This window comes from Dromiciops gliroides, chromosome 1, assembly GCF_019393635.1.
Source record: "Dromiciops gliroides isolate mDroGli1 chromosome 1, mDroGli1.pri, whole genome shotgun sequence".
Lineage (NCBI taxonomy): Eukaryota > Metazoa > Chordata > Mammalia > Microbiotheria > Microbiotheriidae > Dromiciops > Dromiciops gliroides.
In genome coordinates, this window is record NC_057861.1 from 533,212,273 (window position 1) to 533,284,361 (window position 72,089).

General features: G+C 39.0%; 1 protein-coding gene across 6 annotated transcripts; it reads right to left on the minus strand.

The window, feature by feature from the left end:
- Positions 1-34,771: 34,771 nt before the first annotated feature.
- Positions 34,772-58,641, minus strand: CHST12 (carbohydrate sulfotransferase 12). Of its 6 annotated transcripts, XM_043986051.1 has the most exons (6): positions 58,437-58,641; positions 55,423-55,497; positions 48,279-48,389; positions 46,933-47,031; positions 42,337-42,501; positions 34,772-36,196 (listed from the first exon to the last, which is right to left on the minus strand). In XM_043986051.1, the coding sequence occupies exon 6, from the start codon at positions 36,103-36,105 to the stop codon at positions 34,846-34,848; it is 1,260 nt and encodes a 419-aa protein (XP_043841986.1). In that variant the 5' UTR covers positions 36,106-36,196; positions 42,337-42,501; positions 46,933-47,031; positions 48,279-48,389; positions 55,423-55,497; positions 58,437-58,641; the 3' UTR covers positions 34,772-34,845. The 6 variants fall into 6 exon arrangements, with proteins under 6 accessions (XP_043841986.1, XP_043841668.1, XP_043841744.1 ...); XM_043985733.1 differs by lacking the exons at positions 42,337-42,501; positions 46,933-47,031; positions 48,279-48,389; XM_043985809.1 differs by lacking the exons at positions 42,337-42,501; positions 46,933-47,031; positions 48,279-48,389 and having other exon boundaries at positions 55,423-55,552; positions 58,437-58,452.
- Positions 58,642-72,089: the final 13,448 nt, after the last annotated feature.

A 72,089-nucleotide genomic window follows, 5' to 3' on the forward strand; every position in this document is an offset into this window, starting at 1 on the left:
CAAATCCGACCTCAGACACTTAACACCAGCTGTGTGACCCTGGGCAAGTCACTTAACCCCAATTGCCTCACTAAAAAAAAAATAAAACAACCCCCCCCCCCCAAAAAACCCCAAAATATTAGGAAATAAACATTTTTTCCCAGTCTGAAGTCATTTCCAGACTTGCCCAAGTGAAGAAAACCTTATCAGTACGTAATCAACCTTCTAGAAAAATAATTCCTGAACTGAGATATTTTTGCATCATTCTTATGGAATGTCTAACAAATTTCTAACTCACCTAGAGGCAAACCAGGAAGGAATCTTGTCAGACTAAGAAAAGGAAGAAGCTTTTGATCTCTGGAATTCTCCTTTGACCAAGCTGAAATAAAGAAGTAGTCCAAGAGGGACTGAATGGTTTAGAAAAATGACTCTCCAGGGTTCACAGAGGTTTCAAGTAATATATTATTTTTGAGACTGTAACCTAAAATCTTGAACCCCTCCTTAATCCTGACTGTGGAATTTTGTCTTTGAGAATGTGAAGGGGCAGCTAGATGGCTCAGTGGATAGAGCACCGGCCCTGGAGTCAGGAGTACCTGAGTTCAAATCTGGCCTCAGACACTTAATACTTACTAGCTGTGTGACCCTGGGCAAGTCACTTAACACCAATTGCCTCACTAAAAAAAAAAAAAAGAGAATGTGAGAGAGATTTCAAGGAAATAGGCAAACTGTCCATATTTGAACCTCTTTCTCGAGCATAAATAGAACAATTTGATTAATAAGTTGTCTTAGACAGGCTTGTGGCCAAACAGAGTAGCAGATATTTTCTTTGACACAACAATAATAGATTTGAAGTCTATAAAGGGATGTTCATGCGTGTATGTGTGTGTGTGTGTGTGTGTGTGTGTGTGTGTGTGTGTGTGTAAAATATAATTTGATCTTTGAAACAATCCTCTGCTGTAGGTGCTAGTATAATCCCCAATTTATAGGTGAAGAAATTGAGGCTTAGATTAAGTGACGTTCCCAAAGTCACAGCGGTAGTAAAAAAAAAAACAAACCTGGAGTTCAAAGGCCCTCACTCTCCACACCCATAGGTGATTTGTAAATGCAAGCTCCCTGACGGACAAGTAGTACTTTGGTTTACTTCACAAAAGCCCAAAAGAAAGGTAGGTAAGGTGATCATCCAAGTGAGGGGCTTGAAGGATGAGGTCTTATCCTTCTACCCAGCCTAAAAAGGTCTCCTTCCCTCATAGCCCTCATTCAAGATCTATTCCTGGCATCTTCTCTGGGGGGAAAGCATGCTGTGTGTCCCCACCCTTGTTACCAACTTCTTGTGTTATCTCTAGTAGGTCACCTCACTTTATTTTTCTGGGGTGTAGTCTCCTCCTTAAGAGGAGAGGGTTAGATTGGCCCTTCCAAATCTGACTGAACTCCCTTAATCTACATACTCCTGAAAGAACTAGAGCTTTAGCTGACATCAGCACTTTTGTGTGAATTAGGGTATCAGATCCTTTCCAAACACTACCAGGCTTGGACCAGGTAGATATAGGAATCCAGAGCGCCAGGCACTGCCACGGAGTGAGCAGGCCTAATCTGAGGAAATGGAATGGATGGGAGGTGAGATAGGAGAGGATAGGGAATTACAAAGTACCTAATTCACAATTTTATAATTAGCTTATTCAGTCTTGAATTGTACTTTTCAAGACCTTGGACACATTTTTCTGTACTCAATCAGTAGGAACAATGGTATGAAAGGGATGTGAGGGAGTCAACACCATGGCTGCTCCACTCTATTCATTCTTTGGCTAGAGCTGTTTTTAATAAACTGCTGGATTTTTCCTCTCTCCTCCCTTCTTGCTTTGGACTTTTCCTCACTGGAAAACATGCTGTCAGTCGGCCATGCCCACAGTGTTCCCTACCTCTGACCAGAGCCCACTGCTGGCTCAGGCTTCTCTGCAGGCTGTTTGCACTTTCCAGCCAACCTCTCACTTTTCCACAGTGAACTGTCCAGCATCCAAGCCAAACACAAGTCCCACTGCTGTTGTCTCTCTCTCTCTCTCTCTCTCTCTCTCTCTCTCTCTCTCTCTCTCTTTAGGTCTTTTCACATTGCTGCTCTAAGTCTCTTACCAACAGAGCTGAGAGAAGAGCCAGGACTAGGAGTAGGTAAGGAAGGCAGCAGCTTAGGGAGGGATGGGAGAGGAGATGTTTGAAGTATATCTGTAAGAAGAGACACTTTTTTTTTCTAAAATGTGTATTGATATATTTTGTCTTTACCTCATATTCACTTCCAAATTTTTCGTTTCCCCTTCTGTTCCTTAGAAAGCCAGTGCTTGCAACAAAACTAAAAGAAAAAAAAAAAAAGGTGTGTGAGGAAGGGAACATGTCAGCAAAACTAACCAAATACATTGGCCAGGTCTGGCAGTATGTGCAGTATATGTTCTACACCCATAGTCTCCCACCTTTGAAAATAAGATAGGGGGGCAGCTAGGTGACACAATAGATAAAGCACTGGCCCTGGATTCAGGAGGACTTGAGTTCAAATATGGCCTCAGACACTTGACACTTACTAGCTGTGTGACCCTGGGGGAGTCACTTAACCCTCATTGCCCTGCAAACCCCCCCTCCCAAAAAAAGAAAAGAAGGTAGGAATATGGTCTCAAGAAACACCTTTTTACATTACTTTTTATAAATGCACATGTGTTTTAAGCCAGACAATCCTGCTCTTCAAGGCATGGTAAACACATTTTACAGTGAAAATTCAAGGTCTACATTGGAGATTTACACAAATAGGGATCAATTTTCAAATGGAGGTGAGGGTGGGAGAGGAATACGATTTTCAAATTTTGCCTACAAACACCTTGCCTTGAATAGGGCTGAAAGGTCCCATGGGTAAAAAGGAAATTCCTGTAGTAGTGCACTATTGGTAGAGCTGTGAGTCAATATGACATTTGTTGTTGTAGTTGTAGTTGTTCATTCTTTTCGTTTCTTTTCTTTTTTGGTGAGGCAATTGGGGTTAAGTGACTTGCCTAGGGTCACACAGCTAGTAGGTGTTAAGTGTCTGAGGCCAGATTTGAACTCAGGTCCTCCTGACTCCAGGGCCAATGCTCTATCCACTGTGCCACCCAGCTGCCCCCCTCCCCCCCCCCCAGTCCTTCATTCTTAACAAGGACCATGACATCAGTGCAAAGTCATGACTTACATTGAATTGGATTTAAGTGAGGGAGGGCTGTGTAAGAAAGGTCACGAGTCTCACTCTCTCCTCCAGAGCCATCTGGGTCCAGTGGCAAGATATATATCAGGGTGACTGAATATGCCCCCAGATGTTTAAGGCAATTGGAATTAAATGTCTTGCCCAGGGTCACATAGCTAATAAGTGTCTGAGGTGAAATTTGAATTCAGGTACTCCCAACTTCAGGGCCAGTGCTCTAGCCACTGTGCCACCTAGCTGCCCCTTCAATATAATCAATTTGGAATTATACAAATAAAGTGACTAAAATGTCCATATATTTTGACCCAGAGATTCCACTACAAGGCCTATATCCCAAAGAGATCATTGATAAGAAAAAAGTCTCCATATACACCAGTATATTTATAACAGCACATTTTTATAACAATGGTACATTAAATATATTTTCAGACTTTTTTGATATATTGATCAGTTTTGCTGATTTTCCCTCTTTTTTAAAATTTGAAAAGATTATTATTATGTAGAGTGATTCTCTGGGAGGGAGAATGAATAGAGATACTGGGGGAAATAGTGACATAAAAAAGATATTAAAATTTTATTTTTAAAAAAAATAAAAGAAAATCCCTGGGCACAAGGTCAGAGTTAGTTTTCCTGAACCAAAGTAACTCATGCCTTTACCCTGTTGTTATTCTCAGGATCTTCCATAGAAAGTCATACCAGGCTGATCTCAAGGTCTTTATAACCCCAAGACCACCGAAATACTCTATTTGACCTTGTCTCTCAGAATTTCAGAGGTCAATATAACTAATAGTGGGCTCTCAGGATAATAGCTCAGTGTTTCGATGGCAAAACAATTATTTTCAGAGAGCTTAGGACATAGCTTTAAGTAAGCCCTTAAGGAAGTGAGGCTGAGAAAATTTAGATGAAGCTATCAAAAGAAAAATTGGAAGAAAGGAAAAGGGTCAGAGAAACCTTGGATTGTGAGTCACAAGGCTATGTAATTGAGTAAATCATTTTCCCCTTTCAGGACTCTCCTCTCCTATAAAAGGAAGGAATTGGACTAGCTGTTCCAAAATCCCTTCCAGTTCTAACATTCTCAAATTTTGTGATCTTACCAGACAAAGGAGACCCCAAATGATTCACTCCAAAGCCATCCTCATGCACTTTCCCATCTAAGCCCTAAAATGGTTTTAAAATTCTTGGCCCAAGATCATTTCCAAATAATAAGTACATAAATTTGGAGTTCAAATTGTCTCAGAGCTGATCTAGTCTAATCCCTTCATTTTACAGATAAGGAAACTGAGGTACAGAAAGGTGCATTGATTTCCCTAAAATCTCACAAATAGTGATTAGCAGAACAGGATTTGAACACAGTACCCTGATTCAAATTCATTGCTCTTTTCACTACTCTTTTCACAATTCATAAATCCCATTCCTATAAGCCTGTAAGAAAAACTATGGGGCAGTTAGGTAGTGCAGTGGATAGAGCACCAGACCTGGATTCAGAAGGACTTGAGTTCAAATCCGACCTTGGACACTTAACATTTACTAGCTGTGTGACCCTGAGCAAGTCACTTAACCCCAATTGCCTCACACATGCACACAAAAAAAAAAAAGAAAGAAAAGAAAAGAAAAACTATGAAAACTTACTCAGAATAAGTCTTCACCCTGGGAGCATTCTGTTATATTTTTCTCCATCCCAGTGTCCTACCCTGACTTGGCTCCCAAAACATATCCAAAAGGATATGCTCTAAAAACTATTTTGGAATCAAACCATTTTTCTTTATTTTTCCCCAAACCATTTTTCAACCAAAACATTTTTCAACCAAATCTTTTAGAAACCCAAACCATCCTAAAGTCAAGATAGTCTGAAACCTAAACATTTTTAAAACTAACTTTGTAATTCTAAAATTTTTTCAAGCAAAAAAAAAAATGTTCTTGAAACCCCATTGTAGCCAAAATTGGAAAAAGACTAATTTGAAACAAAATCCCTTTAATATAAACTATTTTTTTAAAAACTAAAATGGTTTGAAAAGTACTTTGAAACTAAAATTTTATTACAGCACTTGGATTTGCTTGAGGACATAAATCTAGATGTATAAAATACATAAGTACTAATTTGATGAGTCTGTGAGACAATTAATAATGGGGTGTTTTGGGGACTCAGAGACACCTCTCCTAACCCCCCCCCCCTCCCCGCCACACACACACACACACATACAGGAATTCTGGCTGGTTTTGCAGGGCCAGACCAGAGTCAGGAGAATTTCAAAGGAAATGTAGAATGACCTTGCGGACTACCTATAGGAAGTTACCTCACTAAGAACCACACCTACCTGAAAGCTTTTCCCCTCAGGGGGTCTGCTCATAGACCTCTCTCAAGTCCAATGAACCAATAGATTTGAATGATGCTAGCCAATTAGCTCTAAGCAGTATGTAAGGGCAGGCTCTCCTTCAGCCTGCAGGAAGCTTACAGAGTCACCTCTCTCTTGGCCCTGGAACTTGGTGGGAGCAGACATAGTCCACTATAGTTCCCCACTATCTCTTCTTCTTTTTTTTTTTTTTTTTGCGGGGCAATGGGGGTTAAGTGACTTGCCCAAGGTCACACAGCTAGTAAGTGTCAAATGTCTGAGGCCAGATTTGAACTCAGGTACTCCTGAATCCAGGGCCGGTGCTTTATCCACTGCGCCACCTAGCCGCCCCCCCCCCCCACTATCTCTTCTTAACTTTCTGAGCCATGTGCTCTCTTTACTAACATTTAATATGCTTTAATAAATGATTAATGCCCCAAAACTGGTACAGTAGCCTCTAATTTCTTCTTCTTCTTCTTCTTCTTCTTCTTCTTCTTCTTCTTCGTGGGGCAATGGGGGTTAAGTGACTTGTCCAGGGTCACACAGCTAGTAAGTGTCAAGTGTCAGGCCGAATTTGAACTCAGGTCCTCCTGAATCCAGGGTTAGTGCTTTATTCACTGAGCCACCTAGCTGCCCCCTTCCTCTAATTTCTAAGTAGCAAATATATGATAAACCCCAGCTACATTCCCTAAAGCTTGAGGCAATTATAGGGTGACCATAAATTTTGAATCACCACAAATCAGACTACTTACCTGATGTGAGAAAATTATTAATAATAGGGTGTTTTGGGGTTCTTTGAGACCCAGAGAGCCTGTCCAGACTCTTCTTGGGGCCAGCCCAGAGTCAGGAAAATTTCAAAGGAAATGTGGTTGGACCTTGGACTGTGAATAGGGATTAAAACCATACCTACCTGAAGCCTTTTTCCCATCAGAGGGCTTGTACTCTGATATCAGTCGGACCACCGTCAAATCCAGTAAACCAATAGATATGATATTAGCCAATTAGTTTTGAGCAATGTGTAAGGGCAGACTCTCCATCTGCCCACAGCAAGCTTACACAGGCACAGACACTTCCTTTGGGCCTGAGACTCTGAGGAGGTGGCAGTGCCTTGCTCTCCCTCACTCTTCTATCCTAGATACATAGAGCTTCTGAACTTTCTGAGCCATGCGCTCTCTCTTTATTAATATTTAATATACTTTAATAAATGCTTAATGCCCCAAAAACTGGTGCTAAAGGCTCTAATTTATAAGTAGCACTATATTAGGAACCCCAGCTAATTTTCCCCAAACTTGGGACAGAAATAAGGCAACCAAATATAATTTTAAACACCACACTGTCCAACCCAGTGTTCTGTTTCTGACGGCTGCTCTGATATCCCAGGGCAGAATATCCCAGAAGGAATGCTTACCCCTAAGAGAACAAAGACAAAGAGAAGGGTGCCATATTGAAGCCCAAAAAATGATTTGGGGTGCACATGATAGACATAAGGCTTTATATGGGAGTTACAATTAATTTTTCAACTCTAAGTCAAGGAATTCTCTAGAACCACAGACTTTAAATCAGCATCAGGCAAAGGCAATTGAAAAGAATTGACAGTCTCAGCCTTGAGTACTTCAATGGCTTTTGTTGGCCAGGGGGTCATGGCACTTTGTAGCTTTGGATAAGGACAATCTGTTAGCCTGCTCTTTTCTGGGAGAGGCTAAGCATGATACCCTTGCAAATTGAAGCTGAAATCCTTGCAGATGTTCTGGAAAAGATGAAGCCCAGAAAATAGTAGCAGAAATAAAAGTTTAGCAACCACACAAGAAGCAACAATGGACTTAGCACAGCCAATAACCCAGGAGAAAGCACTGTGATAACATTACCAAAAGACATTAGCAACACCTCAGGAGTGGAGGTGTGAGCCACCCTGGTGAGGTATGAGCCCCGCTCACACATGTCCCTATTTGGATGCTGGTCATATGTATGCCCTATGTACATGTCCCCTGGTTACACATATATCCAGTTCATGCTACTGGGAAAAGTGGTAACTCTATGTACATGTGAGAAGATCTTTTCTCGTCACTCTATTTGATGTCGTTATGCTGTTTGATTAAATGTCTTTTTGTTTAATCTATGTTCTCTGCTGGTAAGTAAAAGTAAACACATTGGTGGGAGCATGTGAGCTTTGGTTTTGAGTGCATTATGGCCCAAAGAGTAACTTTTCTGAGAGTTTGCATATGAGAGATATCCCTGAGTAGGTACAATATCTAAAGAACCATCAGAACTCAGATCGAAACAATACAATGACCAATCCTGACTCCAAAGGACTGATGGTGAAACATATCTCCCTTTTCTCCATAGAGAAGAGGAAGACTACAGGTAGGGAATGGAGTATAGACTATCAGATATGCTCAATTTTCTAGTTTATTTTACTTAATTCTGTTTCTTTTGTGTGGGGGGGGGGGGGGTCAATGGGGGTTAAGTGACTTGCCCAGGGTCACACAGCTAGTGTCAAGTGTCTGAGGCTGGATATGAACTCAGGTACTCCTGAATCGAGGGCCCGTGCTTTATCCACTGCGCCATCTAGCTGCCCCCTATTTCTTTTTTTAAAAGAGCTGGGGGAGCTGGTATCAAGACATTTAAGTAACATTAAAAATTCAATATTTTTTAAGTTAGTTATACCCCTCTACATAGCCTCCCTCCATCACATCCACTCCTATACCTTTGTAATAACTATTATATCTGTGCAAGTGGCTCCAAAATCCATTTCTATGGCCCTGATTTCTCTCTAAAACTTAAAATTGGATATTTCCACTTTTATATCCCAATGGGAAATGTCTAGAACAAAGCTTGTTCTCTATTCCCTAACATTGCAAATCAGTTCCTTCTGACTTATCTAGTTCTATAAATGAAAACATTATTCTTCTAAAAATTTACTTATTCTGATCTTAACACAAAATAAAATTAGCATTTCCATATTCAAAACAAAGCAGATTATAAGGATTGTACATAAAACCAGATTGGTATGCACAGCTTGCTTTTCATTTTAAATACATAATAAATTCAATATGTAACTTTCAAAGCTATCCTGTGTTTCCTTCTGAACTTTTGTTCACTTATGTGCATTTTAAATGTTTCAATTCTTTCTTTTCTTTTCTTTTTGAAACTCTATTGTTTGATCCAAGACAAGTCCAAAGAACTCATGATGAAAAATGTTCTCCATATCCAGAAAAAAAAACACAAAAACCTACAGATTCTCAATGCAGATTGAACCATACTGTTTCTACTTTTGTTTCATTTTTGTTTTGTTTTTTATTTTTTGAGGTTTTTTCCCTTTTGTTCTGATTCTTCTTGCACAACATGACTAATACAGAAATATATTTAATGTTATTGTACATATATAACCTATATTGGATGGCTTTCTGTCTTGGAGGGATGGGAGGGAAGGGAGGGAGAGAGAAAAATTTGGAACTAAAAATCTTATGAAAACAAATGTTGAAAACTATCTTTATATGTAATGGAAAATAATAAAATACTTTTATGATAAAAAAAGAGAAACTCTATTATTAACCTTCCTCTCCCTGCCCACTTTCCCTCCAAACTGGAAAAGAAAATCAAAACCTTTTTACTAAATAGGCATAAAGAGATATGGTCAGGGAAAACACTCCAACATCCCCACATTGAACATGCATGCTTCGTTCTATGCCTTGAGACCATCACCACTCAGATTCATCACCACCATGATTCATCATTTGCATTCTGAAATTTTGGTTGATCATTTCATCAAATAAAATTTCTAAAGTCTTTTAAAGTTACCTTTCTTTACAATGTTATTATATAAATAGTTATTTTTGTTCTACTCACTTCACTCTGCATCAGTTTATACAAGTCTTTCCAGATTTCCTTGAAACCATTCCATTCATCGCTTCTGAGAGCTCAATAATATTTCATTACATTTATATACCATAATTTGTTCACCCATCTTCCTAATTTATGGGCACTTTCCCTTTGTTTCCCATAATTTGTAGACACTTTATTTTCCTGGGGTAGCTAAGTGGTTTAGTGGGTAGACTGCCAAGACTCATCTTCTGAGTTCAAATCTGGCCTCAGACACTTAATAGCTGTGTGATCCTGGGCACGTCACTTAACCCTGTTGGCCTCAGTTTCCTCATCTGTAAAATGGGCTGAAGAAAGAAATGGCAAACTATTGCATTATCTTTGCCAAGAATATCCCCAAACGGGGTCACAGTCAGACACAACTGCAAAATGAATGAACAACAAAAATCCCTTAGTTTACAACAAATAGAGCTGCTATAATTTTTTTTTTTATAGAAAAGAGGGTCTTGGGGCAGCTAGATGATGCAGTGGTTAAAGCTCTGGCCCTGGATTCAAGAGTATCTGAGTTCAAATCCGGCCTCAGACACTTGACACTTACTAGCTGTGTGACCCTGGGCAAGTCACTTAACCCCCATTGACTACAAAAAAAAAAAAAGAAAGAAAGAAAAGAGGGTCTTTTCCCTCATGATTTGATTTCATTAGGGTATCAGTCTCATAAATTGGTAACTTTATGGGTAAGGACAAAGTTCCAAATTGTTTTCAAGCAACACTGAACCAATTCAGGTTCAGCAACAATGCATTAGTATACTTGTCATCCCACAACCCTTCCAATAATTGTCCTCTTTCATCTTTGCCAATCTGCTGAGCAAGACATGGAACCTCAGAATTATCTTAGTTTACATTTCTTTAATTATTAATAAGTTAGAGCATTTTTTTCAGATGGCTGTTGATAGCTTGAAGTTCTTCCCATTCATATCCATTGACCATTTATCACTGGAAAAAGACTCTTGTATTTGAATTCATTCTTTATATATCTTGGATATTGGACCTTAATTGAGAAATTCACTACATTTTTTCCAGCTAACTGCTTCCCTTCCAATTTTAACTGCATTGATTTTGTATAGAAAATTTTCATTTTTATGTCATCAAAATTGTCCATTTTATCTTCTGTGATTCCATCTCTTATTTGGTCATGAATTCTTCCCCAGTTTATAGTTGCTACTCTTAGTTATAATGACATTTTAGAGCTATGTATCTATTTGGACCTTATCTTGGCATATGGTGTAAGATCCTGGCACAATGCCAACTTCTGCCAAAATACTTATCAATTTTCCCAGATGTTTTTGTCAAACAGAACCTGAGGTCTTTTGATTTTTTCATTATTATTATTATTAAGTGTAGTAATAATTATAGCTAGCATTTATATAGGACCTTAATGTCTGCAAATACCTCATTTTATCCTCACAATCTTGGGAGATAGGTGCTATTATCCCCATTTTGCAGAGGCAGTCAAGTGAGGCTATCTTTATTTACTTCTTTGTATTATGTAGCTAATCTGTTCCATTGATGAGCTTTTTTTAAAAAAAAGCCAATATCAAATAATATTGATGATCACTACTTTGTAGTATAGTTCAAGATATAACACAGCTGGGGCAGCTAGGTGGTACAGTGGATAGAACACCGGTCCTGGATTCAGAAGGACCTGAGTTCAAATCCGGCCTCAGACACTTAACAATTACTAGCTGTGTGACCCTGGGCAAGTCACTTAACCCCAATTGCCTCACCAAAAAACAAACAAACAAACAAAGAAGTAACACAGCTAAGCCTCCTTCCTTCTCACCTTTTTTATTATTTTCCTTGAAATTCTTGACCTTTTCTTCCTCTAGATGAATTGGCAATGAAGAAGAAAATTAATTTAGCAGTACTGACACTTTTATCATACTAACCTACCAATGAGCAATTAATAATTCTCCAATTATTTAAGACCATCCTTATTACCAGAAAGTGTGGTATAGTTGTATTCTGTCTCCTCTACATTCATGTGGACACCAGACCTCTTGCTTTGGACCACTGAGACAGCTTCCTAATTGCTCTTCCAGCCTCTCTAATTCAACCTCCACACAATTACCTTATAACTTTCCTAAAGCACAGGTCTGACCACGTGCCTTTGGCTTTTGAGAAGCTTCATTGGTCCTCTCTTCCCTCTAACCCTTTCCTTGCTTCTTTCACATGACTTCTTTTTACATACACTACATTCTAGTTCAAGTGGCTGGCTTGCTGTTCCCTGAACTCTTCATTCACTCTCCCACTTCTCTGGTGCTCTCTGTACAGGATATATCCCATGCCTTGAAAGCACTCCCCTGGGGCAGCTAGGTGGCACAGTGGATAAAGCACTGGCCCTGGATTCAGGAGTACCTGAGTTCAAATCTGGCCTCAGACACTTAACACTTACTAGCTGTGTGACCCTGGGCAAGTCACTTAACCCTCATTGCCCCCCCCCACACACACACACACAAAGAACGCCTAGCTTTTAAAAAATTCAACTCCTATAAGAAGCCTTTCCTGACCACCACCTGTTATACAGACTGTTAAGGGGTCCCCATAACTTGTCTTTTTGAGTTGCCATCTTTTCCAGAAACACTGGACCCAGGGCATGCAGGAGGCCCTGAGTGTATCAAGGATGGAGCCTTGTCATCAGCTGACATAACCTGTTGTTTGTACACCAAACTAGATTCCCTGTGCGTCCTTGGAAGGCATGAGAGGCGCCAGCCATTTTGTGCCAGGCTGAAAAGATTCTTGTGGGTCCTCTACAGATAAGGAGACCCTCCTATCTTTATAATCTATCAGTTCTTTTTTTGTGTGTGTTTTTTTTGTTTTTGTTGTTGTTTTGGGTTTTTTGTTTTTGTTTTTTGGGGGGTTTTTTGCAGGGCAATGAGGGTTAAGTGACTTGCCCAGGGTCACACAGCTAGTAAGTGTCAAGTGTCTGAGGCCGGATTTGAACTCAGGTCCTCCTGAATCCAATGCCAGTGCTTTATCCACTGTGCCACCTAGCTACCCCCAATCGATCAATTCTAAAGGGAAAAGAATACAGCTTTTGCCATGGCCTTGCTCCTCCCCTTCGGGAGGGGTTTTATCCTTTTCCCACCTTTACCCTACCCTTCTCCTCCCATGACACACCCCTTTAGGTGGAGTTCTGTGCTTTCTCCTCCTTCCTTTGTCCTGCTGTCATAAATATGCAAAGTTCTGTAAAGACTGAACTCTTTGCATTCCACATGCATGTTCATTTCTCTTGCAAATAAACCTGGTTTTCATGTAAGTCTCCTGGCATTCTGATTTCCTATTGACACACTGTACCCCAATGTTTACTGCTTGTTCCATCCTCAAATTAATTTGAATTTGCTTACCTCTATTTGTTTTATCCTGTGATAGAATATAAATTCCTTGATGGCACAAGCTATTTTTAATTTCAGCCTTTATTCCCAGGACCTGCAATTTTTGTGGTGTAGGAAGGTGTGAGAACCAAGAAAGCATGAGGTGACCTTTTTGAGATTTCAAAGGTCAGATTGGCGTCCCAGAGGTTGCCTCTATTCATAGACTGCCTTTAAGTCCTGTCAATCAATGGACTTGAATGCAACCAGCCAATTAGCTTGGAGCTGTGTGTGGGGACCGCCCTTCTTCCTGTTTGACAGGAGGCTTCTGGGGAACTAAGTGGGACTCTTGCCTTTTTGGAAGTGTGAGTGGCTAGGTGGGGGAGCTGTTTTTCTCTCTCTCCGGGCATAGATAGGAGATAGGGTTTTTCCTTTCTTTCAGAGACATGTGCTCTCTCTCTCTCTCTCTTTACTAACTTCTAATATACTTTAATAAATGCTTAAAAGCCTAAACTGTTGCTGAAGCTACTAATTTATAAGCAATTCCTATCCAGTTTCCCCCCCACGCTTGGGGGGGGGCGGGGCAGGTAAGGACACACACATTACAGACACACATATGAGATTTTAATCATCACAGAGGCGAGGAATAAATGCTTGGTGAATTGAATTGAATCTACACATTCAGAAAATTTTTCCTGACCTTACTTGTATTTTTATCTGCTACCACCTCAGAGGAATGTGCAACATCTATAAGAGTTCCACCTTCTATTGGTCTTCAAATAACCGCCTTCCAGTTTCAAAGGTTGATCCCAAGGTGTGGAGAACAAATTAAAGTTCACCCCATCCATCTCCTTCACAGTCATGTAGACTCTGACCACAATGCTTTCTCAGGCTGCGTCTAAAATGTATTCCCATTCTTTTCCATCTGTCCTTCCTTATGGAAAAACTAACTACTCCTCTCCCTGGATGAGGGGAATTGCCCTTGTTATTCATCTAGATCTATCTCCTTCAACCAGAAATCCAGGCAGCATTCCACCCTGTTTGCATTTCCTTGACATACGCTCTCCGATCCTCAAATAATCTTCAAGTTTAAATTCTGTACTGCTATCTTTGGGTCTGCTGGTTCTCAATTTCTTTTCTATTATCAAGCCCCTAATGTCAACACCCAAATGAAAAATAGAATGAAATAAGGAGTGAACAACAGTAAGAACTGCTAGGGATATTTGCTGGGCCAACATCATGTCCCAGAAAGGTAGTTTAAAGTCCTTTAGTGCAGAGTTGTCAAACACAGGGCCCCAGCACTGCAGCAACACTCTGGAGTGATGTCCCAGCCAGATGAAAGTGTAACATAGATAATGTTAATTTGTGGTTTTCTAAATCAATCCTAACTGCTGAGATCCTCCCTCACCCGCATTCCTATATGAGTTGGACACTACTGCTTGAGTATACTGCGCTTTACATTAATTTTCCTCCTACCCTTTTTAGTTGGCTTTTTTAAAAGGCAGCCCTAGTAAGGCTTAGAGTGACAACTGGCTTTGACTCAGACCTCAGACATTTAGCAGCTGTGTGTCCTTGGGCAAGTTACTTGGCTCTCAGTTTCCTGATTTGTAACACATGGATAATAATAACACTTTACTAGCACAAAAGTCCAGAAAATCAAATAAGGGGAGCTAGGTAATGGATAGAGAGACCGGGCCTGGAGTCAGGAAGATTTATTTTCCTGAGTTCAAATCAGACATTTACTAGCAGTGTGACCCTGGACAAGTCCCTTAAACGAGTTTACCTCAGTTTCCTCATCTGTAAAATGGGCTAAAGAAGGAAATGTCAAACCAGTATCTCTGCCAAGAAAACTCTAAATGAAGTCATGAAGAATCAGACATGACTGAAATGACAGAATAATACATGTAAAGTACTTTGCAAACTTTAAAGTTTTAAACAAATGTCAGTGTGACATTCAAAATCTAATGTATGGTCACCTTATTCCTGTCCCAAGTGTAGGGAAAACTAGCTAGGGTTTACTTATAAATTAGAAGCTTTAGCACCAGTTCTGAGGCATTAAGCATTTATTAAAGCATATCAAATATTAGTAAAGAGAGAACATGTAGAGTTCAGAAAGTTAAGAAACCTATCTACCCTAGAGGAGAGATAAGAGTCCAGACTGGCCTGCTTCTTCCAAGAGTCCTCTGCCACCAAGAGCCTGTTCAAGCTCGAACTGAAGGAGCAAGCATCCTCTCCGTCCCAAGGAGAGGCGGCCCTTCCACACTGCTTCAAGCTAATTGGCTAGCATCATCCAAATCCATTGGTTCACTGGACTTGAGGGTGGTCCCCTGTTGAGGTCAGAGTCCACAGCTTCTGAGAACAATACCCTCTTGAGGGCCTGGCAGGTGTGGTTTCAATTGAATTAACTGTAAGTACATTAATCAGTGAAGTCAGTCAATCTAATCAATCCAATCAATCTGGAGCCTTTGGGCTTTAACAAAGCCCATTATTTTCTTACAGACCCCCCTGTGCTTTGTTAAGAAACATAGTTTCTGGGGCAGCTAGGTGGCACAGTGGATAGAGCACTGGCCCTAGAGTCAAGAGGACCTGGGTTCAAATCCAGCCTCAGACACTTGACACTTACTAGCTGTGTGACCCTGGGCAAGTCACTTTACCCCAATTGCCCCATCACAAAAAAAAAAAAAAAGAAACATAGTTTCCTTAAATGAAGCAATAACGTTACGGATATGATGAACAATGTAAAGGGAATGAAAAGAGAGAAAAGAAATTGAGCGATAGAGTGACAAAAACTAAAGGGGGCAGTCCCCTTTGGTAGGTGGATATTACAAATAAAAGAAACTAAAGGGGGAAGTCCCCTTTAGGAGGTGAATATTACAAATAGCATATGCAATGGGAAGAGGAAAATCAAGAAAATGTCTATTTAAGTCTTTGGAAGTCTTTTCTCAGATGATTCTTGGGATATCTGGAAGGTTTCCTCCAAAATTGATCTTAACACAACTTAAAATATCTTTGCCAATAACCAAATCAAACAATGAGAGTTCTCAAAAACATATGTCTAAGGAGATTCAGAATCTTTTTTTAGAGATTTTAAAATTATGTATTGTCCAGTTGTTGCATATGAAACAGATATAATAAAGACAAAAATTGGAACTTTAAAAAAAAACTTAATATTACTGTAAACCCCCCTGTGGAGAATAAATTGAAAAAATGTAACTTATAACAAAAATGGATGTCTCCTTAAGTTACTTGCAAAAGAGTCCATTAAGTTATGCTGGTATACTCTTCTTTAATACAGGGCTAAGGCAATTATGATATTAATTAAGAAAAGAATTTTTATCTTTGTTTCATCACCTTTTACATCATCTGCCTAATTATCCTCATGCCATTATGAGAAATTAAAGAATTTAATATAACTGGTAACAGATGCCAAGGCCAAATTCAACATTGTATCCATCATGACATCTGAGATAATTATGGGGTTACCATAAAAGAACAGAGAAGGAAGAGAAATGAGCATTGCCAAACTTTGTGTCTCTTCAGACAGCCAATGCAGTATGTTGAGGGAAAACTGAATCAGGCTGAATCAGATGCATAGGATTGAGATCTCCATGGCATCAGGCATATAGGAGGGGGAAATCGAAGTCAGGCATAGAATGAGATGGCATAGCCTGGCCGTCTGGTGCTATGTGGGGGGAAAATTAAACTAAGAGAATCCAACCTCAACTCTTGCCAATGGCCATTCTCTCGGCCTTTCCCAAAGCAGTACAGTACAGGGACTTCGTGCGTGTCTCCCCTTCTGTGACAGTTCAATGCCTGCTCTTGTATGTATTCCTCTCATGGATGGCTGGCATCTTGGCTGCTCAGATCTGATAACTCAGAATAAAGACAATTAATGTCTCAAATGGTAAATTCCCATAATCCAAGGCTCATATAGATTTAACAACTGGGGGTAATGATGACAGCAAAAAAAAATGTGAATTTGCTTTGACTCAGAATATAATATACAATATGCTGTAATACCAAATAATAACTTCTTTCTTTTTTTGTTTTTTAACTAAGTATACAATTACTTTTGTGAAAAATCAGAACATATTTTAATACAAGTTAAAACACAATCTTAAAGAATTAAAATCTCTATGAAAATAAGCCCATACTGGGGGCAGCTAGGTGGCACAGTGGATAAAGCACTGGCCACGGATTCAGGAGGAAGTGAGTTCAAATCCAGCCTCAGACGCTTGACACTTACTAGTTGTGTGACCCTGGGCAAGTCACTTAACCCTCATTGCCCCACAAAAAAAGAAAAGACAAGAAGCCCATACTATTAATTTCAAAATGTAGATGCAATAGCATAAAAAAGAAACCCTTATGTAACATTTGAACTGACATTATTTCTCTGAATGAATCTAGAACATTTTTGATTTCTATATCTAAAATCCCCAAATCTCATATTATTATCTTGCTGTCTAATTCTTCATTTCTGCAAAATATGTCCCCGTTTATGGCAATAGTAAATTTTATGACAAGAATATGAAAAGCTTTTGCAATGTTTTGTTTTATTTTTTTGTTTTGTTTTGTTTTTGTTGTCGTTTGTTTGCAGGGCAATGAGGGTTAAGTGACTTGTCCAGGGTCACACAGTTAGGAAGTGTCAAGTGTCTGAGGCTAGATTTGAACTCAGGTACAATTATATAATCATAATCACATATAGTAGATGATGAATGTAAATGACTTTATTCATTATTACATAATTTCCATGTATGCATTACGATTCAAGTGTTGATACTGGTTTTATGTGGGAGCAATGGATCCAAGAGTCCTTTTCTCTGATTTTGATAGCAGTTGGAATTGTCAGCAATATCTGGAAAGGACCTTCCCAAGCTGGCTGGGTCCCACTAGTCCACTGAAAATTTTTTATATACTGTCTCTTTGGTTCAAATCATGTAAGAAGTCCAAGGGGCCAGCCTGTACTGCTGCTCCTGCCTTGTGGAATTCACATAGCCTGGCTTGTAATTCCTGCATATAGGAAGCAACAGAGGTATCTCCCCCCACTAATGATGTATATACTCAGGGAAAAGGTTGTGCTTGGATATTTATTATTAACTTCACAAGAGGTGAAGCATTTTGTACTTTGCTTATGCACTTGAATTCCATTTTGAACTACACTTTTAGTGGGCATTTCTTTGTTTTCCTCACTATATTATAAACTCTTTATAAATGCAGGGATCATAGTATTGGATACTGGGGGGAAGCTAGGTGTCACAGTGGATAAAGCACTGGCCCTGGATTCAGGAGGACCTGAGTTCAAATTCAACCTGACACTTGACACTAACTGTGTGACCCTAGGCAAGTCACTTAACCCTCATTGCCCTGCAAAAAATAAATAAATAAATAAATAAACAATGAAATAAAAACAAAAAACAAAAAACATAGTTTTGGATGCCGGAAGGGACTTAGAGATCATCCAGTCCAGTGCAAGTGAGGAAACTAAAGAGAGGTAAAGTGGCTTGGCCAGGATTGAAAACCCCAGTCATACAGCCACAAAATCTGCTGTTCTTTCCACTGGGCCAAACTGTTTCTCATCATATTCTATTTCTCTATTTCTCTGTCTCTGTCTCTCTCCTCTCTCTGTCTCTCTGTTTTTGCCTCCTGTCTCTTTCTGTGTCTGTCTTTTTCCACCTAGTACAGTGCTCTGCAGGCATGGCAGGTATTTAATAATTGTTGAATGACAAAAATAATACAGAAAATGTTGGTCCTTTTCTCTCTGATCTTTTTTTCCAAAGAGTATAGCAACTTTACTGTCCTAAGATCCTTAAGGGGAAAATCTCGCCTTGGCTTTGACTAAGGTACTCTCCAGTCCAGTATCCAAGAGATGCCTCAAGCTAAGAACAACCCTGGAATGTTTTCTTGACTAATATGTGGCACTTATCTTCCTCCTCCTCCTCCTCCTTACACCCTAGTGAAAAAGTAAATGTTCTCAGGGACAAGTAAATGCACATTTTTCAGTTTAGCAGTTGAGAACTAAAACCTTAAGCTGTTACTAAGCAAAATAACTTTCTCAAGGTCATCACAGTTTCATTTTTCATGTACTCAAGACAAAGTTTTTCAACACCATAAGCCCTTCAAGTGAAGGAATGCTATTGAAATCTTAAATGAAAAAGATAAATGACATCACAGGATGCATGTTCTAAAAGGAAGAGGAGGGGGAAAAGCAGATTTGCAGAATCTTTTCTACCTCAGGTACTAGAATTTTGTACATGAGAGGCTGCTTGGTAGAATGGAAAGAACACCAAATTTATAACCAAGAGACTCAACTCCAAATCCTGCTTCTGGCATTTATTACTCATATGACCATGAATATGTCATTTTAACCTCTCTGAGCCTTCATTTACCCACCTGTCCAATGGGGAAGGTAATATTTGTAGCACATACCTCACAGAGTTGCTGTGAGGTTCAAAGAAGATAATCTGTATAAAGCATTTTTCAAACTTTACGAGGCTATATAAATATTAATTATTATTATTATTACTGCAAGTGAAAATGTAATTTTTAATTCCCTGACTTTCATTGGACATTTTAAAAACTCCTTAAACTTGCTTTAAATATGTAACTTCAGCATTATAATAGAAGAATTGGAAAATGAAAAACTAATTTCCCATTGCTCTGTTAACTGGAGGTAACAGATAAACCTAAAGTTTCCTGTTACTCTCACAAAACAGGGAAGAAGGATCAGTCATCATTGGGTGAGAACATAAAAAAGCTGCAGCTGTTTTGTTTTTAACATCTGGGAGAGTCTGGATGCTGGCCCAGACATCAAATGCTAAATAAAGCTCTGACATACATACAAACATTCTTTCCTTCCTGGTTTGGCTAGCTCTTTGGGGACTGTGGGAATTCTTGAGACCTCAATGGGCTGGGCTTCTTTTGACTGACCAAGGTTAATGCACCCGCCCAACACGAGCCCCTGATACTTAAAGCCTAGAAATTCACTCTTGGGACATAAAAGCAGGACAGTTGACATCTGTTATCCACCGCTAAGCTCAGTAGCAGGCAAAAGTACTATCCTTATATATATGTGTGTGTGTGTGTGTGTGTGTGTGTGTGTGTGTGTGTGTGTGTATGTGTGTGTATATATATATATATATATATATGTGTGTGTGTGTGTGTGTATATGTGTGTGTGTATATATATATATATATATATATATATGTGGATATAGATATATAGATATAACCTATATCAGATTACCTGCTGTCTAGGGGAGGGGAGGGAGAAAAATCTGAAATTGTAAAGCTTGTATAAACAAAAGTTGATAACTATCTTTACATGTAACGGAAAAAATAAAATACCTTATATGTAAAAAAAAAAAAGTACTATCCTACCAACCAAAAATGAAATCGAGGGGAACAAATGAATATATGTTCTATGGCAGTCTCAGATGAATATCTCTGCTTTGCAATCCTGATTTCTATATAGTTCTGGCCCTTTTCATTCAAGGCTCTTTTAAAAGGGAGAGTAAGTAATTTCATCTTTACAGTACACTTGTGATGAAGTATCCCTGACTTTATCAAAGAGGAAAAGGAGTCACAAAGCAAAAATGAATAACTTTTTCCCCAAACACAGGAGGCAGCACAGAATTTAATATTTCAAGTCCAGGGGGCACCTAGGTGGCACAGTGGATAAAGTACCAGCCCTGGATTCAGGAGGACCTGAGTTCAAATCCAACCTCAGACACTTGACACTAGCTGTGTGACCCTGGACAAGTCACTTAACCCCCATTGCCCCACAAAATAAAACAAAAACAAAAACAAACAAACAAAAATGGGCAGTTCAAGTCCGGTGTTTCTTAGTGAGTAGACTGATCAGATATACTTGGGCTATGTTTTTAAAAAGAAATACAAGTTCCCCTCCCACTGCCAATACACAGATCCTTTAATCCCCAGCTGTTGTCCAATGCTTCAAGTTTCCATTCTAAAAATAAGCAATGTGCAGATAGGAAATGAATTCTGGGGGGGCAGCTAGGTGGCACAGTAAATAAAGCACTGGCCCTAGATTCAGAGGGACCTGAGTTCAAATCCAGCCTCAGACATTTGACACTTACTAGCTGTGTGACCCTGAGCAAGTCACTTAACCCTCATTGCCCTGCCCCCTAAAAAAAAGGAAAGAAAAGAAATTAATTCTGTTCATATATCATTTTCAAAGTCCATTTAACAAATTTTAATGCAAATTTGATAAACTAAGACAATCAAGTTGAGCAACTTAGACCAAGCTGCACAAGAAAAAACATTCTCTTCCCTAAAAAGGCTGGGTAATGCCAACCAGAAGCAAACAAGGTAAAAAATATAACTAAATACAAACCAAGTGTCATTTTTCCCCATTACTTGAGTCTCAGGACAACTCTCATCATTTGAAATCTGTGATCCAAACAATCAAACAAAAAATGTACCATCCCAATACTACATGGGTCTACTATTTGATTCATCTCTCTGTTCACTTGAGCCAATATGTTGGAATGGTGCTTGGGATAACTTTGCCCCAGCCATTAGATTTTGGCAAAGGAAGGAAATGTTTATGACATTTCATAATGCTAAATAATTGTCTATATATGTAGTCATACCTATATATACAGTGGGGCAGAAAGTTTGGGGTTTTACTGAAATAGCAATTTATGTAACCCTGCATGATCTCAGACAAGTCAGAGGTTAGTCTCTGAACATTAATTTCTTCATCTGTAAAATGGAAGTAATGATAGCACCCACTTACAGGGTTGTTCTAAGGATGAACTGAGAATGTGTATGAAGCATTTTGCGAACCTTAAAATACTCCCCTAGCAATATTATTATCACAATGTGATATAGGTCACCCGAAAAGCTAATTAATTAAATGTTTGAGCTACATTGAGAGGCATAATGTCTAGGAGAGAGATGATATTCTCACTGGACTGTAACCTGCAATATCTAGAGTATCATGATCTATTCTGGATACATTTTATTTAGAAAGGTCATGAATAAGATAGAAGGATGACGAGAGCCCTCAACATCATGCAGCTGAATGAAGACTTAGCGGTGACATGAGAGCTGCCTCCAAGGTCTCTGAAGGCTTGCCATGCACAAGAAGGATGATACCTGTTCTACTCATGTTTAGATAGCAAAACCAGGAACATTAGGGGAAAGATGCAAAGAGTTAGATTTTTGACCAAGGAAAAACTTTTCAATGATTAGAAAGACCCTAAAGGGGAGCCTTGGTATGCAGTGGATTTCCCCTCACTGTCATCTAGTCAAGGCCAGATCATTGATACTGTAGAAAGCCTTCTTAATCCTGTATAGGTTGGCCCCAGTGGCCTCTGGGGTCCCTTTCAAATTTTGTGATTCTCTTCATTAATAAATGCTATTTTATGAATGGTAAAGTCTTGGTAAACTGGAAAACACTACATAAATGGTAATAGTATCTAATTAGGTATTATTTAGTACTAGTATCATTTAGGATTAGTATCATTAGTTATTATTAATTACATTACTATTTATATAATGCTTTCCAGTTTGCCAAGTGCTTGCTTCACAACCACTCTGTGAGGGAGGCTGTGTAAATATTATTATTTTACAAATGAAGAGATTGAAATAAATCAAAATCTTATCCTGAAATAAATCAAAGCCATGTGTTGAGAAATAAAGCATCTTTAAAGAGATAACTGGGTAGCAAACCTGCCACCCTGCGGGGATGTCCCATGAGTACAGAACACAACAGATTTCCCCACTCCAAGACCCATGTGAAAGCTGCTTATGCCTTTAGGAGAGGGAGAGGAGGCAATATGAGGTATCAAGGCCTGATCATGAGACCTCAGTGGCCCTTGGCAATCCAGGTAAAGAAAGCCACTTCATTCTGACTGCTTTGCCCTTCGTGCTATGAATCCTAATGGAAGGCGGCAAGGACATTGGAAGCTGACATCCAGTGTTAGGTAGGTTCCTCTTTCTCTTTCTCCTCTTCCTCTTCTTCCTCTGACCACAGGGGGAGTCATAGCTTACCTGTGGGTGCTCTGTATAAAGGAATATAAAATTTAATTCCTTATACTTCACAAGGTATCTTGGGGTTTGGAGACTAAATTTTTTTCTTCCCTACTTATTTATTCTATCATTTTTTTCTTGTATTTTTTTCTTTTGAAAAACTAGGTGGGGGTGGGAATGGAGGAGAAAGAGAAGTTGGAACACAATTTTTTTTTAAAAATTGATGTTAGGGTCAGCTAGATGGGGCAGTAGATAGAGCACTGGCCCTGGAGTTAGGAGTACCTGAGTTCAAATCCAGCCTCAGACACTTAAAACTTACTAGCTGTGTGACCCTGGGCAAGTCACTTAACCCCAATTGCCTCACTAAAAAAAAAAAATTGATGTCAAAATTTGTTTTTACATATATTTTGGAAAATAAAATTCTATTCAATTAAAAAAATTAATAAATAAATAAAAATTTTAAACTGGGACAATTAAGTCTTACATCTCATGTAATTGTCATTTATGATTTCTTCAGGTGTAGCTCTAGAAAACCAGGCTTTGATAAAGCCCATTGGGATTCAAATGGAGCTACCTGTCTATGCTTTTAAAACCAAATCATTCTGGCTCTCACTGATTGGCCACTGGTGACCCCCCCCCCCCAGCCCAAGCAAGCCTCACCTGTTCATTGTTTGGGTTTTGATGACTCAGAGTGAGTGTAGATAGCAATTATTTCTGTTCTGGCCAGAAACTCTGCGTGTCTTCCTCTCCCTGACTGATTCTTTTGTGAAGGCAAAGTAAGTCATCTTTTACCTCAAATCTTACCTTGCCTTTAACTACTGAACCTGGGAAAGACCTTAACTTAAAAAAGCCATGGTCTCCCACTGCATCCTGGGCTATGACCAAGTAGTCCTGACCTACATCTTGCCTCTAGACTCTGATGACTCTGGAGGAGAGAGTGGGGCCAATGACTTTGCACAGCTCTGCCTCCCTTAAATCCAATTCACTTGCAAAACAAGAAATCCTCCTCCTGACGTCATTGGTCCTCTTTGAGAATAAAGAATGAACAACAACAAGATTCCTTTACAATGTAAAATCTCTGGATAGAGGGACTTAGGATGTAGTTCTGCTCAACCTAATCAAGAGTAAATATCTTGGGGGGCAGCTAGGTGGCACAGTGCATAAAGCACAGGTCCTGGAGTCAGGAGGACCTGAGTTCAAATGTTAGACACCTGAAACTTACTAGCTGTGTGACCCTGGGCAAGTTACTTAACCCTCATTGCCCCGTCCAAACAAAAAAAAAAGAGTAAATATCTTAAGAGTAGGAATGTAAAAACATCACTGAAATTCTGACATTACTAGGATCATTAATGGAGTGGCAAGTAACATTTGATATTAATAATTTTTTGTCATTATATTAACAATTTTCTGTCATCCTCTAGTTACACAGCTATTAAGTGTGATCAAGATGGAAACTGAACTCATCTCCCAAGTCTAATATTACCTGTTGTTGGTCCATTTCTAAGAATGCAAAAATAACAATATTGAGTACCAAAATAACTACAACTATCTCAGCACAATTATGTCTCTGTTCAAGTGTTATATTAAGCATAAGGAATTTTTCGAGGGTGGGGGTGAGGGGGTGGGGGTGGAGTGGAATAATGTTTACAGACAAAATATTCAATAGCTATTCAAAATATTCAATAACTATCTCTAGTTTGACTTAAGAGCAAAACTACCCAGGTAACCCTGTAGCCCACTCTGAAAGTAATCAGAGTTCTGCAATTTAGCTGGCACCATGAACTTCTGGGTGTTGTTTTTCAGGGTGGGATAACAGACCAAATATCTCCCTTTACAGTACAAATCCTACCAAACTCTCCGCCAAAAGTATGATGTGGTTCCTAGAAGCAGCCTCTGCATTTCATTCCCAGGGATGGAATGAAAGTAGTGGGGTGGGGGAGCACGCCCAAAAGCTCAGACTACACCCTAGTAAAATCTCATTTTCCCTTGAAGAGGTTTAATTCAGAGGACACTGCTAACACTGGTGGTTTGCCCCTAGTGCCTGAAGAGTTTCCATGGTGAATCCATTAAACAAGGAGAGTTAATGAGAAGGGGTTACACAATTGGCCTATAGTAGGTCACCATAACAAATGTTGTAACAAAAGCAGCTGATGTAACACAACCTTCCCTTTAGGGACCAGAAAGATCTACCTACTAAGCAGCTCCCAAAGTTGCCTTCTGGTAAGAAACAGTGCCAACCAGAACAACATGGCACACATCAAACATCTATGCTCTTATGATAATTTAAATTTTCATCCATTTCATCACTAATATCACAAGAGAAAAACCTTTCATAATAAATCAATTTAAAAAATAGATTTTAGAGATCATCTAGTTCAAACATCTCATTTTACAAGGGAAGAAAATAAAGTATAAATAAGTTATGTATCCAATGTCACTAACAAGCTAGTGATCGATCAAGGACTAGAACCCAGGTCAAACTACCAGAACATTCTTTCCCCTTCACCTCTCTCTGATCCAGATGACTAATCCTCTCCCTTTATACTCCATTTATACTGACTTGGTTCCTTTAAAGGAAAATAATCTAATTTAGAACAAAAAAGGTTTAGTTTCACTAGTTTCTTTCTTATAACTCTTAAGTCACCTACTTTTTGCTCAGCACCATAAGCCAACATAAAAGACAGTTAAAGAGCAACAGGAGAAATACATCTTAATTAGCTGGATGAAAACAATGCATTGGATTGAATGATTCAAAAATTATACAGGGAAGTTAAAGTCAAATTTAGTGAGTAATGATTTCTACTTCTTTGTCAGTCTTTTGGAATATGGAAGAGATTGAAAATATCCTGTAAAAGTCTCAGAGGAAGGGAAAAATAACAATCCTAGAATAGTGAAATGTCACCAAGAATAATACGTGGGCATATGGGGCAGCTAGGTGGCACAGTGGATACAGCACCAGCCCTGGAGTCAGGAGTACCTGAGTTCAAATCCAGCTTCAGACACTTAACACTTACTAGCTGTGTGACCCTGGGAAAGTCACTTAACCCCAATTGCCTCACTAAAAAAAAAATACGTGGGCATAATAGTACAGTGGCAAATATACAGAACAAGGAGGCTTGGGTTAAAGTTCCAGCTCTCCATTTACTAGTCATTCAACCTTGAGCTCAAAGCTTCTCAAAACCTATTTTCTCGCCTATAAAATGAGAATATGAACATCTGCCCAATCTACTGGATTTGCTATGAGAAATCAAACTAGTTTCCTCATGTGAGTGTATGTTATAAAATTATGAAGTGCTATATAAATATAAGGGATTATCTGTAATAAGGATATCATTTCAGTGCATTATTCCACTAAAGAAAAATCCATGTCAGTCTCTGTAACCTAAATAGGATATTTGGACCCAAATTATTTACTTTTCAGGGTAAGAAACAGATTAAAAAGCTGCTTCCCTTCAAGATGTTGTCTATCAATTTAATTTCCCCAAATGATGTAATGGAGAGCAATGACCTATGGGGAAAAAAATTTCTAATCCTGGTTTTGATACTCATTGCAGAAATTTTGGGAAAGTTGTTTCCCTTCTTAGAATATCAGTTTCTTCTATAAAAGGAGGGATTTGGGCTTGCCCTCTTATATGCTTCCAAATTTAAGTCCTCATATTCCTTAAATTCTTTACCTTTCCTGTTACATATTTCTGGGTTTATCTTTATTTTTCTGCCTCTATCCTGTTTCCTAGTAGTTACTTTCTTATCCCTCTCAAGCTTGTCATATACTCACTGACCCTGCTGCTAGCCTCCAGGGCAAGACTTCTTGAGAGGTTTGTACTTGGAGGTACAAACATGGTGGTGATTCTGACAAAGTGAAATGGATAATATAAAGTGCCAAAAACACACTTGTACTTCTGACAAATATTCTGACTTTTCCTCTTGCCCTTTCTTTCTTTTCTTTTCTTTTTTTGCAGGGCAATGAGGTTTAAGTGACTTGCCCAGGGTCACACAGCTAGTTAAGTGTCAAGTGTCTGAGGCTGGATTTGAACTCAGGTCCTCCTGAATCCAGGGCCAGTGCTTTATCCACTGCACCACCTAGCTGCCCCTACCTCTTGCCCTTTCAGTGTGGTTACTTATCTGTATTGTAACTGACACTGCTTTTTTTTTTTAAACCCTATCTAAAAGTTCCCAAGAAGTAGGTTGCTGGAGGAAATCATGAACATCCTGTTGACTGGGTATACTACAAAATTTATCCTAACTTCAACTGAGCCTTCACTACTACATGCACATCCTTTTATTACTCTCTTAATGTTATATTCAGCTACCAACAACAACCCCTAAAGACATTTATTGCAAACTTTCCCTTCTCAAGTCTCCAACACTGTCACCTCTTCCTCTTCTTCTCAACAGCTGATCTTGCTTCAAGGACACCTAATGTGAAATCCCCCCTCAATTCCCCTTGTCTAAACTTCTTAGTGTTCTTACCTCTCCTCTCCTCCTCTTCAGGATGGGAAGGTGAGGTAGTCCTCCTCTTTGACACAGTTAACCTCTGTCTGTGGTTTCGATCCCATCCTCAGCCATCTCCCCTAGAAACTTCTTGTATCAATAATTCCCTTTGTTTCACATATTGTCAACCTCTCCCTCTCTACTGGCTTCTTCCTCTCTGACAATAAAGAGGCCCAGCTGTTCCTAGCACATTGCTGGAGGAAATGAAGAAACCCCATTGACGGGTGAACTACACTACCAACCTTAAAAATAAACAAAATGCAAAACCACAGCCTTTCCTTAAACATGGGTTTCAACCAAGGTTCTTCCTTAGTCCTCTTCTCTTCCTTCATCAACTGCCATGGTTTCAATCTAAATTGCCACCTTTATGTAGAAGACTTCAAGCTAAATCTCTACCTCCAATCTCTCTCCCCCAGAATTCTAGTACCACATTTCCAATTGCCCACTGGATCTGGGAATAGAACTGGAAGAGACCTTAGAGATCATCTAGTTTAATCTCATTTTATAGAAGGAGAACTGAGGCCTAGACATTCTGAATCAATTACTCAGTCACAAAGAAAGCATGTACCAGAAGCAAAATTTTAGTCCAAATCTTCTGAAAGTAAATTCAGTACTCTATCCACCACCTCACCAGCACCTCGAATTCAAAATGTCAAATATCTTATTCTCCCACCAGGGAGGGTTTTAATCTTAACAGTTCTGTGTGCCTTCATTTCATTTGCAGTAGACATCAAGATTCATAGTCTACTCAAACATGGTGAGGTGATAAAGACACTCGAGCCACATTCTTTGGGATGTGACACCATCACAAAGGTATAAAGGTACAAGAACAAATCGCTCCAATATTTCAAGACTACATTGTGTCAACTGATGGGAAATGAAGAGTGACCACCCTCCTGTGAGAAAACATTTATAGGGAGCCAAGATGGTGGCACACAGGCTGGGACTCATCTGAAGTTTCTCAACATTCCCCTCCAAACAACTTTAAACTAACCCCTCAAATAAAACTTTGGAATGACAAAGCCAACTAAAATCCATAGAGTCGTTTTTCCAGCTGAAGAGACCTTAGCAAGTCTGGAAGAGAGGTCTGTAACATTGGGGTGGAAACAGACCTTGGGCATGGCAAGAGTACCAGTGATGAGCCTTGGAGGTAGTTGTGATGACAGCAGCAGCTTTAGGAGCTCTTAGTTCAGAGATGGTAGAGGGGTTGGACAACTGGTCAGAAAACAATTACAGGGTGGGGCAGCTAGGTGGCACAGTGGATAGAGCACCAGCCATGGAGTCAGGAGTACCTGAGTTCAAATCCGGCCTCAGACACTTAACTCTTACTAGCTGTGTGACTCTGGGCAAGTCACTTAACCCCAATTGCCTCACTTTAAAAAAAAAAAAGAATGAAAAAAAAAAAAAGAAAGCAATTACAGGGGACTCTTTGCAAGCACTAGGTACAGTTAGTGCTGACTAGAAATTCTATTGCCCTTAAGCAGTTCTAGGTTGTGGTTCCAGGGAAAAGAGGAAGACGTGATCAGTCCCAAGGGAGCAAGGGCCCTGGTCACAGTTTCAGGGCCAAGAGGAATGCTAGGACTTGTGGCTTCAGGGGAGCAGGGGTCCTTTCTGGGTCAAGACCAAAGCACAGACCAAGAGAGCAGTGAACACACCTTCTCAGGATAACACTACCTTGGAAGCACCAAAAACTTGCAGACCCCCAGAACTAGCTCTGAAAACAGTAGCATGAAAATGCCTGATGCTTGGCACAGTGCCTCCCTACCTCCCCAGGTGAGCAGACTCTAACTTTAGTATAAAGTTCAAAGTAATGAAATAGGCTGAAAAAATGAGGAAACAACAACAACAACAACAACAAAAAAGAACCTGACCACAAAAAGTTATTAAGGTGACAGGAAAGACCAAGACATAAACTTAGAAGAAGACAACAATGTGAAAACAGCTATAAGCAAAGCCTCAAAGAAAAATGCTAATTGGACCCAATGCCAGCAAGAACTCCTGGAAGAGTTAAAGAAAGCCATAATAGTGGTAGAGGAAAAAATGGGAAAATAAATAAAAGTGATTCAAGAAAATTATTAAAAGAGAACATAACAGCTTGGTAAAAACATGCCAAAAATGCAAGAAAATAACACTTGAAACAACAGAATTGGCCTAATGGTAAAGAAAAACAAAAATTCACTGAAGAAAAGAACTCCTTTAAAAGCAGAATAGGCCAAAATGGAAGAAAGAGGTACAAAAATTCACTAAAGAAAAGTACTCCTTAAAAAGAAATGACCAGGGGGCAGCTAGGTGGCGCAGTGGATAAAGCACCGGCCCTGGATTCAGGAGTTCCTGAGTTCAAATCCGGCCTCAGACACTTGACACTTACTAGCTGTGGGACCCTGGGCAAGTCACTTAACCCCCATTGCCCCACAAAAAAAAAAAAATGTTTTTTAAAAATTAAAAAAGAAAAGACCAAATGGAGAAAAGTACAAAAGCTTACTGAAGAAAATAATTCCTTAAAAATTAAAATTGGGGTCAGCTAGGTGGTGCAGTGGATAGAGCACTGACCCTGGAGTCAGGAGTACCTGAGTTCAAATCCAGCCTCAGACACTTAACACTTACTAGCTGCGTGACCCTGGGCAAGTCACTTAACCCCAATTGCCTCACTAAAAAAAAAAAAATTTTAATTGGGCAAATGGAAGTAATGTAACAATAAAAACAAAAGAATGAAAAATAGAAGAAAATGTGAAATATCTCATTAGAAAAACAAATGACCTGGAAAACAGGGGAGAGATAATTTAAGAATTATTGGACTACCTGAAAGCTATGATCAAAAAAAGAGCCTAGACATCATATTTTGGGAAAATATAAAGGAAAACTGTCCTGATATCCTAGAACAAGAGAGTAAAATAGAAATTGAAAGAGTCCATGGATCTCTTCCTTAAAGAGATCCCAAAATTAAAATTCCCAGGAATATTATAGCCAAATTTCAGAGCTCCCATGTCAAGGAGAAAATGTTGCAAGCAGCCAGAAAGAAAACATTCAAATATCATGGAGCCACAGTCAGAATCAAACAAAATTTAATAGCTTCCACATTAAAGGAGCAAAGGGCTTGGAATACAATATTCCAGAAGGCAAAGGACCTAGGATTATAATCAAGAACAACCTACCCAGCAAAACTGAGTATAATGCTCCAGGAGAAGAAAGATATTTAATGAAATGGATAACTTCCAAACATTCATGATGAAAAGATCAGAACTGAATAGAAAATTTAGCATTCAAACAGAAGATTCAAAAGAAGCATAAAAAGATAAACATGAAAGAATAAACATAAGGGATTCAATAAAGCTAAACTGTTAACATTCCAAAAACAAATATAATGTGTCCCAACTCAAAGAATAGTTTTGTTCCCTAAACTTCTCTCACTTTAGTACAGGAAGATATCCTCCTCAGAACAAAATGGTAACTCTGGTCTGCTCCGCTACATACAGCAGCCCTAAAAACTCAAGAAGGAAACTACTACCTTTGTATAGAAGCCTTTTGGTGGAACACACCAACACCTAGAAATGACTAAAATCTGTTATAATTCATCATTGGCAACTATTATTATCATTATCCAATCTTCTATAAGTAACCCTCAAAATACAGCCCTCAACGCCCTTCTAAGATTGTTAAACTCATCACAGTAATATTCCATCACAACCATGTACCACAATGTGTTCAGCCATTCCCCAATTGATGGGGATCCCTGCAATTTTCAGTTTTTTGCCACCACAAATTGCTGCTATAAACATACCATTCACATTCAAAGTGAATTTCCCTCCATCTTATTTTTACTTATGATTTTCTTTCCCAGACTCTCTCTGAACGACTTCATTTTGATTATTATAAATACACAAACTAAAAATAAAGGACATATGAAGAAAGACGCTATCTGCATCCAGAGAAAGAAGTGATAAATACTTGTGGAGAATAACTGGATAGATGATAAGACAAGACAAGACAAGACAAGATAAGATAAGATAAGATTAGATTAGATTAGATAGATGATAGACAGACATACCTATTTGTGTCTAATGGTAACTATCTCTAGGGTGGGAGGGGGAGGGAAGAAAACAAAGGAAATAGATTTACACGATAACTTTGTTGCATATTTGAAGGAAATAGCAAGTCGTACATGATAGATTTAGTTTCATGTACAGTCAATTTTTTTATTGCACTGTGTTATGGAAATGCTTGTTTTGTTTCATGAATTGAAAATGAAATAAATTTGAAATCCCAAAAAAATGCAACCCTGAAAAGGAAGATTTAGAAAAGTCTTAGAGAGAATGAGGGTGAGCATGAGAGAGCAAGTGTAAAATAGATGTATTATTTACATTGGATATATTAAGGGATAGAATTCAGTATGACAGACAAGTGGTACATTTCAGTATCAATATACTTTATCTTAGCCATAATGTAATCCAAATCCCAATTCCTGTTCCTGGAATATAGTACATACTCTAACAACAACAATCATAATAATAATAAAATTTACTTAGAACTTACTATGTGCCAGGTACTGTGCTAAGCACTTAAAAAATATCATTTTATGTGATCCTCAAACAATCTTGGAAGTAGACACTATTATCCCCATTTTACAGATGAGGAAACTGAGTCAAACAGAGGTTAAATGATTTGCCCAGGGTCTCACAGCTAGTAAATATAATGCTATATTCCCTTCCCCTTCATCCTACTAGCTGTATGGCCTTAAGCAAATCACTTGCATTTTCTAAACCTCAGCTTTTGCAAGGTGAGAATAAAGACATATACATTACCTACTTCACAGGGTTGAGAGGATCAAATAGGATTCGTGTAAAAAGCACAAAAAGTTCGATATTATAAGCTATTATAACACTATTACTTCTCAAGAACAGTAAAGTCCCAATAAAATTAATACTGAATAAAATGTCCACAGCTTTTTTCTTTTTTTTTTTGGAGCAATGGGGGTTAAGTGACTTGCCCAGGGTCACACAACTAGGAAGTGTCAAGTGTCCGAGGCCAGATTTGAACTCAAGTACTCCTGAATCCAGGGCCAGCGCTTTAACCACTGCGCCATCTAACTGCCCCCCACAGCTTTAAAGAACTGAAACAATCCAAAGTGTAAACGTTTATCTGATTATAGCAAGCGAAATATCACTTGGAGCCTAAAAGATAAGGCAGTGTGGCATAACGGATAGAGAACTTAACAGTGACATATACTAGCTGTGTGACCATGGGCAAGTTGCTTAACTTCTCAGCAACTCAGGCATCTTTCTAAGAATAGAAGTTCCTCATTGAGAGCTGCTGCCCACACTGATTGAAATTATACTTCTCAGTTTTCTTTTTTAAAGGGAAGGGGTGCCAATAAAGTTCAATGGCACACACTATTTTCTTTTCCAGTTTAGCAGTAGCTACCAGATGGCTGATGCTATAACCTGTTACTATTCTGTTTACTTTAAAAAAAAAAAAATAAAGGCTAAGAGGAAACCCTGGTTTCACTTTGTTTCTTCCTGGTCTACTTTATTCTCATGTATAAATGTGTAAGAAGCAGACACAGGTGGGAACTGCATTATATCTGCGTCCATAAAAGACCTGAAATGCAGTTAACTTTTTCCTGGACAAGGTTCAACTATTACCTAACTGAAATTACCACCTTCCCTACAAAAACAGCTCTTGCTCCAGAATTCAGTTTCTGTTGATGGTTACTACCATTGACTTGTCTTTCTCTATCATTCCCATACATAGAACCAATTGTTGAATCCTATTGATTCTACATTCACAATGTTTTTCAGTCATAATTTCCTTTGTTTCCTGCTGCTGCCACCTAAGATTAGGCCCTTGTGATCCCTCCAGTAGAATATAAATTTGATGAGGATTCCATTTGAAGATGAAAGTCAGACCATGACTTTTAATTATACAATTATATAGGCTAGTAAACTGCTTTTTAAAAGTATCCATTGGATCCTCACAGCAATCCTATGATACAGGTGCTATTCTTATCATCCCCACTTTACCACTTCAGAATCAGAGGCCAAGGATCATACAGCTTTTAAGTGGCTCCGGTGGAAACCTAATCTAGGTTTTCTTGACTCATGTCAGTGCTCTCTCCACGAGACTACCCCTGACAGGAAGGACACAAGGAGTGAAATGATAGTATGAGGTGAGTGCGCCATTGGCTATCACTTTCTAGGCTGGGGTTTTAACAGGATTAGCACTCTGAAGGCCTCAGAATGATTTCTATACCTAAGACAAAGAAAGACACAGAGCAAGAGATGGTGATGCTTTACTTCTGACATCCAATTACTAGCTGGCTCTTCTTTCAGGAATTAAGCAACATTATCAACCAACACAGAGGTGACCATACAAAAGTTCAGCATTACATTTCACCATCTGCAAAATTCTAGTCATTTAACAATCTAAAATTTTAAAGCAGCCAAGAAATTTTTAGTCTTGCATTTAAAAAAAGAACCTTCTTTTAATTTAATCTCCAGGATTCTCAGTGTAGGAACAATACTCAGTATTGATAAATCATGGATCGAACCTAATACCTGAAACCAATTAATTGATAGAAAAAAGAAAAATCACTAGTTACCATGTAAGTTTTGTAAAAAAAAAAAAATTATTTTAGCATGTAGTCCTACTTGTTTTATGTCAAAAGCAGTAACATTCTTTTGTGTGGATTGTGGGGGGGCTTTTTTTTAAACGTGACTAATATGGAAATGTTTTACATGATTGAACATGTATAACTTTTATCAAATTGCTTACTATTCCAGGAAGAGTGGAATGAAGTCACTTTGGAACTCAAAATTGTTTTTAAAAAAGAATATTTTAAATGTTTTACATATAATTAGGAAAAATATTTTTTTTAAAAAAGCAATAATATATTCCAAAGCTTTGCACTGGAACATAGGTCAGGAGACAAAAATCCTGTTGCTAACTTTTACACCTCTATAGTCAAATTCATAGTTCAGTTTTAAAAAAATAAGCCACTTACACTATTTAAATTAAATGTTCATCTTTCAAAGAGTTGGCTTTTTAATTTTGGAAATATAGTTATGACATCCTGACTAAAAGTTTAGCTCCCCACTTTCTAGAAATCTTAATAAAAACGAATTAAACTTTAACCTAAGGCCATTTCAGCAATAAAAATACTTAAACTTCTATATACTCATTCATTACTTAGCTGGAAAAATAACCACAAAAGGCAACAGAAAAGCAGATGTGATATTTTACTCCATCATTTCCTTTTCCATATTTCATATTAAATATCTGAAATATATTAATTTTAAAAACAATATTAACAAAGGAACTCAAAGAACACAAGCAATGGAGTAAAGAATGTGTCCAGATTGCAAAGTCCTAGGTTATTAAAAAATAAAAATTGGATTGTTTGCAGTCAATTCCAGACTCCTCTGTGGCTCCACTGGTAGGAGCATCCTAGAAATGTGCAAACAGGGAGGGAAAAGCAATAGGAAAAAAAAAATATATATATATATATATGTACATATATGTGTGTGTATACATATATATACATATATATTCATGATACTTGTTTTGTCTTCAGTAGGAAAAAAATCACGATGTGACAGATCCTTAATTTTATTTTAAAATTAAAATACAAGTTTTTTGGTTTGGGGGAGCGTTCCCCTTGTTGCTTAGTCTTTAAGGAGGTTCTCGGGCTTGGGGTACCCAAAGAGAACAAAATCAGCCTCATAAAGTTTATAAAGCTGTTGTCTCCAGGCTAGAGGGATTTTGGCAAACCAGTCTTCCTCCCAGCTACTAGCAGTCCTGTTCCGATAACTAGGGGGGAAATGAATGAGTTTGTCCACTTTGAGAAGTTGCAGCAGTTGAGCTGCATCTTCATCCAGGGTCTCTAGCTTCCCCACAAAGTCATAGTCAATCTGGCAAGGGTGGCACAGGCGGTACACCTGTCTCCAGTGCTCATTGAAGGGTGTCAGCTTTTCTGTCCGTGGGTCAATTAAGTACTGAATGAAGTCAGGAAATGAGACCTTCAGTCCGGCACTGAAGGCCTCACTGACAGAGGTGGGGAGGCTAGTGTGGTTAGAATACAGTTTCAGCATAGGAACCGCAAATCTCCTGTAGAACTCATCATTCTCTAGCTCAAACTTGCTCCGAAAGGCTGAGATGAGACGCACAAAGGGGTCACGAACAAACAAAAATTTAGTATACTTCTTCAACTTAATCTTCATGAGGTGGCGTGAAAATTTCCCATATCGCCGCCAGAATTTATTAAAAGTGAGATGAGTACTAGTGTTGTGAACGTGTTCCCGAGGAATGTCTAAAGGGTCTTTATATGGGATTCCCTGATCCAGGAGGCTCTCACTCAGAACAATCATCACTCGTTTCCAATTGGTGCAGGCCACCTTTGGCACATAGCAATAAATGATTCCATGGCGGTCATCCACAATTAGGTGATTCAATTCATAATTGGGAATGTCATCAAATGAACGATTCTTGGTAGGGAAGACAAAGCTGGAGTTGGCACAAAATTCCCGCAACATATTTCTCCTCTCTGCCTGAAGTTTTTCCTGATCTGGGTTCTGCTTAGCATCATGAGTAGACCAGTCATAACCTCTCACATTCTCTTCCATATTGCCCAGAATAGGCTTACTAGAGCCATGAACAGGAGGCTGCTCTGTCTTTTTTCTCAAAGGATCATTCTGTCTCCCGCTAGAACTAAGCAGTTTATCTAGAAATTCATCTACATCTGACACAAATTCTCTCTCTTCATCCTTTCCAGTGGTGGGGAGGGCACCTGGAGGATGAGGTCTAGAAAATGACGTATGCAAGTAGAAGTGCGCTGTACCCACATTGTCCCAGTAAACAATGATCAAAAGGATCATAAAGACAGATCCCAAGACAATCCAAAGTCTCAAGAGTCTCATCTTGGTCATTCTGTCTGTGATGGTAAGGGGAGCCTCCCCCTTTCACTCAGGTTCACTTCTGCTTTACATAGGGATCAGACATTGTGCTGTAGTGAGGAGCCTAGAAGGTAATAAGAAAATAAGGTTAAAATTAAATTCTCTCTTACATTCTCTGAATCAAATAGGAACCTTGAAAAAAGTAGCTTCCTTTTAATATATCCTTACTTCTTATATCAGTCACAAATTAGTTCAGGTTCTTAACAAAAGTCTGGTTGAAAATTATAACAGATTGCCATACCTAACATTTGGGGATAAGGAGGAAAATAAGCCTATTTTGAAATTCTTTTTTCAAAACACTAAAGAAGTAAGAAAAGAGGTACCTAAAGAACTGATATAATTATAAAGGGCATCATCTCATATGTTCAGATTATTGTTATACCCCCCCCACAAAAAAAGGAAGGAAAACCACATAGATAACTATAAAGTGTGACTCAAACCTATAGAAATAGTGTCAGAAAGGCTTACAACCAGAATAAGCTGAAGCTGAAGCTGGCAAAAAAAAATACCAAGGACAAAATGTAATTTTGTTGTTGTTGTTTTGGTTCTTTTGCGGGGCAATGGGGGTTAAGTGACTTGCCCAGGGTCACACAGCTAGTAAGTATCAAGTGTCTGAGGCCAGATTTGAACTCATGTACTCCTGAATCCAGGGCCGGTGCTTTATCCACTGCGCCACCTAGCCGCCCCCAAAATGTAATTTTTTTAAAAGCTACATTTAAGATTTAAAATAGGAAAAAGAAGGGACAAGACACTGTTCTGGGGAGAAGACACCATTTGAACAAATGACAGACAGAAAATAGAACTTCTCAAGTCCTAGTTCACTATTTGTCTTCAATCAAGGAAAATAAACTTCAAACCTGAAAAAAAAAGAATACATAGCTGAGAAGGAACTGAACCCCCAAATGGGTGAGGAGATGGTATGAGAACACTTAGCTGTTTTAAGTAAATTTAAATTCACAAGATAAACGCTGAATTTCCCATCCCAGAGGTATAGAAGAAATTGTGACAACAGGTCTGAGATCACAATCTTCAAGGAATTAAGAGAGGTGGAGAAAGAGAAGAACCCAAAGATTAGAGACAGACAAATGTTACAATTTTTTTAAAAAGTGGGCCCCCCCAAATCTAGACCAGTGAGATTGATGTTAATATTGGACAAAATTTTAGAATAGATTATTAAATAGAAAAGGAAGCAGGGATCACATTAGCATGTGTTCACTAAGAGTCAATCATACTAATTAAACGTAATTTACTTATGTGATATGGTTACTAGACAGGTAGGCTGGGGAATATTGAAAAGTATGTATCTCTTTATTTCAACAAGATGTTTGACGGTCTTTCATAAGGGGAAAGAATATAGTTTGAATGACAGCAGAATTATGTGGTTGAACAATTATGACTACAAAGCGTAACTTAAGGGTTTGATAACAACCTAGAAGGAATTCTCTACTAGCATCACAAAATTCTGGCTTTGGCCCTGACCTCTCAACATTTTAATTAATAACGTAGATAAATACTTAGATTGGAAACTAAACTAATTTTCAGATTCTGTAAAATTTAGGGGGCTAGGGGGGCAGCTAGGTGGTACAGTAGGTAAAGCACCAGCCCTGGATTCAGGAAGACCTGAGTTCGAATCTGGCCTCAGACACTTGACACGCCCTAGCTGTGTGACCCTGAGCAAGTCACTTAACCCTCATTGCCCTGCAATAAAAAAAATTTAGGGGCTAGTAAATTTTTTAAAGATTATTTTTATATCTTTTTTAGTCACTTTTCCCATATGTGTATTAACAGACTCAGGATTCAAAGAGATCTTCAATGCTATGTTCTAACAAAGGATCAATATAGTACATGACATATGCAAAGAATCTGATTTTTGTTAGTGATAAGACTAAACTTCTACCAAGGCAGATCCCAGATCTCAACTGTCTTTTATTGATAAGCTTGGGAGTTCCCTAAGGTACATAAAGGTTAAGTGAACTGTCCAGGGTCACACAAAGTAGTGGCAAAGACAATATTTGAGTCCTGGTCTTCCTGATTCCAAGTCTGGAATCCTATCTGGGGTTATAATGTTGCCCCCATAAATGAAGAATAAGGTTAAAGTAATAGCAATAAACACAAAGTCTTATATTTAGGTTGGAAAAAATGATTACAGAAGTATAGGGTGGGAGAGCCCTGGCTTAAATTAAATATGAAAAATTCTATTGCAACAAAGCCAACAAGCATTTCTCACGTGCTTCTATGCCAGGCACTGTGCATAACAAGGCAAAAAAAATCCCTGTCCTCAAGGAGCTTAACAGGGGGTAGGAGGGGGAGGAGAGAAGAAAGTGATTGAAACAGAGACACCAATAATATATAAATGTAAAATAATTTCAATTATTTGAATATAAATGTAAAATATGCCAATATAAATATAAAAGAATTTCAGGAGGGAAAGCACTAAGAATTGCAGGAATCAAGAAAGACTTACTAGGGGCAGCTAGGTGGCACAGTGGATAGAGCACCAGCCCTGGAGTCAGGAGGACCTGAGTTCAAATCTGGCTTCAGACACTTAACACTTACTAGCTGTGTGACCCTGGGCAAGTCCCTTAACCCCAACTGCCTCACTAAAAAAAAAAAAAAAAATGGTGACATGAGCTAAGCCTTGAAGGAAGCTATGGGGTCCAAAAGGCAGAAGTGGGAAGGGAAAGTATCCTAGGAGTAGCACTCAGTCTGTGCAAAGGCAAGAGATGGGACACAGAAAAAAGACTTAGATGTTTTGATAACAAACAGCCAAAGTGGTCTTCTGCTACATTCAAAACAGTCCAGTGTCTAGATTCATACCATGCCCTGTAGTCCCCTTTTGGTTCTGGGAATTACACTTTAATGGCTAATTAAATAACCAAGCCTAACTCAAGAAAACTGATGATCAGACACAACCCTCTCTTTTCAGCAGAGAAGTGGTAGTAGACTACAACTGAAGAATGAGGCATAGGTTGGTCAGAAATAGTCAGTTTGTTTTGCTTACTTTATTTGTTAGAAGGGTGGCTGGTCATGGTGGTACACACCTATAATCACTGCTAGCAGGGAGGATGAAGCCAACAGATCAATTGAACTCAGTTCTAACTTCAGAAGGGTGTAAAAGCCAATCAGGTAGATGCACTAAGGTCACCACCATCATGGTGAGTCCCAGCAGCACAGTGCCATCAGGCTGTCTTGGGGAGGGGAAGGATGAGAGACTGACCCAGGTCAGAAACGGAGCAGGTCAAAGCTTCCAAGCCAATCAGTAGAGGGATTGGGCCCATAGGAGGCTATTGTCCTTCCAGCTTAGGTGAATTTCAGACAAATTCTTCCCCAGACAGTCCCCAATAAAAAGAGAAGGAAGGGGAGGACAAACCAGGAGGGAAGGAAGACTCATTATGAAACATACAACTTGCCTACTGATACAGAAGTGAAGGGTTCAGTGAGCAGAATGAAACTTTTTTTTAAATTGATATGGCTGGGGGCAGCTAGGTGGCACAGTGGATAGAGTACCAGCCCTGGAGTCAGGAGGACTTGAGTTCAAATCCAGCCTCAGACACTTAACACTTACTAGCTGCGTGACCCTGGGCAAGTCACTTAACCCAATTACCTCACCAAAAAAAAAAAATGATATGGCTAATGAGGGAATTTACTTTGCTGGACTATACATATTTTGAAACAGGATTTTTATTTTTCTTTCTTACTTAACTGAGAGGGAGAGAGGCAAATTTTTGCTAATTGAAAAAAAAAATTTTTTAAAGAACTGGCAAGTATAACTAAGCCACTATCATTGATCTTTAGAAGATCATTGGGGAAATTGGTGTTGGAAAGGCTGTGGGAAATGAGGAAAAAAGGATCATGATCCTGGAAAACAGATAAGAAAATATACCTCCCTCCTATTAGTTGAAAGGCAGGGGGATTTTGAAAGCTGAATGCTGTATACATTGTCAAATACAATAACTGTATAGTAACTTTTACTTAACTGGTTTTCTTTTTTTTTACAAGAAAGAGTAATATCAGTAAATGATTGTAGGGTAAAAACAGGCATCATAAATATAAACTTTTTCCCCCAAGATGGTGGAGAAAGGAAGAAATACTGAAGCACTGTAAAAGGGTAAACATTGTCTTCCTTTCCAAAAAAGCAAACAAGATTAGAGCTGCACACTCAAGGTAAGTTTAACTTGATTTCTGGCAAAATTCTAGAATATTAATAATAAAAGGAATAGTGAACAGCTAGAAAAAGGAAGATCACTGAGAACCAGTATAGCTTCATCAAGAACAAGTAATATGAAACTATTCTTATTTTATTTTTTTAATAGGGTTACTAAGAAATGGTGCAGTTTACCTAGATTTTAAGCAACACACTTGACAAAGTTTCCCATACTATTCTTGTGGAAAACATAGAGAATGTGTAATAGACAGTAATACAAATGGGGAAATTTGAAAAAGGTTTAATGAACAAGTTCCTTCCTCTTTAGCAAATTTGAACCTTCTCTTACATGAAAAGAGATAAAGAAAAACAGCTATACAAAAAAATAAATCCAATACTATGTCTGACAATGCATACAAGACTCTTCCATCATAGTCCCCTATCCCTCTACCAAGAAGAGGAAGAAGGGTTTCATTAACTATTCTCTGGGATACTCATTAATGGTTCATGTCTACTTGGAAGGAAGTTTTTAGTAGAATGTTCTAGGGATCTTCGCTTGGCCATGTGCTGTTTAACTTGGACATGAGTATAGATGGCATGATTATTAAATGTGCAGATGATGAAAAGGAAACATAAAAAACACAGTAGATGGCAGAGTAATGATTCAAAAAGATCCTGAAAATTAAAACATTAGACCAAATATAATAAGATACAATTTAATGGAGATAAATGTAAAAGTTATAAACTTGAGGGTTTTTTTTAAGTACAAGATGGGGGCAGCCAGATGGCAAAGTGGATAAAACACTGGCCCTGGATTCAGGAGGACCTGAGTTCAAATCTGACTTCAGACACTTAACACTTACTAGCTGTGTGACCCTGGGCAAGTCACTAAACCCTCACTGCCTGAAAAAAAAAAAAGTACAAGATGCGGAAGTATGCCTAGACAGAAGTTTATCTGAAAAAAAAAACTGGCAATTTTAGCAGACTAATATAAGTCAACAGTATGATATGGCAGCCAAGAAAGCTAATGCAATCTTTGACTACATGAGGAAAGAAATAGATTCTAGGAACAAAGAGACCTGTCTTACAATACTCTATCCCAATCAGCCTGCATCTGAAATAATATGTTGTTCAGGGCATCACATTTTAGCAGGAATATCAAGATGAAGCATGTACAGATGAGGGCAACCATGATGGTGAGATGCCTTAAGACTGTAAGGAGAAACTTAAGGACATATGATAGTTGTCTTCAAGTATTTAAAAGACTGTCCTATAGGAGGATTAGATTAGATTCTGTTTTGTATCAGACAGCATAACCAATAACGAATGAACTTTGCAAAGAGGTAAATGTAAGGTTTCTCATAAGGAAAAATTTCTTAACAAAAAGAGCTATCTAGGGGCAGCTAGGTGGGCAGTGGATAAAGCACTGGCCTTGGATTCAGCAGGACTTGAGTTCAGATCCAGCCTCAGACACTTCATATTTACTAGCTGTGTGACCCTGGGCAAGTCACTTAACTGCCTCATTGCCCTGCCCCCAAAAAACAAAAACAAAAACAATAAAGAAAATAAAAAGAGCTATCCAAAAGAGGAATGGGCTGCCTTGGGAGGCAGCAAGGTTTCCCTTACCGGAGGTCTCTAAGCAAAGACTGGATGGGCATGGAATGAAAAATATTGATTAAGCACTTCCTATGATTCAAGCCCTGCACCAAGCACTGGGGATACAAATTTTTATTTTTTTAGTTTTTATTTGTATTTGCCCCTGCTCTCAAGGCGTTCACATTCTAATTAAGGAAGACGATACATAAAGATAGATTTGGCTTTGTGGCAGATAGAAACACCTGGTGGTACTTAGAGAGTCCAGAAGGCAAAGCAACTGGGAAGATAGTAAAACCCCACAATCTTTGGGTACCAATGGGGCAAATGGATCCAACCAGTAACTGCTGGGTAGGGGTAATGGGCCCAAAGGTTGGAGTGGAATTAAGGTGGGGTTCAGGAAAAAGGGGGTGACATGGGTAAGCATCCAATATCTAGTGGGAACTGGCAATGAGAGAAGGGTTCACCAAAGCCTGCTCCTGCTGGTCCACAGCAGGTTAGCCCCCTCCTCTCCTTGCTGTCAGATACTGTAGAGAAGATTCTTTTTCAGGTATATGTTGTTCAAGATGGCAACCGAGATGCCTTCCACAATGAAATTCTGTGACTGTGAAACTTGGCATTCTGGATAGGCACTAAGAAAGTAAAGAGGGAATCAAGTTAGTTTAAGACCCTTTTTGAGATATTAAGCAATATTATAAATAGATGATGGTGATGATGCAACAAAGATAAAACCAGCATCAAAAAAGGAAGAAATGGTGCTTTCCTAAAAGCTCGAGAAAGGAAGGAATCTTATAATAACATCAAATTAATTCAAAGAGAACTTTAAAATCCTAAATCCTAGTAAGGAAAGTATATTTAATGTTAAGTTTAATAGAGCCATAAATCAATCAATTAATAAATCAGTAAATACAAAATTAAGCCAGATTTGCAAAATTAAACAATTTAATTGACATTTTCATATAAACAATGAAAGTACTTTAATCATTACTTGAAGGATCTGTGATTTCATAGATGTGAGTGCTCCCTCTAACAATACAAATTAGAATCCATTAACAAGTTAGTAGACAAGTCTTCAGGTAGTGTAATGGCTCAATTGGTAGTCATACAGGGCATGAGCCTCTCCTCAGTTTAACAAGGCTAGTCCTCAGATAACAAACATACAGTATATCATCAAGCTGGGCAGTGCCTACCAGAGACAACATTCCATTAGCAGAGCCTTAAAACAACTAAAGGTACTATCATATTATGATGAGATAATATAAGGCACTTTACATAATCTCATTTCATCCTCACAACAGTCCTATGAAATAAGCACCAAAATCTCATCTCCATTTTAGAGAAGGGAAAACTGAACCTCAAACTTGGTGCAGATCACAAAAAGCTAGTAGGAGGCAGAGCTGGGCATCAAACTCAAATCTCCTGATCTTAAGTCTAGTCATATTCCCATATTCAAGTCATGTTCCCTCAGCACATAATATTGTGCTTTATTTTAAGAAGTAAAACAATCCAACAACTTAAGTTTTTTATTGTCAGTAAATCAAAAAGTCAAAAAGCATTTAATCAGCACCCACCGTGTGCTAAGCACTGGAGATACCAAGAAAGGCAAAGGTGAGTCCTTGCTCTCAAAGAGCTCAGTCTAATGAGGGAGAGAGCATTTTCAAACAGCTATTACAGAGGAAAGGATGAGTGTTCTAAAGTTCATAGTTTTTATTTCTTTTTCCTTCAACATCTCTATTTTCTTTTCTTATCCATTTAGAATGCTGCATTATTATTATTGCATAGGATTATGTAATCCAAACTACTTAACTTCAAAACGGCATATGGTGTTCGTTTAAGAAACACAAGATGAACTGATGTATAGTGAAGAGAACAGAACCAAGAGATCATTGTACACAGAAACAACAATATTGGGATAGAGCACTGGCCCTGGATTCAGGAGAACCTGAGTTCAAATCCAGCCTCAGACACTTGACACTAGCTGTGTGACCCTGGGCAAGTCACTTAACCCCCATTGCCCCACCTCACCCCCAAAATCAATTGGAGACAACAATATTGTTTGATGAACAACTGTGAAAGACTTAACTATTCTCAATAATACAATGATCCAAGACAATCCGAAAGGCCAATTGATGAAAACATACTATCCACCTTCAAAGAAAGAATTGATATTGTTGAAACACAGACTGAAGAATGCTATTTTTCACTTTCTTTCATTTTTTTCTTTTATTCGAGTTTTCTTATACAAAACAACTAATGTGATAATGCTTCACGTAATTGTACATGTATAACCTATATCTGATTGCTTATCACCTCAGGGAGGGGGAGGCGAGGGAAGGATAAAAATTGGAACCTGAAACCATAAATAAAAATGTTTATTACTTAAAAAAATACAAGAGAAACTTAGAGCTATATGGGGATCATCTAGTCACTCACTTGAAAGATGAGAAAAGCAATACCTAGAAAAGTCAATTGACTTACCTAAGCTTGTGCAGATATTAATGGATCTAAATTAGAGTCAATGCTATAACCAGAGTCTCTTGACTACTGGTTACTGAAACGGTGTCTGCAAATCTCATTAAAACATTATACCCTGAAATTTGAACATGCAAAATGATACCTTTTATTTGATGTATTTTAAGACTAGTTTTCTTCTCCCTTCTTTCTTCTCCCCTTTCTTTTCCCTCTGTTTCTTTTCCTCAACTTCTGGAGTATTAGTATTAAGGAGGATCAGAGAAGGCTTCTTGTAAAAAGTAAGATTTTAACTGAGACTTGAAGGAAGCCAGTGAAACCAGGAGATGGAGATGAAAAGGGAAAGAATTCAAGGACGGGAACAATCAGTGAAAATGCATGGAACGGGAAGATGGAGTGTCATGGGATTACCAAGGGAGCAATCTGCTGAGAAGGTCACTTGTGCATTGATAGAGGTTTGCCTTGTGAGAAGGGTCACTTCTTCACATGAGACAGAAGAAAATGGGATGATAGCTGAGGGCATCTGAGTAGTGTGAAATGAGGAAGAGGGAATAAGAGGTCTATATAAATATATATTTAATCAAATAGGAAATATTGCATATGTTGTACACTTTGCTGGAAAATCAATGCACACCTCTAACCATGGATGCTCCCCAAGATTCTGTCCTGGACTCTATATTCCCACTTGGTGACTTTGGGTTTATTATCATCTCTATAATGAATGCTCCAATCTATATATTCAGTTATGATATATCTTCTGAGTTCCTGCCCTGCATCATCAACTGCCTACTGAACTGGATGCTACACAGACATCTCAAATTCAGCATGTCCAAAACAGAATTTACCATCTTTCCCCCAAAAATCTACCCTTCCTCCAAACTATCCTTCCAGTTAACAAGGTTCACAATGCATTCTCTTCTCCTCGCTCTCCCCCCACATCTCACATTCCTGTTTCCACAACATCCCCTGCATCTATCATCTTCTCTCCAATCACACAACCATCACACTAGTTCAGACCCTCACCACTTTTCATCCAGACCATTGCAACAGTCTTTCAACTGGCCAACCAGTCTCCAGTCATTCCCAAAAGAGCAGAGGTTCCAGAGTAGGAGGATACGGGTTGAAATCCTGCCCGTGACACTTATTACTTGGGCAACCTTTGGTAAGTCCCTCAGTTTTCTCATTTGTAAATTAAAGAGCTATGAACTAGATGGCCTCTGAGAAGCTTCCAACTCTTGATTTATGATCCTATGGACAGATAAACATTTTGGCTCCCTATCACTACACAGCAATCATACTTTTGGCACCTGGCTCCATCCTGCCTCTTCAGCCTTCCTACAGCTTACTCCCTTCCACATATTCTATGGTCTAGGCCTACTCACCTCCTTGCTTGTTCCCACAAATGACTCTGTCTGCCTTTTCTCTGTCTCTCCCTCATTCCTTGAATTCCTTGAATCCTCCTCACCTCTGGTTTCCTCTTTTCCTTTCTGTAATCTATGGTTTCCTTCTTTTAAGACACAGCTCAAGCACCACTTTCTGCATGAGGCCTTTCCTGGTGCCCTCCCCTACCACTCCCCCAGAAACCCCTAAAGTTTACCTGGTATCCAATTTGCGTGTTGTGTAATCTGGAGGCAGCTGATAGTATAGCCGACAATATAGCACCAGGACTGAAATCAGGAAGACCTGAGCTCAAAGCCAGCCTCAGACATGTACTAGCTGTGGGCCTGGACAAATCACTTAATTTTGTTTCCTCAACTGAAAAATGGGGACAATAACATCACCTATCTCCCAAGGTGGTTGTGAAAATCAAATTAGATATTTGGGGTTTTTCTTGTTTGTTTGTTTGTTTGTTTGTTTTGCTTTGTTTTTTTTTTAGTGAGGCAATTGGGGTTAAGTGACTTGCCCAGGGTTACACAGCTAGTAAGTGTTAAGTGTCTGAGGCCGGATTTGAACTCAGGTACTCCTGACTCCAGGGCCGGTGCTCTATCCACTGTGCCACCTAGCTGCCTGATATTTGTTTTAAAAAATAAAAAGGAAAGAAAAAAGTGTTTAGCAAAGTGCTTACAACATAGTAGGTGCTATAAATAAATGCTCATTCCCTTCCCTTCTTCCCATTTAACTGAATATTCTCTCCCCCACTAGTACCAAAGCCTCTCCAAGGCAGGGGAAGTTTTACTTTTCTCTTTGTATCCTCACTACCTAGTTCAGTGCCTAGAATATAGCAGAAGCTTAATAAACGCTTGTTGATTGAGTGATTTACAAAAGAGTAATTAGTTTGAACTTTAACAAAATTTTGTAGAAAATGATTAAAATTTTATTTTCATTTTAAATGCAAGTTCAATTTAAATGCAAAGAAGAAAAGCGCTCCTATTCTTCTACATGAATTACTAAGCAATGTAATAAAAACTTCATTGATAGGTCCACAATTTTTCTGGTGGTAACAGCTGTTCCCTACCAACATAGGCAATATATTTTAATAGGAATTCATGACCCAATTTTACCAGATCTTCCCAGGAATCTTATTCACAGGTGCCCAAAATTCTTTATTTTCAAAGCTGAGTTTAGTCAATAATAAGGAAGGAAGACAAGTTTACTTCTTGTAAGTTCAGCTGAATTGTGCTTCTTTGTTATATAAAAATCAAGTTGTTTCACTTCCTGGCGGTTTCACATCCACCAGATGCCAGGTCTCTGACCTTTGGGTAACAAAGACGACACAAAATTGCACAATTACAACTCTATTTTGATACTTTCCTTACAATAAATTCACATACATTCTTAGAATTTAAATCTAGCTGGAACTTAAATAATAAAATTTCTTTTCCTGTATTCAATTCAACATCCATTTCTGAAAATGGATTATTATGCCAGAGTTGAGTCATTTGACATTTCATTGTTTATTCAAACTGAGAATACAGTTCAAAACTGTGCTTTCTTGTTTAAAAGGATGATGCTTATTATGATTTTTTCAAGTTATTCAAACTTTTCCTTGTTTACATTTAGCTTTATTTATAAACCATCTTAAATCTTTCAACCCATAGTCCAATACAATGCTGAAAAGAAATGTCGACAAGAAATCAAGACGAATTGGTTTTTAGTTCCACTTCTTTTACTCATTTCTGCCACTATATGATCTTAAACACATCACTTCTCTGAACCTGTTTCTCCATTTTTAAGATGAAAGAAGTTGAACTACATGTACAAGTTCCTTTCAATTCTAAAATGCTGTGTAGCATTAAAACATCTTAACTTTCCTCCTGAAATGTTGGTTACTGTATTAAAAGTCCATACAAAATACCCTAAATATAAGGCTTACTACCAGTGAAGGTATGTGTAATCAGAATCCTAAAAACAAGAATCTCTTCTTAGAACCACAGCTCATCTTCATGCCAAGAACAAAGTAAATTACTAATAAATACTATTTAGTCTCATTTTCTGCATATATGTGTGTAAACATAGACCTATGCTGTATATGTATACACATACAAGGCTTGGTCCACACATAATTTACTAAAAAGAGGCATAAATGAAAAGGACAAGACAAAGGGTGACATAACTCTTATGGTTTTTAAACAAAAGGAATTTATTAATATGACTGCAAAAGCCTTGCTTGTCTAGCTAATCAAGTTTAAAACCTTAAGTTCAGTAGTTGAACCAGTTTTGCTTCTGCTCTTTGCAGTTTTGAACAAAAAGATACAAGGTGGGGAGGGGGGCAGAGAGGGAATCTAACTAACATTTATGGTTCCTGACTTTTCAAAGCCAGATGATATGTAACTAAAAGAACTGTTTTTGTTTATGAACATGAAAGAATTTTTTAATTTAATTTTTAAAATTAAGTAGAAAGGCAATATTTTGTATTCATATTTCTGTAGTAATTTCTAATTTCAAAACAAGCCAGATAAATACCAGTTACAAAAACAAAACTAGAGTGTATGAAACATACCTGTGAAAGGAACCTTTTTTTAAAATAGTCTCGTTGCTTTCCTTCCAAAATACTTACATAAAATATAAATTAGCTCGTGGTCAGTTTGAAAATAGCTCTCAGAATTGGCAACTGATGTAGAAAGCAGGGAAGGGGGTATGGGTTAAAGAATAACAGATAAACAGAATGTAAGATTATCAACTAAAAATTCCATTTAAAAAAACACACAGGGGCAGCTAGGTGGTACAGTGGATAGAGCACCGGCCCTGGAGTCAGGAGTACCAGAGTTCAAATCCGACCTCAGACACTTAACACTTACTAGCTGTGTAACCCTGGGCAAGTCACTTAACCCCAATTGCCTCACTAAAAAAAAAAAAATTAAAAAAAAATACCCACACACAACACTTACACGTCTTAAATTACTAACATTGGAGCCTAAATGCCACAATGTATTTAACAACTTATTCCATTTTATAAGGTAGATCTACCATAGTATCAAAAAGAAAAGGTACAACAGAAACACCAAGTTAATAGTTCAATTTATGAACCTGAGGGTTTTGAAAAAGCATAACTGAGACCCTGCCTCAAAAAAAATTTTTTTCCATCCAAAGCAATCAACTAAAAATCTCTGTACTTCACAAAGCTGCCAACACTGTGTGTGTGTGTAAATTTGGCTAACTTTACAAATGAAAAGCAGTCAACCTTCAATCAAGTTTATTAACAAAAAGATTTACAGAGAAAAGCCTATCATCTTTTTTGACATTTTGCTACATGAGCTCATAAACAAGTATCCAGATTTGGAACTAAGAAAGGATTTAGGGGTCATCTTATACAATCCCTTTTACACGAATAAAATACAGAAAAAAATTTAAGATTAAAACTAAAATACTGTAGTTGAAAGTTATGGTTGTTTTTGAATATGGGGTGGGACTGCTTATTAAGACTCACAGGGAGGGGCAGGCAACATTACAGCATTGCAAGCCAAAGGCTGGCTTGGCAGCCCTGTAGAAGCACTCTGTGCTGCCATACAAGGCCTCATGGTTGTCAAATGACTGTTCAGACCAATAGGGAGGAGGAGCTGTTGAAGAAATGTGTTTGTCTCTGGTAAGTAAGGGAATGTAAGTACTGCTCTGGTTCACTGAAGAACCCTGTACTGTTAAGCGTAGAACTAAATATGATGAGAGCTATATTCAGTCAGCCTTGCCTGGAAAAGATTTACCCTGACTAGTAGATTTTAAAGAACTCTCCAAAGCCTTGTCATTTACTCTGGTTCCACACTGAAATCCTTATTTAAAAACTGATTTTCACATCACATCAATAGTCTAAGAGGAGATTTCTATTAAAAATGGCTTGAATTGGATTTAGTTCATCCTCTGAAGTTCATTTCAAAATGGCTTAAAGAACATAAGACAGGAAATGCAGGAAAAGAAGGTAGGCTAGTCAACATAGCACCAGTGACAGGTTGAATGCTAAACAGATATCCACAAAATCTTCAAGGACCTACAGAAAGGCCTTTATCACACTGACTAGATCCTCTGTAGAAGACACAGGACAACATGGACAAGAATTACAGAGGATGAGAAGGGAGAATGGATGTCAATTATCTGGTTAAATGGCTAACCCATATCAGGAAGATCACAGATTCTTTAAATGCATAGTTTGCTATAATCAGCCAGATAAGTGAGAACTAAACACTGAATTTTGAGAGGGAAACTATTATGTCTGCCAGTGAGAGGCCAAGTTTCAAATGAAAGGGATTTCACTGAAATTCTAGGGCAAGGGAATAATTATTGCATTTTGATTGGTATTCTTCACTCAGGAGCACATCCATATAACTTGGCAGCTTCTAAAACACAGGCTTTCAAGCTGAGACTCTTTTAAAGTCAGGAAATATTGCACAAGAAGATATCATACAGGTTTTCCAACTATATGTACCGAAGGGCCTGATATGCATCAAACTGACCGCTATATGAGGACACAGCACTTCTTAGAGGCAGCCAGTGATACAGTAAAGTGCTCATCTTGGAGTCAGCAAGACTCCAACACTTACTAGCTATATGATCCGGGGCAACTCACTTAACCCACTTGCCTCAATTTCCTCAACTGTAAAATGGAGATAATAATTGCAACTACCTTGCAAGGTTGTTGGAGGATCAAATGAAAATATTTATAAAAGTGGCTGGCAGAGTGCCCAGCACATAGTAGGGGCTACGTAAATGCTTATTGTCTTCCATTCCCTCTCTTTTTGTTTGAAGATTTACCAAACTGTTAAAAATGCAGTTGTACTGATCTATAATTCATATTAGCAAAAGGCTAACAGATTTACTAAGAATCTCCAAGATTCATAGATTCTCTCTCTGTTTTAAGTATTCAGTGATTCCCGTATAACTACTAAGATGATGCATGAAATCATCCATACATTTTCAACTACTAGCCAGCTACTATCAGCCTAAAATCACTGTAGCCAAATTGGCCTTCTTATTCTTACTTACTCAAGCCAATTCATTGCCCATCTTCAGTCTTTCCACTGGCTGTCCCCCATGACTAGAATGCACTTCCATCTCACTTCTACAGCTTTAGGATCACTCGTTTATTTTAAAACTTTGCCCAATTGCTACCTTCCATATAAAGCCTTTCCTGATCCCATATGTATATGTCTTCCCAGATAATATGTAACCTTTGAGAGGTCTAGGCCGTTTTCATTTTTTTTCTCTCTGTATTCCAGGTGACTAGCACATGGTAAGTGCTTAATAAATGCTTGTGAATTGATTCTATAGTCCCAGAACTGCTTGTGCTACTAAGAAACAGACTTCTATCATCTCAGTTTTTGAGAGCACTGGATTTTTCCTGATGAAGTAATTAAACTGAAGTGTTCAATCACCAAACCAATTCTGAAAAAAAATAGCATGACCTTTATTAATATCTTGAAAACTGCATAGCATTTTATTCATTTATTAAACTGGCAACAAAATTGGAGAATACACGCTTGTTTGTAAGCTTCATAAATATCATGTAGTATGGGCATGTCATTGCTATTCCCATAACTGCAGCCAACAAAAATCTGTAGTTTCTATTACTGCTGTCAACATTTGCTTTGGATTCACTGTGCCTCATCTGTAATTTACATCATGGTTCTATTCAAACAGAATCTCTAAGGCTGACGACTTTCACTGAGTTATAGTGGAGCTGTAGCTTGAGACTATTTCCATTTTTTTCCCTGATCCAGAACTTGAATTTCCATATAAAGTTGCTTAATTAATATTTAAATTAATCTTGGGAACAATTTATCATTAGATTTATAGAGTATCATAGTCAACAACTAAAGAACTAAACACTTAACTTCTTCTTGCAACAATAAGTTCAAGCACCCTCTTTCCTGCCCCTCTCCACCCCCCACACCTCCCCCAAGCTTAAAGCATCCCTTCCCAGAACTACTTTGTGTTCATTTCATATATATACTGGGTATACATAGGTGTATCTCCATTAGAATGTAAGCTCCTTGAGGACAGGGACTGTTTCACTTTTGTCTTTGTATCCCCAGAACCTAGAACACAGTAAGCACTTAATAAATGCTCATTCATTGATTGATTCCTGCAAAATCTAAATGAAAGCCTAATATATATCCTACCCTTCTCTTTCCGCACTTAATTCCTAAGAAATTCAATTCATTTTCATAGTTTCAACTAATATTTTTTGCAAATGATGCAAAGATATCTTCAACCTTAAACTCTCATTAATCCTCCAATCTCAAATTTCAAACTCTATTTCCACTTGAATATAACCACCATTTCCTCAAATGGAATATAACCAAATTTATAACTTGTGATTTCCTTCCCATATTCTCCAATTTATTAGTGTTATCACCCTCCCAATCTTCTAAATTAGAAATTATCTGTGACTTTTTTCTTTCCCCATCCAACAGAATGTAAACTCCCTGAGGCAATGAACTACTTTCTTTTTCTCTTTGTATCACTGGGGCCTAGAACAATGCTTTACATAGTCGTCTTGTCCTTCTTTTGGGAAGAGAACCAATGACATCAGTGATGTCTCGACTTGGGCAAGAATTGGATTTAAGTGAGGCAGTTGCACAAAGTTGTCAGCTTCACTCTCTCTTCCTGAGTCATCAAGGTCCAGTGGCATGAAAAAAATCAAGATGACTGGCAATGGCCTGGGATGCCATGGGTGACCTTGTCATCTTCAATGTCTGACCAAGCTCTAAGCACTCCACAGTACCCACTTTAGCCACTTTCCTGGCTGATGGAATAAACTGTTATCATCCGTCCATTCCACCAGAGGAAGTCCTCATATGTTTGGGTTAGACACCCCCCTAAACTCCAACATGTTTGAGGTCTGTTGGTTACCCTCAACCTGGTTTACCAGCGTGTGGCCACTGCACATACTACAGCTTCTCACATAAGTACTTACATATACCTGCTATCACTGGACAATCAGAACAGTGTCCACACCAGGAAAACAAAACAAAACTCTAACTCCTGAAGATTCTCAGTAAAACTGCTACTATTTCATAATTATGGTTAATATAAACCAAAGATCAGTAAAGCTGCTTTTTTGATAGTTTGATTAGATTGCCCCCCAAAACTTAAATACTTGAAACGAATCTATACATCGAATGTTACCAAATCCTGTTGTTTCCTCCTCTGAAATCTCTCTTGGATTTCCTCTATTTCTCTCTGTTTCTGCTTCACCAACCTAATTTGACCTCTTGTGTTTGGATTACTGTAATAGCTTCTAAATTGCCTAACTCTAGCCTTTCCCCTCTAGTTATCTCTGTATATTGACAAACTGACCTTTCTAAAACATTTCCACCTTGTCATGCCCCTACACTACAATTTTCAATGACTCCCTACTCTCTACCATATCAAGTCCAAATTCTTTCACCTGATTTTCAAGGCCCTCCAGAATTTGACCCTATTGCTTCCTCAGTATCCCCAACGTAAGCCATGCTAATTTCTAACCTCTATGCCTATGCTAATTTTTTTCTTCCTAGAATGCCATTCTTTGACTCTTTTCAAATCCTACCCATTCTTCAAAGTCCAATTCAAAATCCCACCTTCTCAATGAAGGTGGCTGTATTGATGTGCTTTGTAAACACAGAAATTTATAGCTGGAAGGGACCTCAGAGATTTCATCCAAATGAAAAAGCAGAATACAATGAAGATATCTGATTTGTCAAAGGTCATACAGCAAAACCAGGAGTAGAAAAAGGTCTACAGTATCCAGAGATTTCTCCCTCTCTGAACTCCTATAGCATTGTCAACAAGTACCTACCTCACAATCTAGTGATTAAAACAATTGTAGGGGCAGCTAGGTGGCGTGCAGTGGATAGAGCACTGGCCCTGGATTCAGGAGTACCTGAGTTCAAATCTGACCTCAGACACTTGACACTTACTAGCTGTGTGACCCTGGGCAAGTCATTTAACCCCCACTGCCCCCCCCCCAAATTGTAAAACCTTCTCTTCTATGCAAAGATGAGGGACTATAAGTGCGTAACTTTGCATATTCTCAGAGTTGGTTGACAGTTTGATTAGTTTTGCTAAACTGTTTTTGCCTTATCTTTCTTTGATACAAAGAGGGACTCAGGTAGAGAATGCGGAGGAATATATTCAGAAAAAAAGATGATATAAAATTTTTTAAATAATTAATGAAAAATTGTGTCTTGAACTGGACTAAGTTCCTTGCAGGTTAGGACCTTGGTTTCTATACTCTCTGTAGCACCTACAATGGGGTTGGATGCTCAACTATTTATCCATTGATATTTGACTTGCAAATCTTAAGAGAAAATAAAATAGCTTCTATGGAAAAACTGCAAAACCAATTCAACTCACCTCAAAAAGATAGAGTAATAACAGATTACTCAGACAAGTGTGATTAATAATCCAGTAGCAAACAAGGATCCAAGTCAATGACATATAGACAAGATGATAGGGTGTAACATAACAATGAATACAATGAAGATAAAACTAGGAATCAATTAAATTCTCAACCCCATTGAGAAATGGGGTAAGCTGATTGATCTGCCGGGGTGTGAGAAGCAGCAGAGCCAAGATTAGGGTCACCTGACAACAGAATAAGGAGCCTGTCTTTCAGACATTCTAAGAATCTACGGGGCGGCTAGGTGGCGCAGTGGATAAAGCACCGGCCCTGGATTCAAGAGTTCCTGAGTTCAAATCCGACCTCAGACACTTGACACTTACTGGCTGTGTGACCCTGGGCAAGTCACTTAAGTCCCATTGCCCCGCAAAAAAAAAAAAAAAAAAAAAGAATCTATGGATGGCAACTGCTAAGGATATAGGCAAAAAATACTGTCAGTTTCAAGGTAAGCCAAAAAAGACAACTTTTGACACAAGTAAAGGGAAACTTCCTGACCTATCTAGACATCAAATGCCTGTATAAAGTGTGCATGAAATAAACAAGCACCTTTTGTTTTCAAAATGCAAAAAAGTAAATATACCTAGAAGTAATTTAGAAAATGGATGGAATATTCTAACATTAAAAATAACCATAACAATCATAATCAAAATAATCAGCTTTAACGTCGTTTAGCATGTAAATAGCCACTCTCCTTTTCATTAACAACAAATACAGCATTAAGATTTCAAGGGAAGAGGAGGATTAATCAACAGCTTCAAATAGTTCAGGATAGCACAGAAAGTAAGTACTCATCTCAGGCAGTATTTTTGCTCCCTCAAGGTTTTATTCTTAAAAGCAATAAATTTTTAGATGTCCAATTTATAAAAAAAAAACTTATTAATAAAGTAAGGTCAAAATGAGAAACCTTTTTAAAGCAATAATTTCCCAATACTAATTTTCAAAGACATCTAACTAATAGCTGGGTGGCACAATAATCTGCATGTAAATTATGATGGTCTCCACAGATGTTATGGTAATAACAGCAATTTTCAAAATATTAGTATTCCTACTTTTAAGTTATGATTTATTAATGTCTCTATCCTGTCTTCCTCTGTGCCCAGATACTAGCACTGCCCCATCCCCAAAATCAGATTGCAGAGACAACAATCCCCAAGGTCATCTAATCCAACCAGTCCCCAGAACAGGAATCCCATCTATAATATACCCACCCTTTGTTTGGAAAACTTCCAGAAAAAGAAGCCTACAAACTTCTGAACCAATCTATTTTACTCACAGCTCCAAGTTTTTCCTTCCATTGACACCAAATCTGCCTTTCTGCAACTTGTAGTGACTGCTTCTAGTTTTGCTCCTTGAAGGCAAACAGAACAAATCCAATCATTCTTCCACATAACAGCCCTTCAATACTTGAAAGAGAAGAAATAATTCAAGATACATATGATAGTTCTCTCATCAAACCAAAGGAAAGGTTGAGGGGGTTAATGGAGTCTATCTGAAATCCTGGTTCTGTCATCTCTGGCATCAGCACAGTTTAGGCAGTACTAACTCATAAAGACACTAATGCAACCACTTTGCTTGCCCCTCACATTCCTATTCATACTGAGTCTTCTATGTTGCTGAATATAAAATAAATAATTTAATAATTACACAAAACACTATGGTTTGTTGTGTTTGGTGCCAGACAGAATCTCTACAAATGCCAACAGTCTGCCAGTGCTGTCTTAGTGGCTACAAGCCCAAATGGAAGATATAAATTCTACTGTTAGCAACTAATACATGGTTTCCTTCAGCTGACGAGGTAAAACTGTTTCTGGAGCAAAAGGTCACTTATGAAACACTATTCCACAACCTAAATACATCACACTAGAGTCTACACAGCCCCTCTTTTACCAAAGGAAGTAAGAAGAAACAGTTATCATTTGATAGTGTCCCCAAAGAATCAGGTGGATTTATTCAACTTGGTAACTAGTGGTAAGACTAAGTGGTACAAGAAAATATTACATGACTGAGGACATGGTCCTTTCTCTGCCAAAACTGAAAGTGAACCAAACGGGGGGGGGGGGGGGGGGGAGAACCCAATGAAAGCACCATCTATAATACTGAAGCATCTTTGTGCTATTTAATACTTTTTTCCCCCTTTCTGACTCAAAAGCAGCAAACAAATTAATAAATGTGCAAATAAAAACTCCACAGAATATTAGCTATCCAATCTCCATTCCCTCCCCTGAAAAGATTTAACTTTTTTCAAAGCAAAGAACAACACAATTCTATTAATACTTAGCAAGTGTTTTAAAATCAGTCTGGTAGTTGAGGAAAAGGAGAAAAAGAAGAAAAAAGAAAGAAAAACCCAGGCACCAATGGAAAGGTAAGACATATAAGTGAATTTACAAAATCTAGAGGCTCATGATTATTAGCAAAGAGATGGGTTTGAAGTTAACAAATTCAATAGTAAATCCTGAGTGGACTTTCCACCTATCAATCTACATATATACGTACATGCATATATCTACACACATATGCATATATGCATGTATGTATTTGTTGTGTTTAGTCATGTATGATTCTTTGTGACTCCTTTTCTTGGGAAAGATACTGGAATGGTTTGCCATTTTCTTCTCCAGCTCATTTTACAGATGAGGAAACTGAGACAAATAAGGTTAAGTGACTTGCCAGGGCCACACATCTAGTGTCTGAAGCCACATCTGAATTCATCTTCCTGACTCCAGACTCAGCATTCTATCCACTGCACCACCTAGTTGCCCCACGTGCATATACAAAATACAAAATCCATATATATATACACACACACATATGTATGTGTGTATATGTATGTGTATATATACATACAGGCATGTGTATATATGCACAAACATTATAGTGCATATTGTATATAACATCACATGTATATGATATAGGGTTGTTATATGTGTGTTATATACACATATAAGTACACATGTGTATATGTGTATAGATATATACACATATAAAATTATATGCATGTATAACATGTTATATAAAACATCGTGTGTTTGTAGTTTATATATATAAAACGTTACATATAGATACATTTACACACATATGTGTGTGAGTATATACACACATATACATTTACCCCCACATCTATATGCAATAGTTTCCCAATACTAATTTTCCATGGCACTTGTCTAACTAATAGCTAGCTGGGTGGTACATTAGTTTGAATGTAAATTACAAAAGGTCTCCACAGATGTAATGACAACTGTGTACATACATACACACACACACACACACACACACAACACACACACACTGAGGGGGCAAATGGACCCTAGAACTCCTCATTCCTCTGAGTAGAAAACTAGGACACACTATACCCGTCGATCAGAAGGGGAAGGGGAGGGGGGCACAAGGACCATTCTCCTCTCTACATAACTTTGTATCCAAGGTCCTTGCTAATACAAAAGGATGCTTCCTACCACCTCCTCCATTTCCCCTACCTCCTAAAGGGAAGACCCGGTGTGTTTGCACTTTCCCTTTCCACGCCCTCCTACGTGCTGATTTCTTAATACCTCGGAGAAGGAAAGGAGGGAGGAAAGGGGAGGAGGAGGAGGATTAGCCCCGAAGAGAGGTGCGGGGACGGTGGGCTGGATGAAGCACCCGGCCCCCCGCCACACACGCTCGCTCGGACTAAATGTTAAATGACTAAAGGGTGGAGACCGGGCAGCTGGAGAGGTGTGTCGGGGCCGCCCCGAGCTCCAGGCATTTCTCTCTTTGGGATGGGCTGGGATGGTCCCGGGAATGGTCCCGGCAACGTTCCCAGTGCAGGGGGGACGGGAAGGCTGGGGGTGCGAAGCATCCGGCACCCGCACGGACCCCGCGCCCGGCGTGCGTGCGAGTGTGTAAATGTGTGCGCGTGCGAGTGTTTTGTGTGAGTGCAAGGGGTGCGTGAGTGAGGGGGACAGAGCTCGCAGCTGCAAGAGGTCGCGGCAGCCCCTCGCAGTCGCTGGGTGGACCGGAGGGAGGGGACCGGGCGAGCCCCGAGCTCCGGCGCCCCCCCGAGCGGACCCGGCAAGAGCCGAGCCCCACCGGGCAGCGAACGAACCGTTAGGCAAAAGCTCGCTGGTCCAAGGGCTGAGGTCCCCGGGCGCTCGCCGCGGGCCGCCCCTCCTCCCCTCCCGGCTCCCCCCTCCCTCCTCCTCCCGCCTCACTGCCCCGGACCTCGCTGTTCCTTTCCCCTCCTCTCCTCTCCCAGCCCCGCCGCTCTCTCGGCCGTTGCCCGCCGCCTGCCTCGCGCCACCCGCCTCGCCTCACCTCGCCTCGTCAGTCAGTCGCGCCGCCGCCGCCCCGCGAGTAGCGGATCATAAAGAAGCCGCCCCATTCCCAGGCCACGCCCCCCAGTCGAAGGGCACCGCCTCCGACTCCGTCTCGCGAGAAAGAGGCGGCGCTAGAGAGACTTGGGTCCGAGGGATGCAACATTGCGCCTGCGCCGACGTCTCTAACTCCTTCTCTTTTGCTTTTTTTCCCCCTCCCCTCTCCTTCTCTCCACCTCCCGTTCTTTCCTTCCCTTGCCATGTGGCGCCTTATTTATGATTTGAGATGGGCTCCGTCCACCTGGCTTGTCAAGCTCCGCCCCCCTCTTTCCAGCCAATCCTCTAGGGCTTTTTAGTCCCCGCCCCCTTCGACTCCGCCTTAAGCCGCGTGCCCGCCTTCCACAGTCTTAGTTGGTGCTAGGAAAGAGAAGGGGGTGGGGTTGAGGAGCTGGCAGAGGCCGGCAGCTGTCTGCCAGTTCTTGTTCTTAGCCCTTCACTAACTTCCTCAACCTAGAAAAGGACCCGCCCAAAGGGGTAATCAGTTTATTTTCCGTTTATTGCAACGTCTGCTCTCGGTTGCAGTCTTTGCTAATTTAGAAACATCCACTGCAGTTGGGGAAATGATAAAAATCAACTCGAATGGAGCAAGAGTTCGTCTGAGAAATATCAGCTTTAGCTGGAGAGATCCTGATATCCTGTGATCACTAAAGCCCTGGATTAAATCACCCCTTTCAATAATGAGCACTAAATCCAATGACCTTTTCTTCAACCTTTCTGCAGAATTTGACACCACTGATTATCCCCTCATCCTTGAAACTCTCTAGTGCCCACACTACACTGTCCTCAATCTTCTATTTCTCCAGCCGCTCCTGTTTTCTTCAGTGACTCTCCTTCCTTCTTTTCCCGTCTAGTTGTGTTTATTCCTTAAAATGTAATTCTTTGCCAGCTCTTTTCTCTACCTTATCTCCCTCAGAGAACAACCCACTGATTCAACTATCTCCTTTCTATTATCTACTGACTTCTTCCCTGCTACCTACCAAGCATGCCTACGTCTCCCCTGTAATAATAATTTAAAACAAACTTGACTTAACCCTACTAGTCCCCGCAAGCTATTGTCCTTTAACTCTCCTCCCACTCAGACCCAAACCAGAAAAAGCAGTCTGCGTTCATTGCCTTCACTTCTTCCAAACAATCTGACTTTCCCCGACTGATCTCTTTGAGTTCTCTTACATATCTGTCAGGGCTTCTCTAAGACCTTATTGTTTTTCTAGCTTGAAAAGTGAACCCCATTTGTTTGAATACAAATGCGTTCAACTCTGGATAGAAGGAAAACACGCCAGACCTGTAACTAACCATTAGAAGCTTGCCTAGGGGGCAGCTAGATGGCACAGTGGTTAAAGCACCGGTCCTGGATTCAGGAGTACCTGAGTTCAAATCCGGCCTCAGATACTTGACACTTACTAGCTGTGTGACCCTGGGCAAGTCACTTAACCCCCATTGCCTGCAAAAAAAAAAAAAAAGAAGAAGTTTGCCTAGTCCCCTTCAGAATTGTAGGACTCTCCTAGTCCCCCTCCCAAACAATCTACCTCGAAGCTTCAAGGTCCGTCACGCTACCCAGGGCAAGAGATGTAATACACTCTGATATTAGAGAGATCGACTCTAGGACACAAGATCTCTTGGGAGGTAGGGAAAGGGGAAAGAAGCCCTAGACCCCTTCAGGTCACAGCTAAGGAGGCTTCCACTAATGAGGAAAAGAGGGAAGAGGAGAGCTAAGTGGTTCTGGATTGAGAGTTCACTTGGGGGGGGGGGGTAGCTGATAGAAGAGGGAAAGCTGGATACATCGTAACTTCCTATTTTAAATAATAATTCTTGTTAGAGAGATACTAAATTCAGTTGTTTCTGTACTGTATTGTGAGTGCCCCAGTTACCTAGCCCTAATTGGCTCTGAAATATGCTGAATGAATTTGTCATTTGGGGACAAGACTCTACAAGGCAGGAAAAGCTATGCAAGATTGTATTATGATTCCTCAGGTCAAAATCTGGCAAAAATGCAGGCCGTATAGTATCCCCAAAAGTTGTATTTCTTTCCCATCCACAAAAATTCTTCTACTCCTTGAAGATTACAACTTCTCTATAATGATCTTTTATGAAGAAGCTTTTTGTGGGAAAAAAAAAATGTCAGGTCCAATCAGGAGCAGAAAGAGATATAGTAGAACCAATAGCACACATAATATATCTTTATGATAAAAAAATAGAGATTGTTGATGGGGGTTTCAGTGATATCTTTGCAGTTTGAAAAAATATTTTATGTGGGAAATTTGGGGCATTATTGGGGGATTAGAGACCAATCTGACAATTCTGGAGAACAATTTGGAACTATGCCCAAAGGGCTATAAAACTGTATGTACCCTTTGACCCAGAAATACCATCACTAGATCTGTATTACAAAGAGAGCAAAGGAAGAGGAAAAGGACCTATGTGTACAAGAATATTTATAGCAGCTCTTTTTGTGGTGGCAAAGAATTGGAAAGTGAGTGGATACCTATCAATTGAAGAACGAGTGAACAAGTTGTGGTATATGATTGTGATGGAATACCATTGTGCTATAAGAAATGATGAGCTTTCAGAAAAACCTGGAGAGACTTACATGAACTGATGCAAAATGAAGTTAGCAGAACCAGGAGAACATTGTACACAGTAACAGCAATATTGTATAAGGATCAACTGTCAATGACTTAGCTATTCCCAGCAATACAAAGATTCAGGACAGTTCTAAAGGACCTATGATGAAAAATTCTATCCACCTCCAGAGAAATAATTGATGGCATATGAATGATGAATCATACTGTTTTTATTTACTTTTTAAAATTTTTTCCTGGGGTTTTTTGTCTATATTTTCTTTCACAACATGACTAATATGGAAATATATTTTGCATGACTGCAAATTGTTGCCTTCTCAATAATGGGGGAGAGTAGAGAAGGTGGGAGAGAATTTGGAACTCAAAACAATAAAAAAAATGTCAAAAATTGTTTTAAATGTAATTGAAAAAAATAAAATATTTAATAAAAAGGAAAAAAATTTAAACTGAGCAATAGAAATCGTGGATTCAGTTAAAGTACTCAGAGAACACTTATTCTCTCTCCCTTTTCCTGAAGGCAGGCTTGCTCTTGGTCTCAGAGGGTCACTCACACTCAGTTTGTCTCAGAAGAAGTAGTATGGGGGGCAGCTAGGTGGCACAGTGGATAAATCACCAGCCCTGGATTCAGGAGGACCTGAATTCAAATCCAGCCTCAGACACTTGACACTTATTAGCTGTGTGATCCTGGGCAAGTCACTTAACCCTCATTGCCCCACAAAAAAAAAAAAAAAGAGGTAGTATGGCATAGTGCAGGACTTGATATTTAAAGTCTTGGACTCATATCCCAGCTTCAAAATTTATGAACCATGTAACCTTAAGTGACATCACTTAACTTTTTGAAGCTTTAATTTCCTCATCTGTAAAACAGGCAAATTAATATTTTCATTGACTATTTTGAGGAAATGTTAGTCCTCTCTCTCTTTTCTCTCTCTGTCCTCCTCAACCTCTCTTCTTAAAAAGGTGTTTCACAGGGGCAGCTAGGTGGCACAGTGAATAAAGCATCAGCCCTGGATTCAGGAAGACCTGAGTTAAAATCCAGCCTCAGATATTTGATACTTACTAGCTGTATGACCCTGGGCAAGTCACATAACCCTCATTGCCCCACCCAAAAAAAAGTGGGGAGGGGGGTATGTTTCACACACAGCTCATCAAGAAGGATGGTTCAAAAGAACCCATGAAAAAGCATACCTATTGTTCTATTCTATCTTCCTTTGGGTTCTTTTCCTGCAAGTTGCAACCTCCCCAATTCTGTTTATGGTTACATGTATCTCCACATGAACTTTGGTACTTTTCATTTGTGTATATGTCAGGGGCGGCTAGGTGGTGCAGTGGATAGATCAGCAGCCCTGGAGTTAGGAAGACCTGAGTTCAAATCCAGCCTCAGATACTTGACATTTGTGTATATGTCTTCTTTGCCTAACTATATGTGCATAATATAAGCTACTATTACATAACCCAGGTTCTCTTCAACTATGAGCCCCTGAAAGATTCATCAAAATTCAAGGAATAATTTTGGTCAGTATCAATTCTAAACCACAGCTGACAAGCCATCGTTCAATTAAAACAGGGGTCACATTAACTCAAAGCAAAAACATTTAGTTAAATGGAATAGTTTAGGAAAATCCCACCCATGATCTCCCACAGGTTTCTATGTCACTGGTAGAAGAAGAAATATTCATCACCTCTATGTTTCATGCTCTTAGGATTATATCCAAACTGTCTTTAAAGCTGCTCCTTGTTGTTTCCCTGCAGTGTTCCAGATATTATATGCCACAGTGTCTTCTCTGCTGAGTTAGAGGCTTCTGAGATAATGTTAGGCTTCTTTCTCCACTATGCTGCCATCCATTGGGTCTTTACCAAATTTCAGCAGCTATGTGGGCTTTTGTGAAGCTAGCATTAGCATTATTCTAGCTCTTTTGTGAGTCAGACACATGGCTATACCAAGCCAGCAAAGCAAGATTCCCTTAAACCAAATCTCTTTTGGTTTTGGTTGATATGAGGAAAATTTTTTGAATCCCCATTGTGCCCCTGGTGGAAAGCACTAGTGTGATTGGTACAAATTACCCTGGAGCTTCACTTAGTAAGACTAGGGAAGATAGGGTGGAACTTGCCATCTCTCTTCTTTATATTCTGATAACTAAGGAAATGCTTTTCCTATACTTACATATTGTTAAATCTAAGTTCCTCAAGGTTGATCTAATTCCTGTTTTGATTAATAGTGTTACCTATCTGACTCTGAGAGAAAATTTTACCCAATGCAATCAGTGTATATTTTCTGTATAACTTTGTATAATGTATACAAATATGTATAATTCTGTATAATTAATAAATTTATATTTTTGTTTTCAAAGGTTCTGTGAGACTATGGGTTGTTGGAGATAATCTGACAAGATACACTATTGTCAAGACTAAAAAAAAATCTTGACTTAGATAATAGAAACATATCTACAGAAAAATGATTAATACTTCTGGTGAAGAATGCAGGTATAGAATTTTTAAATAGAGGATTCCAACTTCTATTACCTCCTATTACTTTCCTATATAAGCCCTCCATTAATCACATTAGTATCCATAAAACACAATTTGTAGTACCTATAATACATTCTCTGATTCTCTTTATCTATCTAAAATCTACCTGTCCTACCTACTTTGGAAGAGATGCTATAGGTCAATTAGTCCAATCTTAGTCCAAAACAGTGATCTATTCTATGACATCCCTAATAGGTGATCAATCAACCTCTACTTGAACACTTTATGTAACAAGGAATTCAACCCATATTTAACAGCTCTCGTTTTTTAGGAAGCTCTTCCTTATATTAAGCTGAACTCAACCTCCCTGTAATTTCTCCCCATTAATCCTACTTCTGCCTTCTAGGACTCCACAAAATAAGCCTGGATAGAAAAAGAAAACTCTTTAGAGGAGGAATTTTTTTTTTATCTTTTTTATGTCATGGGCTCCTTTGGTAGTCTAATGAAATCTATGGATACCTTATTAAAGAAATGGTTTTAAACATAAAAAATAAACACATAGGATTACAAAGGAAACCAATTCTACTGTAGTATGGTTATCAAAATATCCCATTCAAGTTCACAAACCCCCTGAAATCTATATGTAAAACGCTTAGGGATCCATGAACCCAAGATTAAGAAGTCCTGCTCTAGAGGTATTCCTTTTAATATTGGCACAGAGAAAAGAACACTAGTATTAGAATCAGAACAGGGTTCAAATCCCACCACTACCACTTACTATCTGTGTGACCTTGAGAAAGTCACTTTACATTTCTATACCTCAGTTTCCTCCTATGTAAATTAAGGGGGTTGGAGTAGATGCCCTATGGTACCCTTCTAGTCCTAAATCTATGATCTTATGATCAGTCTACCTGGGTCACATTCAGATTACTTCACAGAATTTGAGAACTAGAAGGAACCTCAGCAATATGCTAGTCTGACTCATGAACAAAAATTCCCACCATGTAGTTAATAGTAACTATGCCAAAGGGGTCCATGATATAACTATAATACTGTACAAGTGGTCACCCAACCTCTGCTTAAAGACTTCTACATAGGGGGAACACATCACTTGTTCGGGTGGCCCTTTCTGTTTTTGTACAGCTCTGATTGTTAGAAAGTTGTTTGTTTGTTTCCTGTCACCAGTCTTATATTTTCCTCTTTATAATTGAAACACATTGCTCTTGGTTCTGTCCTCTGGGACTGAATGAAGAAAGCCTAATTCTTCCACTTGAAAGTACTTCATATACTTGAAAGCAATGTTCATGTTCCTCCCTATTCCCTCCCCCTAGTCTTTCCTTCTCTAGGATAAACATGTTCATTTCCTACATCTGGTTCTCATATGATCTGAACTCAAGGCCCTTGACAATCCTGGTCACCCTCCTCTGGATGCTCTCCAGTTTGTTGATTTCCATCCTCAACTAAAGCATCCCAAACTGAACACAATACTCTGGATGAAGCCTGATGAGGGCAGAGTAGTATAAAGGGACCTTCACCTCCCTATTCCCAGAAGCTATGTCAAACACAGCCCCAAATCACATGAGCTATTTTGGCAGTCCATTAAAACCCCCAAGTTCTTGTTGGTTTCTTTTTTGTTTGTTTGTTTGCTTTTTGTTTTTATTTTTGCTTTTGTTTTGTTTTGTTTTGTTTTGTGCTTTTGTGGGGCAATAAGGGTTAAGTGATTTACCCAGGGTCACACAGCTAGTAAGTGCCAAGTGTCTGAGGCCAGATTTGAACGTAGGTCCTCCTGAATCCAGGGCTGGTGCTTTATCCACTTCGCCACCTAGCTGCCCACAGATGGTTTATTTTGAGAACCTTAATGGAATATCTGTTGACTCCTCCACATAGAGATGGGCTTTAGAATGTTGACACTACAGTATTTTCTGTTTGTGTCCATTTGCTTCTGTGCCCTTGACTCCATTATCCCATTGGTGCTGATGGTCCCCTGGAGGCAACTAACCAAAAAAAGCAAGCCATGGTATCCTTCTTCTTACAGAAGGAACAGATGTGCCTACTGACTGCCCGGATGCACGGCCAGGTTTCACCAGATGGCTGTCAGCATCCCTAGACTCTCAGCTGTTTGGACCCCAGCTGGATAGTGATTACAACAGCTGCTACATCTCCTGAAAACTCAATTTCCATTGGTGGTAAATAAATGTGCCTCCTCTCCAAGCACACAGCAGTCACCCATCCAAGCCCAAGGGGCTGCTTTGTGATTCCATGTGCTAAACTCTATGGAGCCAGACACATTCCTCCATCTGGGTCCTCTCCTGGCCTTTGCCTGTTAGGGAGAGCTTTTGTCCCTTCTGAGATCTTTCCACATCTGTTTCAGGGTGGAAACATTTCCTCACCAAGCAGAGTTGTTTTCCCCTCTGTGGTTTTCTCCTTCACACTCCATTTGCACCCCAAGAGCAAACAGAGTCCTCTAAATTATCACAGTGGGGCTGCAGGTAGGGGAGAAGGGCGTGAACATTTTCTAAAATGGAAGCCTGTCCATGGGACAGCAAGCAAGTTGTTCAGTCTCCCCCACCTCCTTCCCTCTGCTCTCTCTTGCAAACCAGCCAGCAAACCCAAATTATGGTTGGCATCTGATGAGAAAGAGCTGTTTCCACAACTGTGATCCGTTGCTTGCATCCCAGGTGCCAACAGAAACAGGCCTCCACTTCAATGCTCTAAATTAGCTGAGCCCGGGTAGAAGCCAAAGACTAATCATTTTCACTTTTGTTAGTTATAAACTTAATAATTTTCTGGCAACTATTATATGCTACATTTATTCCAGTGCCTTTGGCCTGATATCTCACATTCTTACTTAATCCAGAGTGATGATACCTCTTGCTTACTTTTTTTTTTGGTGACACCATTACACCTTTCAAAAATAGTTCTGTGTTGGTGTTATTCTTATAGCATTCACTGATCTCTGTGGGACACACACACACACACACACACACACACACACACACACACACAAATCCCTACAAGTGCCAGACACTATTTCAAACTTTTTAACCCAATTTCAGGGACTGGGTTGAAACAGGCAAAGAGCCCTGCATTTGTTAAAAACCCAAACCAAAGCTCCCTTGGCAGTGTTTCCGCCTGATCTTTCCTTGAAAGGGCTAAATGATCCCAAAGCATATAAATAAATTACTTGGTACTACAAAGTCAAGAAAAACAACAGAGTGAAATAAACTCCATGCCCTAATTTCCATTGTCAATTCATCTGTGTCCATGTAGATTCCTACATAATACTTCTAAATCAGCCTTATAAATAATCTCTCTTCCTGGCCCAAGGGAAGAAACTAAGAATGCCGATTTTATTTATTTAATACTCCTCAGAGGAATAGGAAGTAATGAAAAATGTTACCAGTTGACTTCTTTCAATAGAGATCACACTAAGCTCATATTTTCTCTTCATATAAAACTTAGTCTTTTAATTGTGTTTTTAATTAGCTTGTACCACCATTGATCATCTTTCACACAGAGTTATTCATTCATTCATTCATTCAAGGAGCATTTATTTGGTATTTACCATAAACCAGGCACAGTAGGAGGTGTTGGGGACAGAAAAACAAGTTAAGGAAACAATCTCTCCCTTTAGGAGTTTACATTCTTTGAGGAGAAGGAAGTGATGAGAAGGAACAAGTACACAGATAAGTAAGTACAGAATATAGTGTCCCCCAAAAGTCTTAGTGCAGTTTTCAGATTTAATAGCTTAAATTAGTATTGCTTAAAACTGTGATAAGACCCTTGAGACACCCTGCATATACAAAGTGAATTCTGTGTGCAGGAGGGCTCAAGCACCCAGAGGAATCAGGAAAAGCCACTTGTAGGAACTGACTATTGAAGGAAGCTAGAGGGGCAACAGTGAGATGTAGGTAAGGAAAGAGTGCATTATGGGTGTGGGGAAACAGTTTACAAAAGATGGAAACTGAATGCCATGTATGGAAAACAGAAATTAAGCCAGTTTGACTGGAAAATAGAATGTATGATGAAGGGTAATGTGCAAAAATCCTGGAAAGGTAGGCTGGAGCCAAGGTTTTAAATGCCAAATAGTTTATATTTGATCCTAGGGGAACTTATTAAATAGAGGAGAGACATGGTTAGACCTGTGCCAGATTCTGGTCTGAGGAATTACAAAATAATCCTGCATAGTTGTTTTTTTGGATAGAGTTTGGTCTCCAAATAGCCAGGTCACATAATCTCGGAATCTTAACTAGGATGGGGCAAAATGGGTCTTGTCTCCACTGTGACTGACCACTCCCTCATTCTGCACCCCAGCCATTGCTATACAATCTCCCAAGCACTATGCTACCCCGCTTTGGGGAATAGCCATCAACTCTTCAAGGCAGTTAGAACCAGACACCCACAGAAGCAGCTACACAGGAGCCATTGGGAAAATCACACCCAACCCCAGCACAGCCAATCCCTGCCTCTTGATTTACCTAGTGGCTATAGCTGGCTCTCCGTGGAGGGTGGTTTCTGCACTCTAGGGCAAAGATTAGGGGATAACAGTCCCCACTCCAGGCCCCTTTTCATTTTGTGTAGGACAAAGTGAGTCACATAATAGTACATTTGTAAAATGTATATGTAAAGGGCAGGGGGAGGGGAGATGGCCAATAAATGCCCAGTCCTGGGGAAAAGCACCAGCAGCTCTGCCTGGTGCCAATTCATGTTGGGGGGGTCTACTTCTGAAAGGCTGTGATGACTTGGAAAGGAGGAGCCAGGCTCTTCATATCAAAGCATGCATAGTCTGCCCTGCCTGGTAGCGGTCCAGGTAAATGCTTAAGGATCCTGTTACTTGAAAAGCTGAATAGTGGGTCTTGCCTTCCACATTAGAACATTCTACATTCAAGAATTCTGCAATTATTTCCAGTTTGTTATGCCGGAATACCTTTTAACTGGCTGCTGTATACAAAAAGTATCAACAAGCCAATCTATCCTACACTCTTACAAGATGATGGATGGGGGGCAGCTAGGTAGTGCAGTGGAGAAGGCACTGGCCCTGGATTCAATTTGACCTGAGTTCAAATCTGGCTTCAGACACTTGATGCTTACTAGCTGTGTGACCTTGGGTGAGTCACTTAACCCTCATTGCCCCAGAAAAAGGAAAAAAAAGATGATGGATCAAAGATTTCATGAGTACAGGTCCTCTCTCCACTAACTACAAACCATGACACATAAATACTCCTTCGTGGAGACAACCTATCTACTCATTTGTATCTTTTAAACAACTTCTCCTGTGAAAGTCACTCTCAGTCAAAAGCTGCAGCTTTTTTACATCCACCATGCTTCTTCCCATTGCCCATTGGGTAATTTGTGATTTCCATGCTTCTTCTGAGATCGTGGCATTTTAGGATTGGTAGCTGCCTTTGTCTGTCGGGTTATTTGTGATTTTGATTCCTATTATGACATTGCACTGCTATATAGCATCAATGGAGGAAATGGTGGTGTTAAAAGAAAGGGACATCTTCAACAATGAGCAGTTTGAGACCTACGTGCTTCTGCCAAATTAATCTTCCTAGGGTCGTGAATCTTCCTAGGGTCTTTCAATTATGTCACTTCCTTACTCAAAGATTTTGGTCCTCACTATCTAACAAATTAACTCCTAACTACTTAGACTGGTATTCAAAGCCTTCCACTACATGTCCTTGACCTCATTTTCTAGAATTGTCTCCCACCATTTCCCTACAATCACTCTACTTTCCAAAAGAGATGGTTTATTCACTGATCCAGAACACACTCCAAATTTTCCCACCTTTTTGAGTTTGGGGCTTTTGTTTTTCATTCTACCTAGAATGTAGTCCCTCACATCTTCACCATATAAAATCCCATTCATTCTTCACATTTGGCTCAAATTTGACCACTTTCAGGAAGTTTTCCTTGATCTAGCCACTCAAATCAAATACAATTTCTCCCTCTGAAACCTTTTACTGTTTTGTATCTCTCTTACAGCATTTTAAATATCCTACCTTGTACTAAAATTATGGTTGAACTAGTCTTATCATAAGCTCCTTGAAGAACCTTTCTACACTGCTTCCCTCCACCAACACTTAGCACTGAGCCTTGCACATCGTAGGTACTTAATAATTCTTTGTGAAATCTGAGTTGTTCACATACCTAATTTACTAGTCACCCTGTTTCATCAATATATGTTAGGTTAAATACACTGTCCAATGGTACAAGTTCTGGGCCTCAGAATACAAATTTTTGGAAAGAGCCTGATTATCTTTGCTTAACTGCAAAATAAAAACTCTCCAGAAAACAAAAGCCTCTTTTCTTTTAAGCATCCCTCAGCAATTAATCAAAAAGCATTTTTAAGGGAATAATCTAAATCTTGTATTCATATCCGTGAAATATTAGATGACTTAGAGAAAGATCTCCCACTAGTTCATTGGTGAAATCTTCTATGGGAAAATGTATTTATTCAAACAGTTTTTAAATTTAGTGTTTCATTTTTCCCAATTACATGTAAAACAATTTTTGACATTGGTTTTTTAAAATTTTGAGTTCCAAATTCTCTTCCATCCTCTCACCCCTTTCCTGTCATTGAGAAGGCAAGCAATCTGATATAGGTTTACTATGGATAGTCATGTAAAACATATTTCCATATTGGTCATAATCAACAAGCATTCATTAATCACTTACCACATGCCAGGTACTTTACTAGGTGCCAGAAATACAATGTCAAAATTGAAATAATCTCTGCCTTCCAAGTACTTACATCAATAGATCACTATAGGTAGAAATCACTAAGCAATGGATAGCATGTTGGCAAAAGTTGTTCCATCATAGTAAAGTGTTTTAAAGGTTCCAGAGTATTTTCTTTTTTTATTTTTGGTGAGGCAATTGGGTGGGGTTAAGTGACTTGCCCAGGGTCACACAGCTAGTAAATGTCAAGTGTCTGAGGCTGGATTTGAACTCAGGTCCTCCTGAATCCAGGACTGGTGCTCTATCTACTGCACCACCTAGCTGTCCCTAGTTCTAGAGTATTTTCACAAACATTCATGTTTTTAAAAAATTTTTTTGCATTGCCTTTGTTTTTTGTACCAGTGATTTCCAGAAATGCTTGGTGACTGACTGACTGATTTCTTAATGTGGCCTCAGATAGCATCAGCTTGTTTGACTGCTCTATCACATTCTTACCTCACTTTGAATTTACAATCCACCAAAACTGTCACAAGGAACTATTGTCTAGTCATGTCTTCCCTAAGATGTACTTTTTGAATTTGATTGTTTTTTTAACCTTGCCTTGAATTGTACATTCATCCTTATTAAATCTTATTTTATTAGAGTAGGTCTGTTGTAAGCTCTCAAGATCTTTTTAGACTCTGTTTCTGCCATTCAGCATTAGCTGTCATTCCCTGAAAATTTGGAGTTGCTTTCATCCAAGGCACTCTTTTTTTTTTTTTTTTTTTGGTGAGGCAATTGGGGTTAAGTGACTTGCCCAGGGTCACACAGCTAGTGTCGTGTCTGAGACTGGATTTGAACTCAGGTCCTCCTGAATCCAGGGCCAGTGCTCTATCCACTGCACCACCTAGCTGCCCCCATCCAAGTCACTCTTTTTTTTTTTTTCAAGTCACTCTTAAAAATATTGAATAACACAGAAACTATGATAGCCCCCTGGGAAATCTACTAGAACTCTCCTTCAAAGCTGATATTGATTGACCCATTAATAACTATATTTTGGGTCTGGCCATCCAACCTGTTCCAAACCCACCTAACTTCTTTTTTTTTAATTTTCTTTTCTTTTTTTTTTTGAAAGTTGCATGTTGAATTTATTATAAAGTTAAAGAGAAAATGGAGTTTTATATAATAGTGATTGTTGGTTTAATGTTCAATCCTATTTTTCTCCTTTGCATATGGAAATATTCATTTTATTTGTTAAGTTCAGAAAAAAATAAATACAATTATTAACAAAAGAAAGGGTTTAGACAATAGAAAAGACAAAAAAATGATAGGACTCTAGAATCAAAGATTTAGAGCTTGATGGGACTTGAGAGGGCATCTAAGCCAGCTCCCTCATTTCAATTTTCTTTTCCATATTTCCTTATTTTCTTTTCTTTCATAAGGAAAACATAAGTCCTCAATGATATATTTGGTACTACTCTCCCTGCAAAAGGTCAACCGTAGTAATTTAGTACTGTCATCTATTCTTTACTCTTCCATCTCATCTACAAGGTTGCTATGAGAGACTGTGTTGGTAGAAAAAAATGTTTTAAAACAACACAGTGGGAGGCAGCTAGGTGGCGCAGTGGATAGAGCACCGGCCCAGGATTCAGGAGTACCTGAGTTCAAATCTGGCCTCAGACACTTGACACTTACTAGCTGTGTGACCCTGGGCAAGTCACTTAACCCTCATTGCCCTGCAAAGAAAAAAAAAAAACCACAGTGGGGGTAGCTCGGCTGCATAGCTCTGGCCCTGGATTCAGGAAGACCTGAGTTCAAATCTGACCTCAGACACTTGACACTTACTAGCTGTGTGACCCTGGGCAAGTCACTTAACCCTCATT

What these genes read in the sequence shown, in the direction of transcription:
- CHST12 (XM_043985896.1), bottom strand. Translation starts at nt 36,105, where the DNA reads ATGACCAAGATGAGACTCTTGAGACTTTGGATTGTCTTGGGATCTGTC.